The sequence below is a fragment of the Peromyscus leucopus genome, chromosome 8b (assembly GCF_004664715.2).
Source record: "Peromyscus leucopus breed LL Stock chromosome 8b, UCI_PerLeu_2.1, whole genome shotgun sequence".
Taxonomy (NCBI): Eukaryota; Metazoa; Chordata; class Mammalia; order Rodentia; family Cricetidae; genus Peromyscus; species Peromyscus leucopus.
The window spans coordinates 68,705,263-68,776,556 of NC_051086.1; the positions used below are offsets into that span (position 1 = coordinate 68,705,263).

General features: G+C 43.3%; 2 protein-coding genes across 9 annotated transcripts in view; both read left to right on the forward strand.

Annotated features, from left to right (window-relative positions):
- The first annotated feature begins 10,973 nt into the window (after positions 1-10,973).
- On the forward strand, positions 10,974-48,894 carry Ppm1d (protein phosphatase, Mg2+/Mn2+ dependent 1D). The gene is made up of 6 exons (XM_028878300.2): positions 10,974-11,643; positions 22,652-22,880; positions 30,446-30,570; positions 37,497-37,687; positions 40,041-40,283; positions 47,451-48,894. The coding sequence occupies exons 1-6, from the start codon at positions 11,193-11,195 to the stop codon at positions 48,006-48,008; spliced, it is 1,797 nt and encodes a 598-aa protein (XP_028734133.1). The 5' UTR covers positions 10,974-11,192; the 3' UTR covers positions 48,009-48,894.
- Positions 48,895-53,359: 4,465 nt separating this feature from the next.
- The window catches only part of Bcas3 (BCAS3 microtubule associated cell migration factor), a 502,957-nt gene continuing 485,022 nt past the window's right edge, over positions 53,360-71,294 (forward strand). For all 8 annotated transcript variants that reach the window (XM_028878299.2, XM_028878296.2, XM_028878294.2 and 5 more), the window contains exons 1-5: positions 53,360-53,565; positions 55,085-55,172; positions 59,203-59,257; positions 66,970-67,045; positions 70,023-70,129. In XM_028878299.2, coding sequence (XP_028734132.1) covers positions 55,090-55,172; positions 59,203-59,257; positions 66,970-67,045; positions 70,023-70,129 — 321 coding nt within the window. In that variant the 5' untranslated portion in view covers positions 53,360-53,565; positions 55,085-55,089. The remainder of the gene's footprint in view (positions 53,566-55,084; positions 55,173-59,202; positions 59,258-66,969; positions 67,046-70,022; positions 70,130-71,294) is intronic.

Consider the following 71,294-nt stretch of genomic DNA (forward strand, 5'->3'; position numbering starts at 1 on the left):
CCAACAGAATAGCATACAATTCTGATTTTTGCATTGAGTTATAAGGACTTTGTACCACTTTACTTAAATTTTCTGATTTGTAACCTGCCTTTCCTTGTTTGTTGGCATCTGTATAAAATGTACGAACTCCAGATATGGGTTTTTGCCGTACAATTCGAGGCAAGATCCAATCAGCTCTCTTTATAAAATCAATTCTGATGCTTTTGGGATATTTGCTGTTAATTTCTCCCAAAAAATTACTGCAAGCTCTTTGCCAAGGTTCACTTTCTGTCCATAATTTTTCAATGTCCTCCTTAGTTAAAGGTACGACAATTTCTGCTGGGTCTATTCCTGCTAATTGACGAAGTCTCAATTTTCCTTTCCAAATCAAGTCAGAGATTTTTTCCCCATAAGGTTTTAATTTTTTATTTGGTTTATTTGGTAGAAATATCCATTCCAATATAATATCTTCCCTCTGCATTAATATTCCAGTAGGGAATGCCTAGAAGGTAAAATAACCAAAATGCAATCCAGCTTTGGATCAATACGATCCACGTGCCCTTCATGTACTTTCTTTTCTACCAAGGCCAATTCTTTCTCAGCTTCAGGTGATAATTCTCTTGGACTATTTAAGTCCTTGTCACCTTCTAAGGTTTTGAACAAATTAGTCAGTTCATCATTTTTTACCCCAACAATAGTTCGTAGATGAGAAATATCTCCAAATAATCTTTGAAAGTCATTAAGAGTCTGTAGTCTATCTCTCCTAATTTTCACCTTTTGGGGTCTAATTTTTTGTAGCTCTATTTTATATCCTAAATAATTAATAGAATCTCCTCTTTGTATTTTTTCAGGAGCAATTTGTAATCCCCAGCAAGGCAAAATTTTCTTTACTTCTTCAAACATTCTTTCTAAAGTATCTGCATTTGAGTCAGCTAGTAAAATATCATCCATATAATGATAAATTATAGATTTAGGAAATTTTTTACGTATCACTTCCAATGGCTGTTGTACAAAATATTGGCACAGAGTTGGGCTATTTAACATTTCCTGTGGGAGGACCCTCCATTGAAATCCTTTAACCGGTTGAGAATTATTATAAGTAGGCACTGTGAAAGCAAATCTTTCTTTGTCTTTTTCTTGTAAGGGTATTGAAAAGAAACAGTCTTTTAAATCAATAACTATGAGAGGCCATCCTTTTGGTAACAGAGTAGGCAAAGGAATTCCAGATTGTAGAGAGCCCATTGGCTGAATTACTTTGTTAATTGCTCTAAGGTCTGTTACCATTCTCCATTTACCAGATTTCTTTTTAATAACAAATACAGGAGAATTCCAAGGGCTGGTTGACTGTTCAATATGCTGAGCATTTAACTGTTCTTCTACCAGCTCTTCTAAAGCCTGGAGTTTCTCTGTTGTTAAAGGCCATTGCTGAACCCATACAGGCTTGTCTGTTAACCATTTTAAAGGTAGAGCTGTTGGTATTTTTGGAAGATTATCAGTTGTTGTGCCCTGTTCTTGTATAATATGGATGGCTGGTGACCACTCAAAATAATGCCTTCTAATATTTCTCTCAGAAACATGTGCTAGTTTATGATTTGTTTCTGAGATTGGAGGGATTTTAATCTGAGTATTCCATTGTTGCAACAAGTCTTGACCCCACAGGTTCATAGCTATGTTAGCCACATATGGTTTTAATTTTCCTCTCTGTCCTTCTGGACCTATACATTCCAGCCATCTTGTACTCTGTTTCACCTGAGATAATGTCCCAATTCCTAACAGTTGAACGTTTACCTCCTGAAGAGGCCAAGCTGGATACCAAAATTCTGGTGCAATTATGGTAACGTCCACACCTGTGTCTACCAGACCAGACAACAAAACACCATTTATTTTTATCGTTAATTTTGGTCTTTGTTCATTAATAGAAGTTTGCCAAAAAATTTTCTTTATGTTTTCTCCTGAATTTTCTATTCTCTCTGTTTCATCATCCTGATCAGCATGATTTATTCCAATAGTCATTTGGTTATTTAATCGCTCAGAGCAGGGATTTCCTCTACAGCTGCAGAAAAAGTTTGAACTGGTTTTGCTATGGGGGCCTGCATGAGGCCCCTCCGGGAGTTTCCCGAAAACTGAGGCAAAGGATTACCCTGTCTGTCCTTTGTTGATCTACATTCGTTGGTCCAGTGTTTTCCCTTACCGCACCTTCTGCATACTCCAGAAGGAAGGGGCATTCTGTTGCCATTGTTCCTTGAAGAAACATTGCTTCTAGGAATGACCTGTTTACAGTCCCTTTTAAAATGTCCTTGCTTTCCACACCCAAAACATCTAACACTCCTCAAACCTTTTGAAATTACTTCTCCTACCCACGTATCATCATGCTCATCAACCTCAACATTAATTGTTTCTCTAATCCAATCTTCCAAAGGTGCAGATCTTGCCTTTAATGGCCTGATTATTCTTTTGCATGCTCATTCGCATTCTCAAATGCCAAAGCTTCAATTATTGCCTTACTAGCTTCTGATCCTGAGACCATTCTGTTTACTGCTGAAGCCAGTCTTTCTAAAAAATCTGTGAAAGATTCTTTTGGGCCTTGCATAACCTTTGTGAATGACTCAGGTTTTTTTCCTGGTTCCTCAACTCTGTCCCATGCATTCAAGGCTGCCATTCGACATAAAATTAGGGTTTGAACATCATATAAACATTGTGTTTGTATTGAAGCATATTGGCCTTCTCCAATAAGCTGATCCTGACAAACTTGTATTCCTTTATCCCTCCATTGTTGTTCTACGTTTCTAGCTTCCTCCTTAAACCACGTTAGAAATTGAAGTCTCTGGCCGGGTTCCAGAACAGCTTGTGCAAGGTCCCGCCAGTCCTGTGGTATAATCCTATTATATGTTGACCAAGAGTTTAACATTTGCTTTACATATGGGGAATGCATGCCATAAGATACTATTGCCTCCTTAAACCTTTTAAAATCCATCAGTTCAATTGGAGCCCAAATATTTTGTGTAGCCATTTGATCAGGCATCTGCTGTACGGTTACAGGATAAATTAAGGGTGACTGTGTGAAAACAGGCTTTCTTTCTGTAACCTTATGATCCAAACTTGAACCAACTGCACTGTTAATTTCTTCTGTCTGAATTTTTACAGGTTTAACAGGTTTTTCTAAAGCTGTTATCCTGGCACTTAAATCGACTATCTTTTTAAATAGTAAAATGAGAATAAGCATGGTGATAAACTGCATAATTCCCATAATACTAATCTTTTCATATAATTGTTCCATTGTCAGACTGCCTAAAATTTCAAACAAAACCCATTCTTCCAATGTACACAGGAAACCCATTTTTTTTTAAATGTGGAAAAAAATTGTCTTTTAAATAGTTTCCTTTATGACTTACCAAATCTGCGTAGAACAGTAGAAATCCCAGCGAATTTCAAAAGAGCCACCTAGTGTCCTAGGTGTGAATCCAGAGAGAGAGAGAGAGAGAGACAGAAACAGAGAGACAGAGAGAAAGCAAGAGAGAAAGCGAAAGCGAAAGTGAAAGTGAAAGCATAGCTGGCTAAAGCTTAAATCCAGCCACTTGTTCCCTCTTGAGCTGAGTCAAGGCTTGGCTTTACAGGCAGGGGCCCTGTTTAGCAGGGCAGGCCTGAGTTGTTTGTAGCACTGGCTTTAAGCAAGCAGCTCACAGTCCGGCCTGAGGCCAAGCAGACCTTGGGCCGGGGCTAGGGAGCTGGCTGCTCCGGCTAGGGAGCCGGCTGCTCGGGCTAGGGAACCGGCCCCAAGCAGTTTTTAATGGATTCTTGTCACATTGGGCGCCAGATGTAGATGTAACCAATCGTCTTATTAAAATAAGAAACACAGAGCCAATGTAAAAGAGAAAGCCGAGAGGTCAGAGCTCAGAGATAAAATCTTACCTCCTGCAGTGCTCCTAACTTCCCCGAGAGAGAGCTACTTCCTGTTGTCTGTGTTTAAATAGTCTTTCTGTTCTGCCTTCTCATTGGTTCTAAACCCAACCACATGACTGCCTCATCACTGCCTGTAAGTACCGCCCTCCAGGTCTTAAAGGCATATGTCTCCAATACTGGCTGTATCCCTGAACACACAGAAATCTACCTAGCTCTTCTAACCATCACGCTCTTGCTATGGCTCTAATAGCTCTGACCCCATGGCAACTTTATTTATTAACATAAAATTAAAATCACATTTCAGTACAAATAAAATATCACCATAGTGGTGGCGCACACCTTTAATCCCAGCACTCGGGAGGCAGAGCCAGGCGAATCTCTGTGAGTTCGAGGCCAGCCTGGACTACCAGGTGAGTCCCAGGAAAGGCGCAAAGCTACACAGAGAAACCCTGTCTTGAAAAAACCAAAAAGAAAAAAAAAAAAGAAAAAAATTTTTTTGAGATAGGGTTTTTCTGGCTGTCCTGGAACTCATTTTGTAAATCAGGCTGGCCTTGAACTAACAGAGATCTTCCTGCCTCTGCCTCCCAAGTGCTGGGATTAAAGGCATGCACCACCATACCCAACAAAAAATAAATATTTTTAAAAAGTAAAAGCAATCCTTTTTTTATTAAAAGGAATATAGTAATTGCGTCAAAAAAAAAATATGTCTTCCTATTGTGTTTTTTCCCCTTTGAGACATGGTCTCACATGAGCTAAGCAAGCTCAGTATGTAGCCAAGGGATGACCTTGAACTCCATGTGCTCCTCTTCCTCAATGTTTGGACTACAGGAATGTTCACCAAGCTTTGCTGCTAAATTTTTTTTAAAGGATTTATTTATTTATTATGTAATTTTACAGTGTTCTGCCTGCATGCATGCCTGCAGGAAGAGGGCACCAGATCTCATTATAGATGGTTGTGAGCCACCATGTGGTTGCTGGAAATTGAACTCAGGACCTCTGGAAGAACAGCCAGTGTTCTTAACTTCTGAGCCATCTCTCCAGCCTACTTCTAAATTATTTAAACAAAGCTTTATTTCAGGGCTGGGGCAGGAACCTAGACCCCAGCACATGTTACTTAAGTGTGCTGCCACTGAGGGTCACATGTAGACAATGCCAGCTGAGAAATCACAATCCCCCAGTTTTTACCTGCCAAGTGCTGAGATTACAGGCCTGTACCCCTACACCCGGCTCTGAGATGGGGGCTCCTCACTGTGTTGCCTGGGCTGTTTTCAGATCCTGGGCTTCTGTGTTCCCCTTATCTCAGCTGCCAAGTTAGAAATTAAATAGTTTTTGTTTAACTTCTTAGAAAAGGAAAAGAGAGAGAGAGAGAGAGAGAGAGAGAGAGAGAGAGAGAGAGAGAGAGAGAGAGAGAAAACTTTTCACCAAGGAAAAACAATAAACTTAGCCAGGCCTGTAATTCTGTAATTTTAGCCCTTTGAAGGACGATGCAGGAGGATCGCTGTGAGTTGAAGGCCAGCCTGAGCTATATAGTGAGTTCTAGTGTAGCCTATACTACAGTGAAACTCTCTTAAAAATCCAAAATACAGCCGGGCAGTGGTGGCTCACACCTTTAATTCCAGCACTTGTGGGGGGGGGGTAGGTAGAGGTTCTCTGTGAGGCCAGACTGGTCTACAGAGCAAGTTCCAGGATAGCCAGGGCTACATAGAGAAACTCTGTCACAAAAACCAAAAAAAAAAAAAGAAAAAAAAAGAAAAAAAAAAAAAAAAAAAAAAAAAAAAAAAAAAAAAAAAGAAAAGAAAAAAGCTAAAAAACAAGTAAGTAGCCTGGTCTGGTCTACATAGCACCATCTAGGCCAGCCAGAACTACATAGTGAATCCTGTCTTAAAAAAGAAACAAAACCACAGTAAATTCAAGAGTAGGACACACACACACACACACACACACACACACACACACACACACACGAAAGAAAAAAAAAAAAAGGAAAAAGGCCATGTGTGTAAGTCAAGGTATCTGAAGAGAGAAGGCACGGATATTCTTTCCCTATTAACGACTCAACCCATCTATCTGTAGAGAACACAACAGATTGATTTTCCCTGGCTAATTAGGGTGTGGCGGTAGCAGTTCTGACTTGTGTTTCCCATTTGTTTATCTTCACATACAGTGTGTTTATAGTCACATACAGTGAGTGTGTTTATTGTCACATACAGTGAGTGTGCTTATCCTCACATACAGTGAGTGTGTTTACAGTCACATACAGTGAGTGTGTTTATCCTCACATACAGTGAGTGTGCTTATCCTCACATACAATGAGTGTGTTTACAGTCACATACAGTGAGTGTGTTTACAGTCACATACAGTGAGTGTGTTTATCCTCACATAGAGTGAGTGTGTTTATCCTCACATACAGTGAGTGTGTTTACAGTCACATACAGTGTGTTTACAGTCACATACAGTGAGTGTGTTTATCCTCACATACAGTGAGTGTGTTTACAGTCACATACAGTGAGTGTTTACAGTCACATACAGTGAGTGTTTACAGTCACATACAGTGAATGTGTTTACAGTCACATACAGTGTGTTTACAGTCGCATACAGTGAGTGTGTTTACAGTCACATACAGTGTGTTTACAGTTACATACAGTGTGTTTATCCTCACATACAGTGAGTGTGTTTACAGTCACATACAATGAGTGTGTCTACAGTCACATACAGTGAGTGTGTTTATCCTCACATACAGTGTGTTTACAGTCACATACAGTGTGTTTATCTGTAGATGTAACCAATCGTCTTATTAAAATAAGAAACACAGAGACAATGTAAAAGAGAAAGCAGAGAGGTCAGAGCTCAGAGATAAAATCTTACCTCCTGCAGTGCTCCTAACTTCCCCGAGAGAGAGCTACTTCCTGTTTGTCTGTGTTTAAATAGTCTTCCTGTTCTGCCTTCTCATTGGTTGTAAACCCAACCACATGACTGCCTCATCACTGCCTGTAAGTACCGCCCTCCAGGTCTTAAAGGCATATGTCTCCAATACTGGCTGTATCCCTGAACACAAAGAAATCTACCTAGCTCTTCTAACCACCACGCTCTTGCTATGGCTCTAATAGCTCTGACCCCAGGGCAACTTTATTTATTAACATAAAATTAAAATTACATTTCAGTACAAATAAAATATCACCATATTTATCCTCACATACAGTGAGTGTGTTTACAGTCACATACAGTGTGTTTATAGTCACATACAGTGTGTTTACAGTCACATACAGTGAGTGTGTTCATCCTCACGTTCAGTGAGTGTGTTTACAGTCACAGTGAGTGAAGCAGCAGTAGTCCGATTAGGCTGATTATTTGTTAAACACTGAGTTGCAGACACAGCAGGGCTACAGTAGAGGCAGATTTACAGATTAACCTCTTGAGACACATTTATCTCATTTATCTGGCCATCGTTAATACGCAGGTCTCTACTCGATGAACTATAGACTTATGGGAAGAAACAATAGCAAATTGGCTGTCCTGAAACTCAATATGTAGAATAGGCTGGTCTTGAACTCACAGAGACCAACCTCTGCTTCCCAAGTCCTGTGACACCATGCCTAGCTCTGATTAGATTTTTTTCCTCCCTGGAGCTGAGGACCGAACCCAGGGCCTTGCACTTGCATAGGCAAGCGCTCTACCACTGAGCTAAATCCCCAACCCCTAGATTTTTTTTTTTTTTTTAAGATTTATTTATTATGCCAGGCAGTGGTGGAGTACACATTTAATCCCAGCACCCAGGAGGCAGAGGCAGGCAGATCTCTGTGAGTTCAAGGCCAGCCTGGTCTATAGGGTGAGTTCCAACACAGCCAGAGCTATTACACAGAGCAACCCTGACTTGAAAAAAAAAAAAAAAAAAGATGTATTTACTTTTATTTTCTGTGCATTGGTGTTCTGCCTGCATGTATGTCTGTGTGAGGGTGCCAGATCCCTTGGAACTGGAGTTACAGACAGTTGTGAGCTGCCATGTGGGTGCTGGGAATTGAACTTGGGTTCTCTGGAAGAATACCCAGTGCTCTTAACCGAAGAGCCATCTCTCTAGCCCCCAATTAAATTCTTATACTAAAATTGATTCTTAAAGTACATGTTTAAGAAAAGAAGTGTATGTTTGACAATTTTGGACTCTTAATAGTTAAGAACTGTTGTACTAAGAGGCCATTAAAAGTAAGATATGACTTCAAAACCAACAAATCAGGCTGGGCCTGCTTCTGCCTTCCGAGTGAGTCACCTCTACCCAGACTTTTTTTCCTTTTTCACTGTAATGAGGAACAGTTTCTGATCCTCCTGCCTCTATCTTCCAAGTGCTGGGATACAACTGTACACTACCACATCTAGTTTATGAGGTGCTGGGGATCAAGCCTGGGGCTTCATTTGTGTTAGACTTCCGACTAAGACACATCCCTATCCCAAAGATTAGGAAGAGAAGAGAATGGGGCTGGAGTATTAATCAGCAGTTAAGGCTCTTCCAGAGTTCCATGCCAAGCACCCACCTGGAGGCTCATAACTCCAGTCTCAGGGGATCCAATGTCCTCTTTTGGCTTCTTTTGGTACCAGGCACACACATGGTGCACAGAAATACCAAGACACTCATACGCATAAAATAAGTAAATTTTAAAAATTAAAGACTTGAAAAGTTAAAAAAAAAATTAAAAAAAGAAAGGTAGGCCAGGCAGTGGTGATGCATGCCTTTAATCCCAGCACTTGGGAGGCAGAGGCAGGTGGATCTCTGTGAGTTCCAGGACAGCCTAGTCTACAAAGCAAGTTCCAGAAGGACATCCAGGGCTACACAGAGAAACTTTGTCTTGAAAAACCAAAAAGAAAAAAAAAAAAAAAAAAAAGAAAAAAAAAGAAAAAAGCAAGCCATGGGGAACAAGCCAGTAAGCAGTGCTACTCAGTATGGTCTGTTTTAGCTCAGCCCTTCAGGTTCCTGCCTGGCCATTTCCTCCCCAGGTTGGTTGCAGTCAGTGTCTGGATAGGGAAGTTGACTCAAACATTTCCAGATGAGGCCGAGATAAAGTGGGATCGTTGGCAGTAGGAGTTGAAACCTTTGGGTTGACTGGGGAAGAGTGAGATGTGGATGAAAACCCCAGAAGTGGAGTTCAGTACAGAGATAATGGATGGCCTGGAGCCCGTGGCCTGAGACTGGGAGGAAGTGTTGAGAGGCGTGGTGGAATTGTCTTTCCGTATTCTCTTGGGGCAAAGGCAGACCAACAAAGGTGGAAATCTACAAGGAGGAAAATAGGCTGTTGTCTCTTGCAGGTCTTGTGGGATGGAAGTTGCTGGGGCATCCCTGCTAGTATCTTATTTAGCATTTTAAAAATTCAGCTATGAAATGTGGCCTATACACTTCTGCTTATTATTATAATTGTTAGGTTTTGATAATGTTATGATCACCTGTGAAAACAAGATGAGAAATGGCGGTAACAGAGTACTCCAGAAGCAGAGGCAGGAGGAGCTCTGTGAGTTCTGCAAATCAGTTCCAGGACAGCCCAGGCAGACAGGTGGATCTCTTGTGAGTTCGAGGCCAGTCTGGTTTACAGAGCAAGTCCTAGGACAGCCAGGCCTACACCGAGAAACCCTGTCTCGCAAAACCAGTAAAAAGGGGGAGAAAGAAAAGGAAAAAAAGATTAAAAAATGCTAAGGCAAAGTTATTTCAGAATGCTGTTTCAGGGGACTAGAGAGATGGCTCATCAGTGAAGATTCTCCACTGCCTTTTGCGAAGGACTGGAGTTTGGAGTACCCACGTAGGTGGTTCACAGCCACCGCTAACTCCAGTTTTAGGAGGATCAGAGCCTCTGGCCTCCATATTCACGTGCACAGAGCGATACACATATAATGAAAATGAAATAAATCTTGAGTAAAAATGAAAATAAATCTTTAAAAAAAGTGTTTTGATAAGTACAGGGATTGTTGCAACACCATGTCGCACAGAAAGGACGGTGTAAGGATTTTTTTTTTTGTATTTGTACTTCTTGTGCTGCAGTATATAAATTTCCACCACTCCTTTGTTACTGTTCCACGTGAAATCTCAAAGGCTGTACAGAAAAAGATTATATAGGAAGTCAACTTTAAATTGATCCCTTCCCCCCCCCCAAAAAAAAAAGTACGGTACTGAGAAAACACTAAAATGCTCACTTGGGGGCTTATTTTAATTCCGTGGAAATAAAGTACCAGTGTTTTGTTGCTCAGACTGTGCACTACCGGGCGAACAGAGGGAAATAACCGTGTCCTTAGGGCATGGAGATCTTGTTTTTCTGTAGGCTCTTTTTCCAAATAATAACTTAGATACTGCAGTGGTAGCTGTATTCGGGACTAGTCTGAAAAAGTATTAACAAGGCTGGAAAGAGGAAAAATACGCAAAAATGTTTTTTAAAAAGCGCTGGACAGAACTGTTAGGAATTAAATTCGCCGATAGGTCTCTGACACAACCGTACTGTGAACAACCGGACTGCGCAACTGGCGGTGGAAAATTCCAAGTTTTCCTAACTAAACCGGACAGCCTCCCGTAACTCCCAGCCTGACCCGGCCCACCCAAGCCAGTTCAGGCGTGCTTCCCTCGTCCAGCGCACTGACCAACGGCCTTTGAAGGGCATTTTCGCGCCATTTCGCTCGAAGGAGTGGAAGGTTAAGTCCACCCTAGCTCTCGGCAGATTTCCCACAATCGCGGGAGGCCGGAGCCTGCAAAAGCTTGCTCTGGGAGGGCCAAAAGGGTAAAAGCCTGAAGCCTCACCCCAGGGATCTAAGTAGGGGGAAAAAAAGGTGACAGGTTAAGGCGTTTGCGACTTAGAAACTGCGGAAGCCCCCCAGGGCGCAGAAGCCCCAGGCTGGGGAAAACAAACCCGGCTCTGCGCGGGCTGGCGCAGGAGGCGGGCGGAGCGAGAGCAGCGGTTGCAAAGAGACGCGGGGGCGGGAGGGGAGGGCGCGGTGGGGGGGGGGGGAGAGCGAGCTCGCTCCCCTCGACTCCTGATTGGCCCGTCCCGGCGAACCGAGTGACGTCACAGGAGGTTTAGAGAACGCCTGATTTGTGCGGTGGGCGCGGGCGGGCGGGGAGCGAGTGCAGTGCGCAGGCGCAGCTGCTCGGCTCCTCTCGCCGGCGACTCGACCGGCCCAGCTCTCGCGGACAAGTCCCGACATCGCGCGCCCCCCCCCTCCACCTCGGGGACCGCCCCCTCCTCGCTCTCGGCGTCGTCGAAGATAAACAATAGTTGGCCGGCGAGTGTGTCTCCCGCCTCCGAATTCTGCGGGCTGCGTGGGAACGGAGGGATCCCCGGCAGCCGGCCATGGCGGGGCTGTACTCGCTGGGAGTGAGCGTCTTCTCTGACCAGGGCGGGAGGAAGTACATGGAGGACGTAACTCAGATTGTGGTGGAGCCCGAGCCGACTGCCGAGGAAAAGCCGGCGCCGGTACCGCGGCGGGCGCTCGGGCAGCCGGCGAGCCCCGCTCTTGCCGCCGGCGGGCCATCGGGAAAAGGCCCGGCGGCGGCCCGCGACCCTACCCTGGACGCCGCGGCCTCGCCCCCCGCTGGCCGCTGCTGTCGCCGCCGCTCCTCGGTGGCCTTCTTCGCCGTGTGCGACGGGCACGGCGGGCGGGAGGCGGCACAGTTTGCCCGGGAGCACTTGTGGGGTTTTATCAAGAAACAGAAGGGCTTCACCTCGTCCGAGCCCGCCAAGGTGTGCGCTGCCATCCGCAAAGGCTTCCTCGCATGTCACCTCGCCATGTGGAAGAAACTGGGTAAGTTCCCGGGTTTGTGCGGCGCCCGCCTCTTTTTTTTTTTTTTCTTTTTTTTTCTGGGCTTTTTATAGCATCAGCACCGCGTGGGCCTCTCCCCTGGTACTAAGCGCGCTATCTATCAAGTGACGCTGTCCACTAAGGGATGCGTGTGAAGACTGTCAGGGTTGGAGTTCTGGGCACACCGAGTGGCCTCGGGAAGCTAGGATGGCTTGTTTCCCAGCAACCGTTTCTTGCTTTTATCTCCTCCCTCCCACGATCAGGGGCAACAGTCCCCGCTCCCTTCGATAATTCGCTTGGGTGGCAGCAAGCTCAGAAGTGTTTGAAAGCCGGCGCCGGATTCTAACCAAAATATAAATTGAAGGATCGTTTCTATGTGGGCCAGGTGAAGGAAGCCGGAGGTGGTAAGAACTGGAGCGTTCCCTTAGCATCTGTCATAATTTTGTTCTTGATGGGCTTGTCCCTCTTGGTTGCCTCCTACCGGTCATGTCACTTCTTCGTATTGACTCGGATGGCTCCGCGTAAACCAGTTGAGAAGGGCTGGTCTGTACATAGGCAACATACTTTTTGGAAGCGATTTCTGTTGTGATCGTGTTTTAGGGTCGTAACCCTTGAGTTGCTTATGAAAAAGGCATGCAACGAATTAAACATTAAATTGGCCTCGATATGTGTTAACTTCTTGGTGTGTATATGTATATATGTGTGTGTGAGATGATAGTCACCTTAGCTGATTGCATTCAAACAGTTTCCAAAAGTTTATAGTAAAAAGCACTCAGGTAAACTCCCATCTAAGTAGCTTTTGGTAACAGGTGACCCTATTCCCTAAATTTCGGTGTAATTGTAGTTTCAACCAAATTTTGAATGTTTGTAAGGCAGACAATACTTATATGTATAGCGCAAATGACACAGGATTGTGGTTGCTTACTTATTGCTGTGGATATATGGTGCATATCTTTTTTACAGAAAAGAATTAATGCTCCTGCCACTAAAAACCCTTTGTTTATAGTGGTGTAAGAAAATCCGCTCTATTTTCATTAAAGAAACAGAGACATAGGGAAAGCTGTTACAGATTTGTAAAATACACAGTATTTTTAGAAAGGCATTGTCATAGAGTGTAGACTAGCTGGTTTCAAAGTCTGTTTTCCATCTGTTGGGCTTTTTGCCAAGTATTTGATTGACTCAGAAACCAGCCACTAAGTTTTTTTGGAGGCGGTTCCCAGCCAATCCCTAGGGCCCCTGTGATGGATTTATTTTGTTTTCGTGTGGGCAGAGTAGAGCTGAAAGCACTGTAGTTTGTTCTAGAAATACATTATATTATTGGCTGGAGAGAAATTAAAAGTGGATAGTGAGACAAACAAAACGAAGAGTAGACACAAAGAATTATTATAGAGTCCATTGATTTCACAGTACACTTGGGGCGCATGAATTTGTGGTATGCTTTTAACTCTAAGAATCAAAAGCTTTTAATATATGAACTTCAGCCAGGTGTGGTGGTGCACACTTTTAATCCCAGTACTTGAGTGGCAGAGGTAGGCCAGCCTCAGAGTTCGAGGCCAGCTTGGTCTACTCTATGTAGAGAGTTTCAGGACAGCCAGGATTTGTAGACAGACCATCTCTAAAAGAAGATGAAAGATTCATATTGAAGAAAAAGATTCATATTGGAGTGTGGTGGCTGGTGATGGTAATCCCAGCACCTGGGTGGCAGACCAAGGAGGATCAGTGTAAGGTCAGGACCAGGGCAACAAAGTAGACTATCTCAAAGAAAAAGGTTGTCCTTTAGATTTGCTGATGTTGAATTGAATGCAGGGCTTCTCACATAAGCACAATCTCTGTCTTTGTGATCCCCGAGTGTCCCTTTAGTAAAGCAGAGGCCATTTATCATGCACTAGCCTGCTATTCTTGAAAGAAAACTCACTTTGTTTTGAAGACAGTATATATCAAATGACCAAGCCTTCTATTTTCTGATAGGACCTTACCTGTCACACACCCCACGGGCCTTAGTCTTCCTTTCTTAGACTTTGGGGTGCTGGGATCTCAGGCATATACCACCACAATTGAGCCTATTCATCTTTCCTTTTCTTTTTTCTCCTGAGCCATGGTTTCATAGTTCAGGGAAGTCTCTTGAATTTGCTGCATGTGAATTTCTGATCCTCCTGCCTTCCTTTTTCAAGCGTTGGGATTACAGCTGTGTGCCAGCTACCACATACCCAGGCTGCCTTTGAAGTTTATGTCCATGTGTGGCTGAGAGGAAAACCTTTGGTATCAGGCTGCTGTGGTTTCGTTTTGTTTTTTTGAGACAGGGTTTCTCCGTGTAGTTTTGGGTGCCTGTCCTGGATCTCGCTCTGTAGACCAGGCTGGCCTGGAACTCACAGAGATCTGCCTGGCTCTGCCTCCCGAGTGCTGGGATTAAAGGTGTGCACTGCCTGGCTGTTTTTGTTTTTTTGTTTTTAAAGATGATCTCTTACCGAGGCTCTCATTAAGTAGGCTAAGCTGTCTGGCCAGTGACCCTAGGTACCATTTCTATCTCCCTAGGGCTGGGATCAGAAGCCCTTAACATACCCGGCTTTGTATGTGGGTTCTGCAAACACTTTACCAGCTGAGCTGTTTTCCCAGCCCCTTGATTGTGAAATTTTAGTCTTATTGCTTCAGGCTCTTGAGTGCTAAATTTACAGGTATGCCCTACTAAGCCTTCCCCCAACCCCAACTGTAAGTGTGTAGCTGTGAAGAATACAGTGAGAACTAGCTACTTTGAGGCTCTGTCGTGACCACCGCCAAGGCACTCAGAGTTTTACCAAGCATTGCTTTTGCACCACCAGTGCCTGAATAAGCACAGCCCAGAGGACAAAAGAGCTCTTAGAATAATGATGAGGAACTGCTCTGAAGATTCTGTCGACCACTGAGAGACCAGCGTGTCTGAATGTCTGCCTCTTGCTGAATCTTGAGGTTTTATCTGCAAAGCTCATTGCCTTACATGCAGCTAAGACTCCTCGGGTTGCCCATTTAGCACGGGAAGTAAAGCAGCTGCTCAGCAGTCACTTGAAGTTAGTTGAATTTCTGTCCAGTATAAAAATGAAGTAAATTGGCTTCTTTACATTTTTTAATAAACACGTTGATCAACTTGTTACTCTAATTATTATGTGTGGGGCGTGGGTGTAGGTCATAGGACAGACAATTCGTAGGAATGGGTTCTTGTTCCTCTGTGAGTCCTGAAGATAAAGTTCAGGTTGTCAGGGGTTGGAAGAAAGCACCTTTACCTTTGTAACAGGCTTACTCACCCTGCTGGGGAGTAAAGCATGGGAGGTGCTAGCAGCCGCCGCCTAGGCTGTTCAGGACCAGTCCTGGCCTTCACATGCATGTGAACACATATGCCTGTGCATTGCTCATTTGAATGTATATATACACTTGGACATACGGAACTAATTGTGCCTTGGGCATCGAGTTGACTCAGTGGATAGAGGCACTTGTTGGAAAACCTGATTACCTGAGTTTGATCCCTAGAGACACACTTGGTGGAATTAGAGGACTGACTCAGGCTGTCTTCAGACCTCCTGTAAGCCATGACTTACATCCCTCCCTGCCCACAAAACAAACAGACAGACAAACAACAAATAGAAACGTATGCCTTCATGGCTTTGGATGCCATAAGTTGGAAATTAAGGAGTCATGAGAGTGGGTTCCTTATAGAGAATCTGGTGTCTGCTCACCTGGTGGCTGCCAGCGGTCCTTTGCCTTTCTTGGCTTGAAGGTGGATACATCTCTGTATCTCAGCCTCTTGTTTTTGTATTTCCTTCTTTGCTTGTCTTCTCTTCTCTCTTGGGAGGACACTGGTTCTTGAATTAGTGCTCACTCTAATCCAGGATGATCTCTTTTTAAGATTCTTAACCTGCTTACATCTGCAAAGACCCCTTGCCAAATAATGCCATAGTCACAGGTTTCAGGGGGATAACAATCCACTAAAAGCATATTTTTGTCATTTCATATACCTTCCCCCAAAAATACTTAATTCCAAAGGAGAAAGGTAACAGTGGGAAACCTGACAAACACCTCTTTTTTTTTTTTTTTTTGGTTTTCCGAGACAGGGTTTCTCTGTGTAGCTTTGCGCCTTTCCTGGAACTCACTTGGTAGCCCAGGCTGGCCTCGAACTCACAGAGATCCGCCTGGCTCTGCCTCCCGAGTGCTGGGATTAAAGGCGTGCGCCACCACCGCCCGGCAACAAACACCTCTTAAATGATTAAACACAGCAGTAGTTTAAATTTTTCTAAATGAATTTATTTTTTAGATGAGGTCTCACTATAATGGGTGGATGTGGTGGTGGTGGTGGTGGTGGTGCATGCCTGTAATCCCAGCACAAGGGTCACTGCAAGTTGGGAGCCAGCTTGGGGTACACAGTGACAGCCTGTCTCAAAATGAAATGAAATAAACAATTATCCAGTCTTAAGTATTTTGTTATAGTAACAGAAACCAGTTTAAGATTGATAGGCTGTAGTGGCACACGTCTTTAATCTCAGCACTTGGGATTAAAGGCAGGCGGATCTCTGTGAGTTTGAGGCCAGCCTGGGCTACAGAGCAGGTTCCAGGACAGTCAGGGCTATACAGAGAAACCCTGTCTCAAAAAACAAACAAACAAAAAGATTGATGATGAGGAATGAGAATCCTGTTTGTAGGAATTAGGTACTACAGTATTTACTTGCTCTTAGTTCAAGAAAATAGGTTGACTTTTTTTTTTTTTTCCTGCCAGAACAGAAAGGAATATACAAAACTGAAGAAACAGATCTCAGAAAGGTCAGAAGCCTGAGGACTTGCCCAGATTCATGGGCAGTTTTGTTAGGGTCCTTTTGCTGTGATAGGCTATATTTATTTAAATAAAGAACATGAATCAGAAGTTGCAGCCTCATTTCATTTTCTTCCTTCCTTCCTTTTTTTTTTTTAAATATTTATTTATTTATTTAGAAGAGGGCATCAGATCTCATAACAGATGGTTGTGAGCCACCATATGGGTGCTGGGAATTGAACTCAGGACCTCCGAAAGAGCAGCCAGTGTTCTTAACCTCTGAGCCATCTCTCCAGCCCTGGTTTCATTTTCTAATCATCATTTGACTTATAAAAAATTGTGTCATTTTTCAAGCCTTCTCAGACGTTTATTATTTATTTTTTGAGACAAGCAGTTGGGCTGTCCAGGAATTCACTGTATATCCCAGGCTATCATTGAACTCACATGTCAGTTGATCTTCCTGTCTCAGACTCCCAAGTGCTGGGGTTATAGACTTGGGCTGCCATGCTTGGCTATCTCTCAGATTGTTGCAATGAGTACACTTTATATAGGAATATATGTGATCATCAGCTCTGTTCCTTTTGTGTTTTACTATCTGCACCAGTCTCTCTGATTTTCAGAGACTTGTGATAATTGCTTTCAGTACATTCCTGGAGAAGAGTATTGCCATCATGTCCCAAAGTCCTATATATGGTCTGTCCTCCCCTTAATAGGCTTCCTAGTGTGGCAAGAGTGAGGAGGATATTCTTGGCTTGTTTTGAATCCGAGCTTCTCTTACTTGTGCTCTGACCTTGCGTAAGACTATTGTGCCAGGTGCCCTTATCTGTAAGGTGGGGCTGACGACAGGCTGCCCATCCCCTAAGAGTTAAATGAGTATATTGCTAACTGATACATACCCCCGGTTTCAGAATTAGCACGAAGTACAAATACGGTTTTTGCTTATTTGTAACTTTTTTCTTTATTAAAAATTTTCCCTTCTCTCCCTCCCTTTCATCCATCCCATGTAGCACAGACTCTTTGAACTTCTGATTCTCCTGCCTCTACCTGCCAAGAGCTGGGATCATAGGTGTGTGCCACCACTCCAAGCTCAAAAACTTGAATTTTCTTTCTTTTTCTTTTTTTAAAGAAGACTGAGTCTTAGCTGAGTAAGGTGGTTTCGGAATGTAATCCCAGAGCTCCAGACACTGAGACAGGATTGTTATGAGTTCAGGGCTGGTTTGAGCTGCATAGCCAACTAGTGCTATATAATGAAATCCTATCTCAAAAACCCCAAAACATGGGGCTAGAAAGATGGTTCCACAGTTAGGAGCACTCACTTAACTTCAGTGAGTGAGTTTGGTGAGGACCTGGAACCACTTGGTGGCTCACTTGGTAGCCTATAACTTCAGTTCCAGGGGTCCAGTGCTCTCTCCTGGTCTGCTCAGACACCAGACATACATGTGATTCACAGACATACACATGCAATTAAAAGAAGGAACTTTAGAAAACAAAGACCAGAGGTTGTTCATCTGCCTAGGATGCACGAGACCTTGGGTTCACTATCCAGCCCCACCAAAACAAACACAAATATTAAAAAAAAAAAGTAAGAAGAGAGCCATCGAATCTTACCTGGTATAGGGTAAGAGTGAAATCTCAGTGCCTAGGGAGGTTGAGGCAAGAGGATTTGATGGTTGCTCCCAGTCTGGGTAATAAACCAAAACAACAGCAACAACAACCCCAAAACTGGCCTGTTGTTGTGATGTACGAACTGAAGGGTCAGTTCTCTGCAGGTGTACACACGTGATCAACACAGCATAACCCAACCTTGAACTCGGGGACTCCTGGAATTCCCTGCCGTAGCCACCCATATAGGTGTGAAGCTAGAAAATGTTCTCTGTTTATCCTGGGTCTATTGCAGTTGTGCATAACCCATAGTCCTATTGTATTGTAATTAAACTCAGAATTACAACTGAGACAAACATTGTAACACGGTAAAGGTGGCATTTCAAGTGAATTTCATTACTTGTAGTCCACTGCAGAATATCTATTTGCTTTTGACTACATTCATGGGGTTCTTTTACATTCATTTGTGTATTTATTTTGTGTATGTGTGTGGATTCATATGGAGTTCAGAGGGCAGTTTGTGGGAATTGGTTCTCTCTGTTACGTGGGTGCCTTTGCTCACTGAGCCATCTTTGTAAATCCCCCCCCCCTTTTTTTTGGAGACATGGTCTCTTTACTCAGCCTTGCTGTCCTGGTACTTACTATGTAGATCAGAGATCTGCCTTTGCCTTCCAGATTAAAGGCACACAATGCTATGCTATGCTCTCTTTTCTCTCTCTCTCCCTCCCTTCTTTCTTCCTCTCTCCTTTCTTTCTTTCTTTCTTTCTTTCTTTCTTTCTTTCTTTCTTTCTTTCTTTCTTTCTTTCTTTCTTTCTTTCTTTCTTTCTCTCTCTCTCTTTTTCTCCCTCCCTCCCTCCTCTCTCTCTCTCTCTCTCTCTCTCTCTTTCTTTCTTTTTTTGTTTTTTCGAGACAGGGTTTCTCTGTGTAGCTTTGCGCCTTTACTGGGACTCACTCTGTAGCCCAGGCTGGCCTCGAACTCACAGAGATCCGCCTGGCTCTGCCTCCTGAGTGCTGGGATTAAAGGCATGTGCCACCATTGCCTGGCTAAATTTTCTTTTTTTGATCAGAGCTTATTTAGCCCAGGCTGCCTTGATCCTCCTCCGATCTCCTAAGTGCTGATATTACAGATATATACCATCATGTCAGGTTCAGAAATGTGATTTAAGTAATATTGTGGTTTTGAATGTTCTCTTATTTGCCCTCCACTCCAATACCATTTTATTTTAGGTGAGTTAGTACATGATTCAATTACTTGTATGTCTTAATAAATTTTTGTTTTTCTGAATTTGTGTTTTGTTGTTGTTTGCTTGGTACTTTTGAGGGTCTTACTGTGTAGCCCTGGCTAGCTTAAAACTACTTGGTACTACATGTGTGCCACTGAATATCAACTGAATGTTAGATGTTGACTGAATGTCAGTGGTGAATAAATATACTGTCCAATTAGGGAAGAGAACATTGGCTGTGTTGTAGATGTTCCTGTATGTCCATTCTGGTCTTGTGTGTTTGTGTGTGTTGCTGGGTATTGAATATAGAAGTTAGTGCATTTTAGGTAAACTTTCCTCTTTCCTTTCTTGAGATGGTCTCACGAAGTTGCCCAAGCTTGCCTTGAACTGCATCTGTTGCACAAGCAAGCCTTGAACTGTTGACCTTTCTGCTTTGGCTTCCCCAGTAGTTGGGATTACAGTTTTCTGCCACTGTGGCTTCAGATTTCTATCTCCTTCCAAATCACTCCTTTACAACTTGAGTTCTGTGCTGCTGGTTTATTTTTCTTAGTAGTTTCACCAAGTCTGTTGAGTGCAATATATTTGCAGAAACTCACGAGTATACCTTCTTTTACCTCATGCCTTTATTAGATTCTTACGCATTGTGTACAGTCCGGAGGACATTAGGATTGATGTCTATTTTTAGCCTTCATGAACAGTGTTGCTTTGGCCATTTGTTTCTATTCTTTGTATTTCGCAGTAACATGTGGTGTATTCCTAGGGGGTGGTTGAAGAGGATGCCTGACTCCACCTCTCTCACAATACCCAAATGTTTCTGCAGTGTGCCCGCTTACGTTCATACTTTCTCCGTAGTTAGAGCTCATGTTGCTCAGCATTTCTAACCACATTCCCTATGTCATATTTTAAGCAGTTTGGTACTCGTGCAGTGGTATCTTGTGGTTTTTTAATTATTATTTACCAGATGACGGAAAAAAAAATTGAATACCTTTGCATGTTTTTTGTCTTGAGTTTTCTCTTTGGTTCAAGGCCTATTTAGGCATATTGTACATTTTTTCTTTAGGTGGCCTGTCTGACTGATTTGAGTTGTAGGAACATTTTATATAGCTTCTTCTATTCTGTGAAGTACCTTTTCATTCTGTTCCCGGTAATTTAACTTCCTGGTAGTTTACTGTCCTTGTGGGTACACGGGGAGGCCAGAAGAAGTGTTGGATTCCATAGGCCTGGAGTTCCGGTGTAGGTGCTGGGATCCAACTCCAGTCCTCAAGATTGAGCAGCAGGTGCTCTTCACTGCTGAGCCTTGGTACCACCTGTTGTCTCCAGCCTTTGCTGTTGTCTCTTGAACTTTTCTGGGATGCAGTAAAGAGGGAAACCAGTGTATTTCTCCTCTTACTGTTTTTTTCTTATTAGATGAGTGCATTCTGCAGGCATCCTTTGTATAGTTCTGTTGGCTCAGACTTACAGGCATCCTTCATGTTTGCTTGTGACCTTTTCCTGTGCTTCATGTCTGCTATGGGGTTATTTTTATAGTCTGTCCTTTCAATAGAGTTTTGGTGGGCACATCATGTGAGCGAGTGATTCAGTCTGCCATCATGGATTTACAGTTACAGTTTAGTATTACAGAATTGTTGACTGCCACTGAATTTAATTAGACACTATATGGTTTGGAATTGATCTGAGAGTTCTGTTACTTAATATTGAGTTATCTTAAGCAAGCTTCTTAACCATTCAAAGTATTGCTTTTTTTCATTTGTAAGAGGAAATAATTTATGTCTCACAAGTTCACTGTAAGCATTACTTGAAGCAATATGTGCAAGCTTCTTGGTACAGAGCCTTGTACATGGTATTCAGTAAATGCTGTTAGGTGGTGGGGAGATGGTTCAGCAGCCAAGCCTGTGCTGCTCTTGCGGAGGACTTGGCTTCAGTTCCCAGCACCCGCCTCAGGTGACCAACAACTGCCTGTAGCTCCAGCTCCAGGGAATCTGATGGCCTCTTCTGGCCTGTTTCGGCTCTTCACACATGGTACATGTAATAGTCAGTCACATACACACATGCACGCACACACACAAATGAGAATATGGAAGGCAGAGGCAGGCAGGTCTCTGAGTTCAAGATTAGGGTACCCTGGTCTACATATCAAGTTCCAAGCCAGCCAGGGCTATATAGTGAGACCCTGTTTCAAATATCTAACTAACTAAATAAAATTAAACTTGTTAAAATTTGAGTATTTAAAAGTTGTTTAAAAAAAACAAATAGCTATTTCTGGGAAGATATAATGTGCTAAGTTTTGATGAAATGGTATCATAACTATAACATAGAGTTGGGGTTATTGTTAGTGGTAGAGTACCTGAATGGCATGTAGGAGGCCTTGGGTTTGATTCCTAACAAAGAAAGCAATCAAAACTAACATATCCTTAGCCGGGCGTTGGTGGCGCACGCCTTTAATCCCAGCACTCGGGAGGCAGAGCCAGGCGGATCTCTGTGAGTTCGAGGCCAGCCTGGGCTACCAAGGAAAGGCGCAAAGCTACACAGAGAAACCCTGTCTCGGAAAACCAAAAAAAAAACAAAACAAACAAACAAACAAAAAAAACTAACATATCCTTGCTTCTCCATGTAGTTAAGACTGAAAGTTTCATGGAAGTAGAAAATCTGCCCTGTGATTTATTTCTCTCAATATTGGTTTATGGTTTTATTATCGTTATTTATAAATCTTTGGATTAGAGGATTAATTTAAATCCTCAAGTAGTGTGCTGGTTGGTTTTATGTCAACTTGACACAAGCTAGAATCATTTTTGAAGAGGGAACCTTCAGCTGAGAAAATGCTCCCATCAGATTGGTTTGTGGGTAAGCCTGTGGTGCGTTTTCTTGATTGGTGATTGATGTGGAAGGACCTAGTTCACTGGAGGCAGTGCCGCCCCTGGGTTGGTGATCCTGGGTTCTGTAAGAAGGCAGGCTGAGAAAGCTGCGAGGAGCAAGCCAGTAAGTCCTCTTCCGTGCTCTCTGCCATTAGTTCCTGCCCTGACTTCCTGCCCTGACTTTGATAATGGAGTATGATATGGAAGTGTAAGATGAAATAAACCTTTCTTTCCAGTCAAAGTTGGTTTTGGTCATGGCGTTTTACCACAGAACCAGAAACCATACCTTAGACAAGTAGATCCTGAGCTTTTCCTCTCTCTCCCCTCCCTTTCTTTCATTCATTCTGTACTAGGAGTTGAATCTAGGACCTTGAGAATACTAGGCAGGTGATCTGCACTGAGCTACATGTCCAGCTCATGATGTTTTTCTGAAAACCTTTTTGTTGTGCAAATTCAAGTGTTAACATGCTAATTCAGTATATGTTGCTTGTTACATTCTAATAACTGTGCTTATGTATATACCTGGAGAAGTAAAATATAAAATATTTTCTTTCTTATTACAGCAGAATGGCCAAAGACTATGACAGGTCTTCCCAGCACATCCGGGACAACTGCCAGTGTGGTTATCATACGGGGCATGAAGATGTATGTAGCTCATGTAGGTGACTCTGGGGTGGTCCTTGGAATTCAGGATGACCCAAAGGATGATTTTGTCAGAGCTGTGGAGGTGACACAAGACCATAAGCCAGAACTTCCCAAGGAAAGAGAAAGAATCGAAGGACTTGGTGGGAGGTAATCATTTGTTTGTCTGTCTTATTTTGGCTTTGTTTAGCCAGCTGTGTACACTGTCTTTGTCTTTCTGCCTCTCCCTCACCATTCTTACTTACTTGAGACAAGGTTTTGTTATGTAGGCCAGCCTGGCATGTAACCCACTGTGTAGCCCAGCCTGGCTTCCAGTTTGTGATCCTCTGCTTTAGTCTCCTCAATGCTGGGATTATACACATATCCTTCTCCTGGCTCCCTCTCTCTTCTTTTGAGACAGAATCTTATGTAGCTGAGCCTGACCTGGAACTCCTAATCTTCCTGCTTCAATATTGACATATAACATTCAGAATCTGCAGAGCACAACAGCTAGTCTATGCCATGTGCCTTGCAGATAATATTTTTATAGTTTATCATAATCCTGGATTTTTAAAAAAAGGGCTGTCCTTTTAAAGTCACCTGGGGCTTATACCATAAATACAGTGACAGGAATGGCATTGTTTTCCATTTTTGCAGGTCTCCGCAGTGTTTAGTAGGTGACAGTCTCATATCTTCTGTCTTTACTCTGTCATGGAATGTTAGCTTGGTTGCAATAGCTGGACACACATACTCTCTCTAACTTAATTTTTGTTCGAGACACTTATGTATACCAGATTGGCCTCAGACTCACAGAGCTCCTCCTACTTCTGCCTTCCAAGTCCTGGGATTAAAATCATATGCCACCAAGCCCAGGAGAGAGTAACTTTATTAGCTGGAAAGTAGCTTTATTATCCATCACCAGCCACAAGGGTGTGTGCCTGTAAGTGAGGGTGTGTGCCTGTAAGTTTGAGGCCGTCTTGGGCCCTATAGCAAGTTACAGGCTAGTCTGAGCTTTGTAATAAGGATACTTTCCCAAAAAACAAAATAAATACCATCTATGCTCTCTCTGCCTATTCAGTCTTCATTCTCTTACCCTTGGCAACCACTGACCTGTTCACTGTTATAATTTTGCTTTTTCCAAACTGCTATATGGTTAGAACTTATAGAAGCCCCCCCCCCCAAGCTTTTGTAGTACATGAATTCATCATTTAACTACTTATTCCTGGGTTTCTATGGCATAGCCAGTCATTCCTCTGCTGAAAAACTACCTGTAGACACATGGCCTTCTCACCATGATGGAAACAGTTAACCTTTTACACCTGCTCAGAAAGCTTTGGCATTTCCTGAGGAATTGCCAGACCATATTTTGAGAGACACTTTGCTAATGTGTATATGGCTTCATTTTTTAGATTTTAGTCTTAAACTGGAATTTCAAAAATCTAAGCAATGTAGTGGAAGCACTAGCCAGTAACTAGTTGGACAATTACACACCTCTTATTGACCTCTTACATTTTTATTTTGTGGAAAGATGGCCTTGAGTTTATCATCTCCTTATGCTTTTTCTGGATAAGATAAACAAATGTCAGCTCTGTGGTAGGGCGGCCTTGCTTATTGTAAAATGACCCTAGAATGAAGCTTCATCTGGCTAGAGACTGCATAGACTATACCTTCTATTTGCAAACACAGTCTCTGTGCAGTTTAACTTGTGTACAGACCAGATAATTATGGTCTTTATTATATTTATTTTATATGTATGTGTGCATATGTGCAGGTGTCCATGGAGTCCCAAAGAAAGCATTGGATCCCCTAGATCTGGAGTTAGAGGTGATGTGAGCCTCCCGTGAGTGAGACTGCTGGAACTGAACTTGGGTCCTCTGTAAGAGCAGTAAGTGCTCTGCACTGCTGAACCAGCACTCTAGCCCTGTAGTTAAAGTCTTGTTAGAAGCTGCTGATTTCTGGGACACCTGCAACTTTCCAGACTGTTGGGTATTGGGGCTCATGTCTGCTATCCCAGAATTCTAGAGGGTAAAGCAGGATTGCCATGAGTTAATGGCCAGCCTAAGTTACATACTAAATTTTAGGTGGGCCTGAATTAGAGTGAGATCCTGTCTCAAACAAATAAACAAAACCCTCATTCATCTAAAGTTGACTGTGTGGCCTTGTTTATTGAAAACTTAGGGTTGGGGATTTAGCTCAGTGGTAGAGCGCTTGCCAAGCAAGCACAAGGCCCTGGGTTCGATCCTCAGCTCAAAAAAAAAAGAAAAGAAAACTTAGCTGTTTAGCCAGGTGTGGAGGCATGTGCCTGTAAACCCCCCCCCACCCCCATTTGGAGCAGAGGCAGAGGCAGGGAGACTGCCACAGGTTGGAGGCCAACCTTGTCTGCAAAGCAGGTTCCTGAGCAGCCGAAGCCACACAGCAATCCCAAGTCAAAAAAGCTCTTGAGCTGTCATCTTTGTGACTAGATTCCTGGGAATCCTAAGGATTGCTTTCAAGGTTTCCTTTGTCCTTGAAATTGCTGTCTTAGATGCTTACAATCTTGTGGGAGACCAGCTCCCATATTTATTTACTCCAGGGACTCTTGAGGAGTGAGGGATAAGAGATTTAGATGGAAATATAGAGGGGAGGGGAGAGAGACAGTTAGAAACACAGGATAGCCTCAGGAGGGCCTGGGTCAAAACCCACCAGCCCCTTCAGTCTCTACTGAAGGGCTTTTAGAGGAACGCCAAGGGGTAGAGCAAAAGACCTCCCCCAGCACAGCCAAGCTTAGACCATCCTAGGCACCTGGTGACCCTGCACATGGTCCAGCCATCCCCTAATGAAGTGCTGTTGTGTAAGCAAGCTCAGATCTCACTAGGAAGCCTTTGTGGGCTCCCACACAATCTTAAATGAATCTGCCTTCAGGCTATAGTCTTATTTAATCCTACCAGAGATAGTTGTACATATACTTGAGTCTTTTTCCATGGTGTGTGTTTTGTCTTTCATTTACTAGTACTATGATATCTTGTGTGTGTGTGTGTGTGTGTGTGTGTGTGTGTGTGAGAGAGAGAGAGAGAGAGAGAGAGAGAGAGAGAGAGAGACAGAGAGAGAGAGAGAGAGAGAGAGAGAGAGAGAGAGAGAGAGAGAGAGACATGCATGCTAAGCAAGCACTTTACTGCTGGGTTGTATCCCCAGCCCACTCACTCACTCACTCACTCATTCATTATTTATTTATTTATGCACTCATGTATGTATGTACTTATTTATTTTTGAGACAAGATCTTACCATGTAGCTCTGGCTGTCCTGGAACTTATTATGTTAGCCTCAATTTCATAGAAATCTTATTGGTTGGGATTAAAGGCACATGCCACCACACCTGGCCCTAAAATCTTTTAAATTGATGCATTATTATATTTTTTGTCATTTCTGGAGGTCAGACCCAGGTCCTTCCACATGTTAGGCAGACTCTCTGCCACTGATTTGAGTCACTAGTTTCTCTGGTTGGTTGGTTGGTTTTCTGAGACAGGGTTTCTCTGTGTAGCCCTGGCTGTCCTGGGACTCACAGGCATGTCACTAGTCAGTCAGCCAGTCAGTCTCTCTCTCTCTCTCTCTCTCTCTCTCTCTCTCTCTCTCTCTCTCTCTCTCAGATTTATTTATTTATTATGTATACAGTGTTCTGCCTGCATGTACCCCTGCAGGCCAGGAGAGGGTGTCAGATCTTATTACAGATGGCTGTGAGCCACCATGTGGTTGCTGGGAATTGAACTCAGGACCTCTGGAAGAGGAGCCAGTGCTCTTAACCTCTGAGCCATCTCTCCAGCCACACTAGTCTCTTACTATACATTTTTAGTATTGGTGGCCTGATACCTTCTTAGTTTTTTCTTTTTTTTTTTTTTTTGTGAAAATACTTTTCTAGATTGTTTTATATTTATTTATTTTTAATAATTTATGAAGTTTTATTTTATGTGCATTGGTGTGAAGGTGTCAGATCCCTTGGAACTGGAATTACAGATAATTGTGAGCTGCCATGTGGGTGCTGGGAATTGAACCCGGGTCCTCTGGAAGAGCAGCCAGTGCTCTTAACTGATGAACCATCTCTCCAGCTCCTATTTTATTTATTTTTTAACTTGAATTTTTAAAGTTAAAATTTTTTTTCATTTTTTTAATAGCACTTAAAAAGAATTTATAGTTTTTGCCTTTTAACTTAAAAAATACCATCTGGACAGTTGGACACCTGCTTTTTGCCATTTGGGAGCAGGTGTCTTTTTGCAGCAATGGAGCTGTTTTCTGGTAAGTTATTTCCTGTCTTCCCGCTGTCCCGACCTAGGCGACTGGCCAGCACTCTTGTTTTGCAGCCTTCTGTTGCTGCGCAGTCGGCTCTCTGCATGTCAGCCTGGTCCTCTCCTCTCGCCTTTTAATACAGAGCAGCAGCAGCAGCAGCAGCAGGCCGAGCACTGAGAGCAGTGTCTTGTAACGTTGCTTTGGTTTTAGACTTTTTTTCTTAAACAGTACCACTATTTGTTTTTCAAAGACCATACTATCCTTGCTGATGAAATTTCTAGAGAACTCCTAATATATTTGTGTTGGAGACAGCTACTGGAATTACTTCCAATCGGAGGCTCACCTTGTCATTTATAGTCTTTTAGAAAGAACACTTGGGTTTTAAGATGGCTCGAAGACAGAATGCTGGCCTCCATTCTCTTTGTATTTCTCCTGTTTGATGTTCCTGTGAATGTCCAGTTCACAGTGTTCTCCCCGTTTGAGTGTCAGCATTGAAGAAGCATGAGAAACAGCTGCCTTTGGTCTTCTTACTCTCCTTGTCTTTAGAAATGAAAGTTGGACTTCTTCTCCAAAAGGGTGGAGAATGAAGGACTTTGTGGAATTCTGATCTATATTGACATTTACAGCTCTATGTTGATATTTCTGGTTCTTCTGTTCTTCTTTCAGTCTTTAACTGTGCTGTCCTCATATCAATGGTGACCGCTGGTCACATGTGACTGCTTAAGTTTAATCAAAATTAAACTACAAAATGAGTTCCTGTTTCCTACTTAGAGTGTTTTCTAGCATTGTGGTTAGTGTAGGACAGGACAGAATGAACATTTCCCACTGTTGCTCAGATCTCTTGGCTTGACCTTTTTTTTTTTTTTTTTTTTTTTTTGCTTGTCCTCTTTAGGTGAACCTGTCTTCTAATTTCTTTCTCCCTTTTAATCTTGTGTGGGATTGTGTGTGTCATGAAAAGTGTGGAGGGCAGAGGACAATTAGGATGTTGGTTCCTGCCTTTGAGACAGGGTTTCTTTCCTGTTATTTCTGCTGAATACACCATGCCAGGTGACCAGAAAGCTTCCAAGAATTCTCCTATCGCTATCTCCTAGCTCCCTGTAGGAGTGCTGGCATTTTAGACCTCCCTGTGTCTGTGTCTGGCAAATTTCACATGGGTTCTGGAGATCTGGGTTTAGGTTGACAGGCTCGCACAGTGAGTACAGAGCTTCAGTGTACTCCGCTGTCACCACTACTGCATCCTGCTTGCTTGATCAGTTGGGTTTTGTTTGTTTGTTTGTTTATTTTTTTTCTATTAACAGCTTGGTACAGTACAAATTCTTATCCTAATAGTGAAATGTTTCACTGAGGCTTGAGTAAAACCAAAACTTATTATAAGCCACAGTCATCCTAGGGTCCCCCCTGCTATGTCGCCTCCCTGGTTCTGTGGGTTGCAGTCTGATTGTCCTTTGCTTTATATCTAGAATCCACTTATGAGTGAGTACATACCGTGTTTGTTCTAATGGGTTTAGGTTACCTCACTCAGGATATTTTCAAGTTCCATCCATTTGCCTGCAAATTTCATGCTGTCATTGTTTTTCTCTGCTGAGTAGTACTCCATTGTGTATATGTACCACATTTTCTTTTTTTTTTTTTTTTTTTTTTGGTTTTGAAGTACCACATTTTCTTAATCCATTCTTCAGTTGACATGCATCTAGGTTGTTTCCAGAAATGGAAGAAAAAATATTTTTTACACCATTTATTATATATACAGTGCTCTGTCTGCATGTATGTCTGCAGGCCAGAAGAGAGCACCAGATTTCATTATAGATGGTTGTGAGCCATCATGTAGTTGTTGGGAATTGAACTAAGGATCTCTGGAAGAGCAGCCATTTGCTCTTAACCTCTGAGCCATCTCTCCATCCCTGTTTGTTTGATTTTTAGAGACAGAGTTTCTCTAACAGTCCTGGCTGTCCTGGAACTCCCTTAGTAGACCAGGCTGGCCTTGAACTCACAGAGATCTTCTTACCTCTTCCTCCTGAGTGCTGAGATTAAAGGTGTGCACCTTGGGAATGGAAATCAGGTGGCCAGGCTTGGTGGCAAGCACTTTTACCCCCAGAGCCATCTTGCTGGCCCCTCCCCTCAATTTTATTTGGAGGTGGGTTCTCATTATATTGTTTAGGTACCCTCACATTTTATGATCCTCCTGCTCAGTCTCCTTAGTGGGTAGGATTACAGGTGTCCACACCATCATACCTTGGGAACTGGTTTGTCTACCTGGTTTTTGAGAAGGTCTCTCACTTTGGTCTGTCCTTGTGTAGGCTGCATGGCCAGTGAGCTCCAGGGATCCTTACGTCTGCCTCCCCATTCATCCTAAGCGTGCACTGTCAGCACCACCAGGCCTTGATTTTGTTTGGTTCTTGAGGATAGGACTCAAGCTTTCCTGTTTTCACGGCAGGCTCTTTATAGACTCAGCTCTTTCTAGCCCCTCTATTGGCATTTAAAAAAATCAGAAGGAACTGGAGAGGTGGCTTAGCTGTTAAGAGCACTGGCTGCTCTTCAGAGGGCCTGAGTTCAATTCCCAGCAACCACACACTGGATCACAACCATCTGTAATGAGATCTGATGTCCTCTTCTGGCATGCAAGTGTACATGCAGCTAATAAATCTTAAAAAAAAAAATTAGGGAATTTTTGTGTATGTGTGTGTCAGAGAGCATGATTCAGAGAAACTATGATTAATTTGAAATAAGGGTCAATTTTCTTTTAAGTAAATCCCATTCAGTCACACCAAGCACAGAATGAGCAACCATCACTATTATACTTTGATTTTTTTCCCCCCAAATAATTAACCATACAAAAGTTTTAGGTACCCTGTGGTGACTAACTCTTATATATACTAATTAACGATTTTTATTGTTTCTATGGCAAAGTTGTAGGAGGATTTTCCTATTCTGTAACTCCCAGATAAGTATCTATAAAGCTGTTCTCCAGGGCTAGTTTCATGCTTTGAAATATATAGGAATCTTGAGTCCAAACAGGCGTTGAGCCTTCTGCCTCGACCTTCCAAGGAATGAGTCACCATGCGCAGCCCCTATTAGTCTTCAAGTCAGAAATATTGCAGCTGACATTCTTTTGTTTCCTCATCTCCAAGAAACTGGAAAACCCTTTTAAATGTGTCTTCTGTAAATGCTTTCCATTTCTCAGTCGTTTTGACCTTCCCTTCTCTTGGAATCCTGTCGTCCTGTGCTTTTCTTTGTCCTAGCTCTCCATTTTCATATTGTTTGCAGTAGGTTCTCTTTGGACTACTCTAGTCCAATTCCTTTCATGTAAATCCTACCCTGTTTTGTTTGTCTTTTTATAGCAGGAAGCTTGGCTTATTATATCTTTGTACTTGAAACGTCATTTTATGATAATGTAATCTCATTTTATTAATTCCTTACATATCAGTCTTGGTTATATGTTAATCATTTAGACTACTTGTGAACTTTATTTCCTTTTTAGTGTGATGAACAAGTCTGGAGTGAATCGTGTAGTTTGGAAAAGACCTCGACTCTCTCACAGTGGACCTGTTAGAAGGAGCACAGTCATTGATCAGATTCCTTTTCTGGCTGTAGCAAGAGCACTCGGTAAGATGATTTATACTTGGTAAAAGCATGCTGTATTTTCTGCACTATACGGTGGTAAAAGAACAGATGCTATGGAGAGCTGAGGTTTTACATGGTAAGATGAGAGATGCTGAAAGCCCTGGAAATGGGCGCTAAGAGTTCACTTACAATTCCAGCACCTCTTGTTCTTGGCTTAGGATTTGTGTTGGAGGTCTTGCTGGTTTTCAACACTCACTCAGATACATGTATATCATATGTATGATATACATGCGTGCCCGTCCAGACTTGATGCTAGAATTAAAACTTTTTCAGTGTTCTTGGTCATTTCAGCCCTTAGCATTCTTAGGCTTCAGCAGTTTTTGTTTGTTTGTTCACTTTTTAGCTAAATAAATTGTCCATGCCAAAATAAATTTTTTTTTTGTAGATGTGGTTTTAGAACGAAGACTAGAATTTTTTTTTTGTTTTGCTTTGCTTGTTTTTATTTATTTTTGAACAAAAAGTTGAGAGAGAACTCACAAGAGTACGAGGGGCACAGTGGGAAGAATATCCTTGTTTTGTTTGGTTTTTGAGATGGTCTCACTATAGCTAAGGCTGGCCTGATAGCACTGTATGGCCCAATGTGGCCTTTCCTCACGATGGTTCTTCTCCTTCAGCCTCCCAAGTGGCTGAGCTTATAGGTGGGAGTCACCACACATTGCTGAGACTAGAGAATCACAGCTACTGAAATTCCTGCTTTGGCTACCCTACATAAGGATAGTTTTCCTAAAGAAAATTCTTGGGGCTAGAGAGATGGCTCAGCAGTTAAGAGCACTGGCTGCTCTTCCAGAGGACCTGGGTTCAGTTTCCAGCACCCACATGGCAGCTCACAACTGTTTGTAACTCCAGTTCCAGGGGATCTGACACCCTCAGACAGATACACATGCAGGCAAAACACCAATGCATGAAAAATTAAATTTTCTGAGAAAATACCAATTTGTTTCTGCTAAGTAGATGCCCGAGTATGCTGGTGTCAGGTGTTTTGGTAGGCTTTGGAGGTGTAATGCAGATAGACAGACTGTTGTCATAGAATAAAGCCATGTAGGTAGGGAGTTACAGTAGGCAATGAAGAAATAAAAGAAGTCATTTTAGATTAGGAAATACTTTGAAAGGAAGAAGCAGTGCTGCAATCAATAAAGAAGACTTTAGAAAGGAAAAGTACACAGTGTGACTGAAATGCCACCTTTAGGGAATATTACTTTAGCTGCAACTTGAAAGTAGGGAATGGGCTGGTTTTGTGAAAAATATTTCAGGCATGGATCCTGATGTGGGGAAGATTATACAGTCTATCAGGAATTTTCAAATTTCTGGAATTGGGCTGGGGTTGTGACTCAGTTGCTACACCTGCCTAGCACATACAAAGCCCAGAGTTCGATCCCAGTACTGAATAAACTAGGAGTCATAGTGTATACGTGTAATCTCAGTACTTAGGAGGTAGAAACAGAAAGATCAGAAGTTCAAGGTCACCTTCAATTACATAATGAGTTTGAGTCAAGGTCTATTGGCATACAAGACAGCCGGTCTCAAAACTGAACAAAAAGGCCGCAGTTGGTGAGGTAGACATGATGAGTTGCATTCAGAGCCCAGGCACACTAAAAGTATTGTGGTTTTCAGACTAGATAATAAAAATTAAACTGTAAGAGATAGTTGCATGCCTCCCAGTGTGTGATGTACTGAGGAGGACGTAATACCCTTTATGTACTGTTCTGCTCAAAAATGGGAAAGCTCAATCTAGATTAAAGGAGTCTAGAGAAATGTCCCACGCTGGGTGAAGTGGCTATGCCTTTAATTCCAGGAGGTAAATTTGGGTAGGCAGATCTCTGTGAGTTTCATGTTGGCTGGGACCCTGCCTCAATAATAAACAATTATGTTACAGGTAAATACTATCTGGAGCATAATGTGACGGCTCATGCCTGTAATCCCAGTATTCAGAAGGCAGAGGGAGAAGGATTCTTCAGGTTTGAGACTAGCCCAGTCAGTGAGTTCTTGGTTAGCTAGAACTACACAGTGAGATTCTGTCTCCAAAACCCAAAAATACTGGGCCAAGGAAATGGCCCAGTAAAGCTAAAGGTTAAAGGTGCTTTGTCTCTGCGTCCCATGTGGTTGGAGAGAGAGCCCCCTCCCTCAAGTTGTTCTCAGATCTCCATATGCATCTCCTGGCACATGTACACCCCCACTCGTGTGTGCACATGTATCCAAATAAATACAATGGGAGAATGTTTAAAAACAACAGAGAAATAGTTGATATGCATATGGAAAACCGTTCAACTTCACTAGCTATAAGAGAAATGAGAATCAAAACTACATTGAGCCGGGCGGTGGTGGCGCACGCCTTTAATCCCAGCACTCGGGAGGCAGAGCCAGGCGGATCTCTGTGAGTTCGAGGCCAGCCTGGGCTACCAAGTGAGTTCCAGGAAAGGCGCAAAGCTACACAGAGAAACCCTGTCTCGAAAAACCAAAAAAAAACAAAAACAAAAACAAAAAAAAAAAACTGCATTGAGATCTCATCTTACTCTAGTCAGAATGATAGTCCTGTAGAAAATTTAAATACAGGTGAGGATGTGGACTAAACAATAGGGAAAATGTCAAAAAGTAGTTGAAACTACGAGATAAGTATTGGGTCTTCTTTGTCTTTTGTTTTTTTGTTTGAGACAGGGTTTCTCAAACTGACAGAGATCTGCCCGACTCAGCCTCCTGAGTGCAGGGATTAAAGGCATGCACCCCCACCCCCCCACCTCCCCCCACACCCCCACCCCCCACCTTTGTCTTACTTTTTAATTTTGACAATATTTTGCACATCCTCATCCTCATTACTCCTTTTTCGTCCCCCCCCCAGTCCTTCCTTCATGTCTGAGTGTGTGTGCACATGTGCAGGTGTGGTCCACTGAGTTTAACTGGTATTGCTTGCATGAGCATGGGTAATCGCTGCTTATTGGAGTGTGCACAACTTCCCAGCAGCTGTGTCACTGAAGAAAACATTTCCCATTCCCAGCAACCTTTAACTGCCAGTGGTGCCTCAGAGACGGTGTTGTATTCTGGTTTTTTTGGTTTTTTGAGACAGGGTTTCTCTGTGTAGCTTTGGAACCCATCCTGGAACTCACTCTGTAGACCAGGCTGGCCTCAAACTCACAGAGATCCACATGGCTCTGCCTCCCAAGTACTGGGATCAAAGGTGTGCGCCACCACTGCCCAACGTTGTATTCTGTTTTGATATTTGTAATTGTGTTTGTTTTGAGTCAGGGTCTCACTATGTAGCCTAGTTTAGCCTCCACTTCATGATCATTTAGCTTCTGATTTCTGAGAACTGAAATTAGAGGTGTGTGTTTCCACACCTAGACACATCTGCAGCTTTTTGTTTGTTTGTATTTTGAGACAGTGTCTTGCTGTGAAGCCCTAGAAAGCGTAGCAGTCACTTCAGACAAGGGTTCTCAACCTTCCTGATGCTTTGACCCTTTAATGCAGTCCCTCATGTTGTGGGAACCCCAACCATAAAATCATTTTTGTTGCTATTTTATAACTAATTTTGCTACTGTTATGAATCATAATATTGTTGTGACCCACAGGTTGAGAACCACCACTTTAGAGATGACTGACCTTGAATTTATAGTCTAGTCTGAACTTATATTGACTTGACTTTATAGTCTAGTCTTGCCTTGAATCCTCCTGCCTCATTCTTTGGGTGTGTACTGTCACACCCAACTGATTTTTGCCATTTTAGTTGATAAGTCATGAGTTACAATAAAACTGTTATGTGTGCCTTGACCATAACAATTTCAAAATCAGGAGGCAGGTGCAGTGTCTCTAATTTCAGCATTTATGGAGTTGGGGATTTAGCTTAGTGGTAGAGCACTTGCCTAGCAAGTGCAAGGCCCTGGGTTCGATCCTCAGCTCCAAAAAAAAAAAAAAAGTCAGCATTTATGTAGGCTAAGACCAGGAGATGGTGTGTTTGAGGCTAGCCCAGTGAGACTTGCCTCACACAACAACCCTCCCCCACCCAAAAATAAGTAATGCATTTGAGGCTGTGATTATAGCCTAGTTGTAGATTGCTTGCCTAACGCATCCAAGGCCCAAGTTTGATCCCCCACACTTCATCCCACCACATAGGAAGCACATCGGTTGTGAATGAGTAGTTTTTTTTTTTTTTCAGTGCTAGATTGATCTTGGGACCTTACATATAATAACAGACGGGTGTTCTCAACCCCTGGACTCTGCCCGTGGCTCTGAAGGCAGTTAGGGAACTGACTGTAAGATAAATGTGTAGTGTTGTGTGTGTATGAAATAGGAAAAAGATTGACAGTGGTTGACCCCTTCCCTGGCCTGACCTCACAATGAGAAGAGACAGAAGGGTTTGTCACATACATTTACAGAGTTGTGTAGCCGGCACCAGCCCTCAACTGTGTGTGCTCACGCCTGTGGAGGGCTGATGGGTAAAGAGTAGGTGCACACATGCCACAGTGCTCTCCCGGGGGTCAGAGAACATCTCCCCAGATTTTCCTCCATTGTGTGGGTGCTGGGAATTGAGTTCAGGATGTCAGGCTTGGTGGTAAATGCTTTTACCCACCAAATCATCTCATTGACCTCCCTCCCTCCCTCCCTCCCTCCCTCCCTCCCCCCCTCCCTCCCCCCCACCCCCCCTTTTTTTTTTTAAGATGTGGTCTCATATAGTACAGGCTAACTTGAAGAACTGGCTGTGTGGCTGAGCTAGCCTAAGACTTGATTCTCCTGCCTTCACTTCACAAGTGCTGGTATTATAAGCAATGACTATTCCCCATTACTGGCTTCAAGATTTATGTTCTAACAGGTTATTTTAATTGTAGTTTTGAGACTAGATCACTGGAGCTGGGATAGGTGAGCCACAGGGTGGAGGCAGGCAGCCACAGAGTTGATGGCATCTTGGGGGAAGTTGGTTGGTGGTCTGACATTTGCTTTGCTGGTTTTCCTTAGATTTGCTAGCTTAGCTGTGAGATGCCTCACCCAGGATCTAGCAAAGAGCTCTCTGGAACTGGAGGAACTGCTCCTGGTGTCCTTTTAGCGCCCTCTACTGAGGGAAAAGGGGAAATGACCTCACCAAGGAGGCAACTACTTGCCAATGCTGGAGGCTCCTCCTTTGAACATCAGAAATGATATTCTGTGATGTAGTAAGCATGAATTGTGATGAACTTAAAAATTCGGACTGTAGGCCGGGCGGCGTTGGTGCATGCCCTTAATACCAGCACTCGGGAGGCAGAGCCAGGTGGATATATGTGAGTTCGAGGCCAGACTGGTCTATAGAATGACATCCAGGACAGGCACCAAAACTACATGGAGAAACCCTGTCTCAAAAAACAAAAACAAACAAGCAAAATATTTTACTAATGAATTTTTAGGTAACTCTTGAGAAGCCTGTCTTCTGTGTGTTGGGTGCATACTGCCCTTTTTCATTATTTGTTTCCATTTTGTTTTTAAATTTTTCTTATTTTTTCAAGACAGGGTTTCTCTGTGTAGCTCTGACTGTCCTGGATCTCACTCTCTGTAGACCAGGCTGGCCTCAAATTCACAGAGATGCGCCTGGCTCTGCTTCCTGAGTGCTGGGATTAAAGTTGTACACCACCACTGCCTGGTGTGATAATTGGCCTGCTTCTAAGTGCCTCTTATGTAGTCTGGTTTAAAAATCTTTTAAAAATTTTTTATGTGTATGGTTATTTTTCTTGCACGTATGTCTATGTGCCATGTATACGTGCAGTGCCTTCAGGCCAGAAGAGAGTTTCAGATCCCGTGAGACTGATTGTGAGCTGTCATGCGAATATTGGGAATTGAACTGTAATATAACTGTCCTTTGTAAGAACAGCCAATGTGCTCTTTACTACTGGGACATCTCTCCAACCCTCTCTTTCTGTCTTCTTAATGTCCATTCTTTAAAAAGAAATTTATATATGTATTTGTATATGTGCATGTATGCCACAGCACACATGTGGAGGTCAGAGGACAACTTTTGAGAGTCTCTCCTTCCACTGTGTGGGTCCCAGAGATTAAACTCAGGTTGTCAGGTTTGGCAGCAGTCACCCTTGGCCATTGAATCATCTCACTGGCCTAGTGCCTATTAAATCTATGTTACTCATAATAATTTTTTTTAATTAAAAAAGAAAAAGGCATTCCCTAGGAGGAAGTGGGCTGAGAAAAAGAGAGCCATTCAAAAGCAAATAATTTATTTGGTTTTTCTCTGTACAGATGATATTACCCATGAATAATTTCCTCCTGTTCAGTTCACCTGTATTTTTATTATTCTACTGGACTGAGAAGGAACTCCAGTGTAGTATTAGAAGTGTCAGTCAAGAGATAGTTTTCTATTTCATTGTTGTTTAAAAAAGTTAAATAAATATATACTAATTATTTAGCTCTGATTCTGGGGATCAAACCCAGGTCTTTGCACATGCTCAGCAAGCACCCTTGTTTCTGATGTATCTCTCCACCCCATGGCCTAGTTTTGATTGAAATGTTTTAAGTATGTCTATACTTTGAGAAATTGTCTCCCATGCCCTCTTGTCTGCATTCTACATGCCCCCTCTGCCATTAGTCCCCATTGTTTCCCCTAGACAGTTTTATTCGAGTTATTCCATAAATACGTGATATTATGTACCTGCTTAAAATCTAGGAGCCACAAATGAGAGAAAATGTGGGATCTTCTGAGACTGCTTAGTTCATCTTGCATTTTTCTTGAACACTGCTTTACGGTTAAGGAAGCTGTTTGCTGTAAATCCCCTTGCTAGTTCTTCAGCCTGTCTCGGGAGTTCTCTTGTCCCTAGTCTGTTTGCATGGGTTTTGGATATTGTCAGGGCTGTTCTGCACCTATGGGAAATGGACCTGGGGATTCTGCTGATGTGACACTTATCTTGAAAGTAATAATTACTACATCTTCTGTTCCTTTCACCTAGGTGACTTGTGGAGCTATGATTTCTTCAGTGGTAAGTTTGTGGTGTCTCCTGAACCAGACACAAGTGTCCACACTCTTGATCCCCAGAAGCACAAGTATATTATCCTGGGAAGTGATGGGCTTTGGAATATGATTCCGCCTCAAGATGCCATCTCCATGTGCCAAGACCAAGAGGAGAAAAAATGCTTAATGGTGAGAAGCGACTCAGTGGTTTGATATTGTCTGAAATGTTTGGGTCGTTTTGTCTGTGGTCGTGAGTCTAGCTAAAGGATGTTCATCTTGTGTCTTGTCATTCTGAACAAACCTTATAACCATTTCCAGTGACTGTCCTCCTTTTCCCATGTGCCTTTCAACCACTGGGCTTTTTTGTTTCTATGTATTTGCCTACTTAGGATATTTCCTATAAGTATAATCATATACTACAGGGCCTTTTTATCTAGCATTCACTTAGCATAATGTGTAGAGTGGTGTTGGTTCTCTGGCACTAAGAATTGGGGTCAGAATATAACAGATGCTAGGCCAGTGAGGTAGCCCTGAGCTGCACCGCCAGCCATTTTTTTTTTTTAACTTTTCTAAGATAGGGTCTCTCTTGAATTGTTTGGGTTGTTTGGGTTGACTAGAATTTGGTTCTAATTTTGGGATTAATCCTCCTGCTTTACCTTCCTGTAGTTGAGATTGCATGCATGCACCACCAAGCCTCATGTTCAGTCCTCAGCACCTAGTAAGGCAAACAGACTGTATAACTATCAGTCTCATCAAATTGTGAGTTTGTTAAAGCTAAGACCTGTTGAAGTCAATTTTTATTACCCAGAGACTTAGTGTTTTGTAGTTAGTGGTTGTGGGATTACAAAAATGAGATAACTTGTTGGGGGGGGAGGGCAGGCGCAGGCCTTTATCTCAGCACTCTGGGATGCAGAAGAGAGGCAGGTGGCCTGGTAGACATAGTGAGTTAGTTCCAGGACAGCATGAGTTGTATAGGGAGACCCTGTCTCAAAACCAACCAACCAACCACTCCACCACCCCCCAAGACTTGTGTGGAATTATTTTTCTCCATGGAGCTTCTCTGGGAAGTAAAGCAGATCTGCTGAAAAAGTGAAAGGCAGAGGAATCCTTCACAGTGAGTTCTCCTGATGGCTGGTGTTGCCATGCTGAACCCTGTGTCCTGAAGAGTTAGTGGTCAACACTGGCACTGCCGTTGGTCAGTTTAGATGCATACTTTACGCCTTGTATTTGGCTTGGTTTGTTTTTTTTGAGGCAGGCTCTCATATAGCCCAGTCTGGTTTCAGATTCAAGGAGCTGAGGCTGGCCCTGCACTCCAGATCTTCCTGCCTTCCTAAGTGGTAGGACTCCAAGTGTGCACCATCATGCATGTCTCGCCTTTTTACATCACTGAAATTAGAATCCTTTTTCCAAACGGTGTATTGTAATTTCATAGGCAGTGATTTTTCTTTTATGGCACATAAAATGTTTCTGTAACTCAAAGCTCATGATATTCCCCATTAAAACCACTTCTCAGTGTAGTAGTGAGCATCTGTAATCATGGTACCTAGGACACGAGGCGGGAAGACCGCCAGTTCCAGGCCAGCCTGGCTACACAGTGAGCTCTAAGATGTTCTAGGCTATCCCTGTGAGTTATCAGTGTGGGTCCCTGTCTTGGGCACCAGTGATCTTCCTCCCATTTCCTGAGTAGCTGGCACTACTGGTACATGTCACCATGGTTGGCTCAGAAGTTCTCCTATTGGAGGAGATTGGCTTCTGCAGCACTTTTTCTACCATGCCTAATTGTCTTATTAGTTATATTTATAGTAACTTACTTCCTTTTAAAGATTATGTCTCTGTAACTTTCCTAAAGTTAGAGATAAAAACACCAGAATGAACCCTTGTTGCTGTTTGTTTTGAGGTAGGTCTCCCTTATATCCCAGGCTAATGGTTCCTCTTCTTCAGCCTCTCCAGTGCTGAGATTAGAGGTTTGTACCCTCACACCTGTCACAATTGTGCCAAATTTAACCACGAGATTTTATTTATTTTTTTATTTTTGAGGCTGTGTCTCTATAGCTCTGGCTGTCCTGGAACTTACCAGGTTGGCCTGAAACTCACAGAGATCTGCTTATCTCTGTCTTGGAGTGCTGGGATTAAAGGCATGCACCACTTGCCCTGCCAACTTTATTTTATTTTTTAAATTTACAGATACATTATTTTACCATGATTATAGAGATTTTGGATAGTGTTGAGAATTGAATTTTATTTACTTATTTGATCACACAGTATTGTTTTTAATAATTTTTTTTTTACATTTTTGTTGTGTTTATTCGTGTAGTTGTGCATGTGTGTTGGTCAGAGAACAACTTGAAGGGGAGCTAGTCCCTCCTACTGTGTAAGTTTAGGGGACTGAACTGGAGAAATTGAATCATTAGGCTTGATGACAGACACCTTCACCCATTGAGGCATCTCACTAAATCCACCTAGGTTCTTAATTTGATACATATGTGTTGGTAAGTCAATGAGAGTTAATGCTCTTCCTTCCCCCTTGTTCTTTTAAATACAGGGTGAGCAAGGACAGTCCTGTGCCAAAATGCTTGTGAATCGAGCACTTGGCCGCTGGAGGCAGCGCATGCTCCGAGCAGATAACACGAGTGCCATCGTAATCTGCATCTCTCCAGGAGTAGACAGTCAGGGGAACTTCACTAGTGAAGATGAGCTCTTTCTGAACCTGACTGATAGCCCTACTTACAACAGCCAAGAAACCTGTGTGATGACTCCTTCCCCAAGTTCTACACCACCAGTCAAGGTATTCAGTGCTACAGGGGTAGGGGTGTGTGTGTGTGTGTGTGTGTGTGTGTGTGTGTGTGTGTGTGTGTGTGTGTAGGCCAGAGGTCAACCTTGGGTCTTTCCTTAGATGTCATCTAGGTTTCTGAGACATGGGGCTCAACCACATAGTTTAGCTGGCTGGTCAACAAGTCCCAGGCTTTCTGTACCTTCCCAGCCTGGGATTACAACCATGTGCACCATGCCTGCCTTTTACGTGGATGCTGGGGATCAAAACTCAGGTCCTAATACTTACACAGGAAACACTTGCTTGCCTGAGAGTTCCCCAGCCCATTTCTACAGTTTGAAAGTTACGACAGGCCGGGTGGTGGCGGCGGCACACACCTTTCCTCCCGGCACTTGGGAGGCAGAGGAGGCAGATCTCTGTGAGTTCGAGGCCAGCCTGGTTTACAAAGAGTTCCAGGTGGCTGGAGAGATGGCTCAGAGGTTAAGAGCATTGGCTGTTCTTCCAGAGGTCCTGAGTTCAATTCCCAGCACCCACATGGTGGCTCACAACGGTCTGTAATGAGATCTGGTGCCCTCTTCTGGCCTGCAGGGATACACACAAACAACACTGTACACATAATAGATAAATAAATCTTTAAAAAAAAAAAAAAAAAAAAAAAAAAAGAGAGTTCCAGGACAGGCTCCAAAGCTATACAGAGAAACCCTATCTGGGGGGCGGGGCGGGGCGGGGGAGACGACGGACACGACCACGACGACAAACAAACAAAAACAAAAAAAGACCTCCCCCTAAGAAAAGGGAAGTTACGTTAGTGTTACATAAAATTCATGCTTAGAGTATTTATTTTAATGTGTGTGTTTAATTTGGCTTACAGTTACAGAGGATTAGAGTCCATGATGGGCAGAGTAAAAGAAGAGCTGAAAGCTCTTTTATTATTATTATTATTATTATTATTATTATTATTATTATTATTTCATTTTTATGTGTATGAGTGTTTTGCTTGAATGTATGTCTGTTCACTTTGTGCATATCTGGTGCCCTGGGAGGTTAGAAGAGAGCATTGGATCCCCTGGAGCTGGAAATATGGATAGTTGTGAATTGAATCTGAGTCCTCTGGAACACAAGTTCTCTTGACTGCTTAGCCATTTGTCAGCCCTGGGAGTCTCTCAAGGCTTTTGAAACCTCAAAGTCTGCCCTCAGTGACACACATCCTCCAACAAGATCACACCTCCTAATTCTCCCTAAACAGTTCTACCAGGTTTTTGTTTTTTTGTTTTTTTTTTTTTAGATAGAGTTTCTGTGTGTGTAGCCCTAGCTGTCCTGAAACTGGCTCTGTAGACCTGCCTGTCTCTGCCTCCCAAGTGTCATGATTAAACCACAAAGTCTCAAGTATGTAGTCCATGGTGACCTCAGACTAATTGTGTAGTTGAGGATGACCTTGAATTCTTGGTCCTCAAGTGCTGGGGTTACATTTATCTACAATCATACCTTCTTAATTAATTAAAACAGAAATTTAGATTTTAATTAAATTCAAGAAAATGATGGATCTTTGCTATATAATTTATTTCTTGCAATAATCCCTTTCCCTCTGCCCAGATATATAGCCAGGTCGTTGTGAATGCTGGGTACATTGCCCCTAAGCCATATCCTCAGTTCTTTAGAGAGTTGTCCTCACACAGGATTAATTTGAAGCTTGTTATGTGTATATAACTTAATAAAAAAATGATTGTGGTCACTGATAAACGTTAACATGTAGAATTTATTGATCCCTTTTATGAATCTATGAATATTTGTAAAACATTTATATTTTGTGAAACACTTGTATACCTACACAAGCATCCACTGCTAAGTTCTATCCTAGTTCATTACTTTGGGCTGGCCTTGAACTTAATGGATAGCCTAGGCTCACTTTGAATTTGTGGTCCTCCTGTCTTACACTCCTGAATAGCTATGATCACAGGCTTGCTTCATAGTTTGAGCAGACTTGTAACTTAGATCAGAGTGATTTTTTTCCTCTGTGCTGGGCATCAAACCAGGCAAGCATTTTGCCACAGAGTTGCACTCTTAACCTTTACTCTAATTTTCTTTTCTTTTCTTTTTTTTTTTTTTTTTGAGACAGGGTTTCTCTGTGTAGAACTGGCTGTCCTGGAACTCACTCTATAGACCAGGCTAGCCTTGGACTCAGAGATCTGCTTGCCTCTGCTTCCCAAATACTGTGATTAAATTCATGCACCACCATGCCCAGCTTCTTTTTAAATTTATTGCTGTGTGGGTGTGTATCCCACAATGCATGTGGAGGTCAGAGGACAACTTTGTGGAGTGTTTTTCTCCTCTTGATTTTATGTGGGTTCTGGGAATTGAACTAAGTTTGCCGGGCTTTTATGTTGAAAGCATCTTTGCCTTACATACTGAACTATCTCACCAGCCCATAGTACTTAAAAATGACAATTTTTGTTTATTTGATGTTAGTTTTTTGAAATAGGGTCTTCTGTATCACAGGCTAGCTTCACACTCTTTCTATACCTGAGGCTGGCTGTGACTCCTGATTATTTTGCCTTCATCTCTAAGTGCTGGCATTACAGGTGTGCACTTGCACACTTGGCTTGCTTAAAAGAAATTTCATGTTAGAGGTTTCTTTCCAAGGCAGGCATGGTTTTGCGTGCCTCTCAGACAGCTGGGGTAGGAGGATCATGGGTTCAAGGAAAATTACATTCCTTTCTTGTTCCCTAACAACTCATGTAGTGACTCCTGCTGTAATCCCAGAACCTGGGGGGATTAGACAGGAGGATCACTGCAAGTCTGAGATCATTGGGCTACAGACTTGAGTGAGATACTGTCACAACAAAAATTTCTTAGCATGTGATCTTATGGAGTGTCTTGGGTAATATTAGCAAGATCCTCTCTTGGAAAGGAGAAGGAGGGATTTGAGAGATGTCTCAGTGGGTAAAATGCTTGATGTGTAAGCACGATGATTTGTTTACGAATCCCCAGAATCCATGGGAAAGTTGAACATACAGCCGGAACTTTTGTAATCCTAGCACCACTGTGGGGAGATGGAATGCAGAGAAAGGGGAATCCCTGGAATCATGGGCCAGCTAGCCTGGTATTCAGAACAGAAAACAAAAACAAAGTGGCTTTTTTTTTTTTTTTTTTTTTTGAGACAGGGTTTCTCTGTGTAGCTTTGCGCCTTTCCTGGAACTCTCTCTGTAGAAAAGGCTGGCCTCTAACTCACAGAGATCCGCCTGGCTCTGCCTCCCGAGTGCTGGGATTAAAGGTGTGCGCCACCACTGCCCGGCCACAAAGTGGCTTTATCTCAAACAAGGTGGAAGTCTAGACCAACACCCAATGTTACCCTCTGACTTTCACTTGTGCCGTGACACACAAGCACCTGCACTCACACACAGGAATGTCCACACACATATACTGTATATAAGCATATATTACACACAAACCTGGTATGATGTCATGCATGTGTAATCCTAGTGTTTGGGAAGCTGGGATAGGCCATCTCAAGTTCAAGGGCCATATGGAGAGTTTGAGATGACTTTAGGCTACATAGTGAGACTCTTCTCCAAAAAAGAAAAGCCTACTACCATTCTTTTTTGTTGTTGTTAAAGATTTATTTATTATGTATACAGTGAGTGTTCTGCCTGCAGGCCAGAAGAGGGCACCAGATCTCATTGTAGGTGGTTGTGAGCCACCATGTGGGTGCTGGGCATTGAACTCAGGACCTCTGGAAGAGCAGCCAGTCCTCTTAACCTCTGAGCCATCTCTCCAGCCCTGTCTATTGCCATTCTTAACTAAGGTCCCTTCGTAACATGTTTTGTCAGTTGATGTCTGGTGTCTGATGTTTGTCGGATGGGCAAATTACTATCTGAATTTTCAGTATGACATAATTGCTTTAATTTTGTACTTTACATTTTCTACGTGGATAATAGTCACAAATTAGAATTTAGGAAGGGGCGCTGGAGAGATGGTGTATTGGTTAAGAGCACTGACTGCTCTTCCAAAGGACCTGGGTTCAATTCCCAGCACCCATATGGCAGCTCACAACTGTCTGTAACTCCAGTTCCAGGGGACCTACACACAGACAAAACATCAATACACATACAATAAAAAATAAATAAATTATTAAAAAAAAGAATTTAGGAAGGAAAAAATTTTACAAAGAAAACTTTAGAAAAATTTCACTGATAGTGAGATCCCCCCCCCCTTTTTTTCCCCCGAGACAGGGTTTCTCTGTGTAGCTTTGCGCCTTTCCTGGAACTCACTTGGTAGCCCAGGCTGGCCTCGAGCTCACAGAGATCCTCCTGGCTCTGCCTCCCGAGTGCTGGGATTAAAGGCGTGCACCACCACCACCACCACCACCACCACCACCACCACCACCACCACCACCACCGCTCGGCGAGATCCCTCCAATTTTAACAGGTTTTTTTTTTGTCAAGAGGCCGTTCAGAGAACTGGGGCCGGAGCTGCGTTGGCAGAGAGCTTGCCTAGCATGCATGAAGCCCTGGGCTTGGTTCTTTGTACTATATAAATCTGAGTGTTGTTCTGTCCCGTAATCTAGCACTAGTAAGTAGAGGCAGGAGAATCAGAAATTCAGGGTCATCCTTAGTTATATAGCAAGTTCAAGTCCAGCTTGGATTACATGACACACTGTTCCCAGTTTTTTCTGAAAAGGCCACTTAGGGCCATGGACATAGCTTGGTTGTTGACATTGCTTGCTGCCTGAGTTCAGTCCTGGGACCTGCTAAGTAATAGGAGAGAACACATGTAACTTCCCCTGACTTCTGCACATACATATTGTGGTGTGTGTGCTTACACACACGTTTTTGAAAAGTGTAGTTAACATAAAAATTTAATTACATTTATTTTGTGTGTACATATGTGTTTATACATAACATGCCATGGCAGTGTGCATGTATGGAGATTCTTGGACAGTCTGTGGGCATTGGTTCTCTCCTTCCACCATGTGGGTCCAGGAGAATAGAACTCAGGTTGTCAGGCTTGGCAGCAAGTGCTTTACCCTGCTGAGCCATCTCACTGGCCCCAAAATGTAATTTTTTTTTTTGTTTAGTTTTATGAGTTTTTATTTTTATTTATTTATTTTTTTCAATAATTGAGTAAAACTGAAATTTATTATATGTCACAGTCGTCCTAGGGACCTCCATGCTATATATATAGCCTCTATGGTTCTATGGGTTGTGGTCTGATTGTTCTTTATTTTATATCTAGAATCCACCTATGAGTGAGTACGTACCATAACTGTCTTTCTGGGTTTGGGTTACCTCACTCAGGATGATTTTTTCTAGTTCCATCCATTTGCCTGCAAATTTCATGCTTTCATTGTTTTTCTCTGCTGAGTAGTACTCCATTGTGTATATGTACCACATTTTTTTCATCCATTCTTCCGTTGATGGGCATCTAGGTTGTTTCCAGGTTCTGGCTATTACAAATAGTGCTGCTATGAACATAGTTGAGCATGTATCTTTATGGTATGAATCGGCATTCCTTGGGTATATGCCCAAGAGTGGGATGGCTGGGTCTTGAGGTAGTTCAATTCCTAATTTTCTGAGAAACCGCCATACTGATTTCCACAGTGGTTGTACAAGTTTACATTCCCACCAACAGTGGAGGAGTGTTCCCTTTGCTCCACATCCTCTCCAACATTGGTTGTCATTGGTGTTTTTGATCGTAGCCATTCTAACAGGTGTAAGGTGGTATCTCAGAGTCGTTTTGATTTGCATTTTTCTGATGATTAAGGATATTGAGCATTTCTTTAAATGTCTTTCAACCATTTGTAGTTCTTGTTTTGTGAATTCTCTGTTTAGCTCTTTAGCCCATTTTTTAATTGGACTGTTCAGTACTTTGATGTCTAGTTTCTTGAGTTCTTTATATATTGTGGAGATCAATCCTCTGTCAGATGTGGGGTTGGTGAAGATCTTTTCCCAATCTGTTGGCTGTCTTTTTGTCTTATTGACTGTGTTTTTTGCCCTGCAAAAGCTTCTCAGTTTCGAGAGGTCCCATTTATTAATGGTTGTGCTCAGGGTCTGTGCTGTTGGTGTTTTATTTAGGAAATGGTCTCCGGTGCCAATGTGTTCAAGAGTGCTTCCTATTTTCTTTTCTATTAAGTTTAGTGTAACTGGATTTATGTTTAGGTCTTTGATCCACTTGGACTTGAGTTTTGTGCATGGTGACAGATATGGATCTATTTGTAATCTTTTACATATTGACATCCAGTTATGCCAGCACCATTTGTTGAAGATACTTTCTTTGTTCCATTGTATAGTTTTGGCTCCTTTGTCAAAAACCAGGTGTTCATATGTGCAAAATGTAATTTTTAAAAAGAAGTTATTTGTACATTATATAAGTATATATGATGAGAATAATGTAAGCCTGTAGGTCTTTAATGCATTAAATAGGAATTTGCTCTTTTTCACCCTAATTGTTTCATCATATATTAAAATTGAGAATGTGTTTATGTAGGTAGGTTGGCCTTGTTTGATTTATCAGAAAGTTGGGATGTTGTTATTGGCTTGTCAAAATAAGTTTTTCATGGGCTTATGGGGAAAAAAGCATTTTATGTAAAATAATTTGAGTAATGTCTTCAATAGTTTTATTACTTCACACAAATGAAAGTATAGAGTTTGGGCTGGCAATGGTGGCATACACCTTTAATTTTAGCACTCGGGAGATGGAAGCAGAGCAGATCTTTTGAGTTCAAGGCCAGCCCGGTTTATATAGTGAGATCTAGGACAGCTACAAGGAGAAACTCTGCCTCATTAAATTTATGGGTAAAGAAATAAAAACATCAATAAGCAGTAATTTTGCTCTTTTCTGCATCTGGCACAGTGTGAATGGCTTGGCAAAGTGTGTGCTTGTGGCTAGCTATTCTAAGGGGTCTGTTTTGAAGCTTTGCAGTATCTTTTGGTCCAAGCTGTAGTTGAGACATACCCGTGAGCACATGAGTCTTCTCCATCTGTTGTGATAAAGGTGGGGTTCCTCTGTTGATACCTTTGGATTGATTGCTTTCTTTGCAGCAACCCCTCCTCCCACCCCCAACCTGGTGCAATAAATACATGTTGAAGGAACCGAGTGCATTCCATGGTTTTGTCTTCTTAACAACATCATAAGAACTTACTGTGTCACTTTATTGAGTAATTATTTTTCCTTTTCTTTTTCTAGTCACTGGAAGAAGATCCATGGCCAAGATTGAACTCTAAGGACCATATACCTGCCCTTGTTCGTAGTAATGCCTTCTCAGAGAAATTTTTAGAGGTTCCAGCTGAGATAGCTCGAGGGAGTATCCAGACTGTAGTTATGACCTCAAAAGATTCAGAGGCACTTGAAGAAAACTGTCCCAAAGCCCTGACTTTAAGGATTCATGATACTTTGACTAATACCCTGTCTGTTGGCCTCGTGCCCACCAATTCCACAAATACCATCATGGACCAGAAAAATGTAAAGATGTCAACTCCAGGTCAGATGAAAGCTCAGGAGGTTGAAAGGACCCCTCCGGCCAACTTTAAAAGGACATTGGAAGAATCCAACTCTGGCCCGCTGCTGAAGAAGCACCGACGAAATGGCTTAAGTCGAAGTAGTGGGGCCCCGGCGTCGGGCCTCCCTGCAGCATCCCAGCGCAGGCACTCGGTCAAACTGACCATGCGGCGTAGACTCAGGGGTCAGAAGAAGATGGGAAATCCTCTCCTACAGCAGCACCGGAAAACTGTGTGTGTGTGCTGAGATGGACCTGGGAAGTGGGGTTCTCCCTACCTAGGATGTGAGGGCTTTTTAAATTTGGTGCCGAAGTTGAACTTTTTTTAAGAGGACGAAATAAAGAGTATACAGTTAGACTTTTTGGAATTTAACAGTTTTATCCTGGCCTTGTACTTGCCTGTATCATAAATGTGAATTTTGTAGATGTAGGGAATAAGTTGCTGTAAAATGTGTGTAAATTTGTATCCTTTACACCAGGTCAGTCTCTTACTCTAACACACACAGTGATTATGACAACAGGGCTAATGTTGAAGAAAAATCAGAAGAATCTCTAAGATTTTAAATGTGTTTAAACTTTTTAAAATGCTTATTACACACTTGTATACACCACTTGTGAAGAACACATGACTTTTTAAAGAAAATTAGTAAGCAAACTGGAAAAGTGATGTATTTTCCTAGTGATCTGTGCTCCACTTAATGTTTCCTAGGGACCATTAGTGTCTTTTAAAAATATTTTCTCATTTCATAATCCATAACTAAACATTTCATAGGAAAAGCATTGAGCCACGCTAACGTAGCTGATTTTAGTCTCCTTGTCCACTTATACTATGCAGTATCTCTTAACTTCGGTAGCATTTTTCTAGAACAGTACATCTGATGTGCTTACTGAAATCTCTGGCATAGAAGGAGGTGTGTTTGCCTAAAACACTATCATTTGCCTCAGATCAGTGGCATTAGGACATGTAGTTTCCCTCTTCTAGTGTTTGCTTAAAATACGTGAAGTTTTTCTTGCTATTTCAATAACAGATGGTGCTGCTAATTCCCAACATTTCCTAAATTATTTTATATCATACAGTTTTCATTGATTATACGAGTATGTCCATCTAATAAATCAGTGAACTGTTGCTCTTTATGTTGCTGGCGTTTTGTTGGTGACTCTTAATAGTAGGTACTAACAGTCAGTTGTGTGATATATATCTGTGCTTTCTTGACTAGAAATACATATACTAATTTTTTGCACTCTTGAGTTCTTATTTTAATATAGATCACATAGAAACAAACTAGATACCTAACAATATGATTCAGTTATAGTTTGCAAGTGTTCAGTACAACTCTGGCCCCTTTCTCTGGTAATCCAATAAAACCTAAAGGGAAATACTATAGTACAAGAGTATATAAATCCTGTGTGTGGGTAATTGTACTCTTAAAGTGTTAATTTGGAACAAGAAGCCTCATTGAGGGCTGGGGATGTGACTGAGTTGGTAGAGTGCTTGTCTCATACATATAAAGTCCTGGGTTTGACCCCAGCAATGCATAAACCAGGTATGTTGGCATATGCCTGTAACTGTGCACTCAGGAGGTAGAGGCAGGAGGATCAGGGGTTCAAAGTCATCCTCAGCTACAAAGTTAGAGGCCAACCTGAGATACGTGAGACTGTCTCAAAACAATAATGGATAAAACAAAATCAGAGAGATTAATGTGGGTCAGGAATTGTGATCAGGAAGGTAAAAGGATTAGGGGTTTAGAGTAATTGAGCTTAACAGGTGCAAGGCCCTGTATTTTAAAAATATGTATATGATTGTTTTTCCTGTAGGTAAGTATGTACACCATGTATATGTTTAGTGCCTACAGAGGCTAGAAAAGGGTGTCAGATCTCCTGGAACTGGAGTTACAAGTTGTGAGCCACCAAGTGGGTGCTGGGAACCAAATGAAAATCCTCTGAAAGACCAGCCAGTGCTCTTAACTGTTGAGCCATCCCTTCAGACACAAGGCTCTGCATTTGATAGCTAACTCCAGCAAAACAAAAGCTTGACTTTGCTCGACAGATGACTGTTGAAATACTGAAAACTTTTAGGAGGTGGGGTCCAGTGGGATGGCTTTGGGAATGCTTTTGAATGGAGTCACAGGACCCTCTTGATAATTATTAGCATGCTAACTGTGTAAATTAGTTGGCGTCACTGAGCTGTCTTTTCACTCCTGTACCCAGCACTGTTTAGGTCTGCTTTTCACATGTCCTCACAACTGCCACTAACCAGTCCTGAAGAGTCGCTGAGTTAATTTCTTTTGGTTGTCTGAACTTGGCTCTGTAGCTTTGTATCCTTCAGTAATCTTTTTAGCCATTACCAACTTTTCCTAGCACCACATCCTTACGTTTTAATTTCATTTAACTTTGCTTTGCCCTATCATATTCTTTCTAAAATTTTCATTTGTTTTTCATTCATTTACTTATTTTGTTCTTTAAGACAGTTTTGGAATGTAGGCCAGACTCAGACTTGCTACCAAATTGTCTCAGTCTCTGCAATCCTGGATTATAGGCATGCAATACCACAAGTGGGGACTTTAGGTTTTTCTTCGGTAGTCATTTGAAAGGTAGTCTATCACGCTAAAAAATCTGACACATGCCGAGCTAGTAATTTGTTAAAATAATACTTGGTAATAATCAGAACAAAGCTAATTCTCTTTCATTGAAAATGAACTTCGCTGGGCGGTGGTGGCACACGCCTTTAATCCCAGCACTCGGGAGGCAGAGGCAGGCGGATCTCTGTGAGTTCGAGGCCAGCCTGGGCTACCAAGTGAGTTCCAGGAAAGGCGCAAAGCTACACAGAGAAACCCTGTCTTGAAAAACCAAAAAAAAAAAAAAAAAAAAAAAAAAAAAAAAAAGAAAGAAAAAAAGAAAGAAAGAAGAAAGAAAGAAAATGAACTTCATAGTCCAGGTTAAGAAAAATATCTGGATGTGGCATAATGCTTGCCAGTAGTCTTAGCATCTGGGGCGGGGTGAGAGGATTGGGAGTTCAAGTTCATCCTAAGCTATTTAGTGAGGTCCTCATTCTTCCTGGGACCAACCAAAGTCAGGTGCTATATCATAGAACCGTGCTAATGAGAGTATACTACTTATCGACATTGTCTCAAACTGATGCTAAAAGCCGATACCAAAAGTAACTGAAAGCCGGCCGTGGTGGCACACACTAATCCCAGCACCTGGGAGGCAGAGCCAGGGGGATCGAGGTCAGCCTGGTTTACAGAGTGAGATCCAGGACAGACACCGAAAACTACAGAGAAACCCTGTCTTGGAAAACAAAACAAAACAAAAAAACCAAAACAAAAACAAAAAACCAAAACAAAGAAACAAAACTTAAAGTAAGTGAATTGGGAGTGTCTAGTTTGGGTTCTCTCTCTCCCTTTTTTTTTTTTTTGAGGCAGTGTCTCACCAGATAGCACAGTCTGGCTTTAAATTTATTATGTTGCCTAATGTGGCATCAGATTCACTCATGCCTCAGTCTCCCAATCACAGTGATTACAGGTGTAAGCCACCAAGGCTAATCTATGGTGTTTGTTTACTGAGACGAAGTCTCATGTGGCCCAGTCTGGTCTTCATCCTGCACAACACAGAGTTCAGTCCCTAGCCTCTCCACCACTAGTCGCCTACCCTGTAACTGCTCCCAGCTCTGGCTATTCACCTCTCCTCCAAGCCCCCTCCACCTGTAGAACTTTCCAACCACTTTCCCCTACTAGGTTTACACACACTCTCACATTCGCTTAAGAATTATGGGGCTGGAGAGATGGCTCAGAGGTTCTTTTCTTCCAGAGGTCCTGAGTTCAATTCCCAGCACCCACATGGAGGCTTACAACCATCTGTAATGAGATCTGGCGCCCTCTTCTGTATACATAATAAATAAATCATCAACAACAAAGAATTACAGGGGAGACCGGGGAACAACTAAAATGACACAAGGCCCAGGGCTTGGTCCTCAGCTCAAAACACACACACACACACACGCACGCACGCACGCACGCACGCACGCGCATGCACACGCGCGCACACGCAGACACAGGTCTTGTGTAGAAGCTGCCTCGAATGTGTCGAAGGATGGTCCTAAACATCTGATTCTCTTGGCTTTTCCTTCTAAGTATAATGACAAGAGATCTTTAACATTTCTTTTAAATCATTATTTATTGGTTTGTGGGGGTGGGTGGGAATGGGTATGGGTGCTTTCATGCCATGGTACATGTATGGGGGTCAGAGGACAACTTGTTTTCATCTTCCATGTTGAGTCCTGGGCATGGAACTCAGGTGGTCAGGCTTGGCAGCAGGGACCTTTACCGTCCCAGTCATCTTGAAGGCCCTGAGAGGTCTTTTGACCCTGAAGTTAAACTAGAAGATGAACTGAACCAGTTCATTACATGGCTACAGCAGATGCCTATTCCCTGCCTATCTCAGGAAACCCTAGAGTCCCATCCAGAGACCACTTGCTTCGAACCACAACAGGAAAAAAAACAAAAACAAAACCCTTTCCTACTCCCATTGTGGTCAACTGAGACATTTAAGTTAGGAGTCTCATAGCCACTGAACTGTATGCTTCCCCGGGGTCCACGTCAAAACTGCAACATTCTCATTCATAAACGTTCTCTTTTCCCCCTTTTGTTTCTACATTATGAAGAACTCAATAAGGAAAGAAGTCCCTTATCATTTGAGGGTAATGATACAGTCATTTGAGAGGAGGTCTCAAAGTGATGGCACTGGACTGGCTTGGAACTTGCTATGTAGACCAGGCTGGTCTCTGCTTCCCACGTACTGGAATTACAGGCATGTGCTACCCCAATCCCTTAAAAAGAGATTTTAAACATAGATTTAGGCACAGGGTTAATAATATGATCAGGGGAAAGATAAAGCACAGATACGAGCGTGAGTGTGGGTTTCTCAAGTGAGAATTCCCGGTGTGTGACTTGTTGAGACTCCAAGGACCCTTAAGATCTTCCCAGTGCCCACCTTGCAAAGCCCCAGACATCTTTCTTAGAATCGCTATGGATCCCTGTATTGCCCAACAGGTTCCCTCCAAACTCTGGCGCCTCTCCATTTCCAGATGTTCACTAACATCCATATCTATGACAGTAACCGTTAAGGACCCCAACAAAATTTCTTACAGGCCCTTCATTCAGATCTTATTCAGACATGTACCCGGCTGCCGGGCTGACCAGGGACCGGCCAGCCTAGACTCCCGGAAGGTAAACACATCGCCGCAGGCGGGGCGGAGGGCGGGCTAGGGCAGTCTGAGTGGCCAGGAAAAAGTGATTGGCAGCTGCCACGTCCACGTGCTTTTAGCTTCGAATCAGCTGTCGCGAGAATTCGATGTAAACACACCAGTGTCCCTGGCCACGGGCTCCGCGCCGGAGACTCCTGGCTGAGATTGGCAGGTGTCTGGAGCAGGCTGCGTTTTCTTAAAACAGAAAAGCCACCGAGGCGCCTCTTCCAGGCCGGCTGACACGCCTGCCTTTTCTCCCCTGCCGCCTGCATTCGCAACCGAACCTGACCCGGCCGCTTCACCCGAACTTCCATACTGTTGTGTTTTCCCTCCAGCCCCAGCGGATTGGATGGCTTCCGAAGGCGGGTCCGCCTCTTTCCTACTTGCTGGTTGGCGAAGCTGACCTCCAAGGGCGGTGCCGCGCCGGGGCCAGTTTGCTCCTGGGATTGGCTGGTGCGGTGGTTCCGCCGAGGTGTGGTAGGAAGTGGTAGCCGTCAATCACGAGGGAGACTCCAAACAGTGAGCCTGGAGCTGTAGAACAGCGTTTACCGGCGGAGCGGCCGGTGAGAAGGCTGGCGGGTCCCTGGCGTGGGGGAGGCTTGGAGAGGGAAAGGGACAGGCACCAGGAGGGGACAGGGCTCGGCCAGCCCCAGTTGACGTGGGGGAATGGTGTTGAAACTGGAGGAGAGCTGGGCAAGAGGCCAGAGGGCGGCCGGGGGCAGTGGTGCCTGGGCTTTGGAGGTGAAGTGGGGAGGGCTGTTCCCTTGGCTTTGGGGAGAGTGGGGCCTGAGGGGCTCGCGAGGAGCTGTCCTCAGGTGACAAGGCCCTTAAAGGACCGAGGTGGGGAGACTGGTTCGGTAAGAACGGGTGGAATGGAAAAGAGAGTGCTGAGGGGGACTAGTGAAGGGTACTGCCTGAGAAAGGCTTACCTGGACTAGTTGGGACAAGGGTGTTTGGGTTGTCTAGGAGTGTGGAGATCAATAGTGTGGGAGTTTTCATAGGAGGTGGTAGAGTGCACCCTACTTAAAAGTGGTGTTTGTAGGCTCTTTCCAGTTTACCTCCAGGCTGTGTGCTTTCTTTATCGCTGTAAGAAATCTTTAGTCCAATTGTCAGCCCCACTTTAACCTTAACCGGGTAGACTCTATGCTCTTAAAACCACCTCAGTGATTGGGAAGCTCATTAGATAGTCAGAGACCAGGACTTCTTTAGACAGTGGGAAAAGCCAAGGGGCTCCTGACATCATATGGGTTTATATTACATGTTTGTTTACAGGCTGGCGATTCTGTTACAATAGTTGGAGGTTAAAAAGTATTTAAATGTGGCTACACAGTTTTACACATTGGTCCTCAGCAGATTTATTTAAAGGTAGCATGATATCATGTCACTTCCATGTGGTCTTTGTCTCATGTGGGCCATCCTTTATGGAAGTGGCTGTGTAGCTAAGGTTGACTTTGAACTCCTGCTCTTCCTGCCTTCACCTCTCAGGTGCTGGGATGATAGGCATGGATCACCATCCCCCTGGCCAGTTTTTTTTTTTTTTTTAATTTTAATCTTTAAGACATAGTCATACTAAGTACCTCTGGCTTGTGTTGCGCTAGAACTCACGGCAATTCCCTTGCCTCGGCCTCCTAGGTGCTGGGATTACTGGTGTTTTCTGCCACACTGGGTTCTGTGTTTGTTTTTGTAAGTGATCCTGTGTTAAGAGTTCCCATTTGGTTCTTATTCTCTTATCTTTCTCTGTGTATCTTTGGAGCGTGTCCTGGGACTTGCTCTGTAGGCTAGGCTGGCCTCTAACTCACAGAGATCCACCTGCCTCTGCCTTCTGATGCTGGGATTAAAGGCGTGCACCACCACTGCCTATCTTAGAAAAACAAAAGAATCTTCCTGGGTGTGGTAGCACACACCTATAATGCCAGCACTTTGGCTTGCAGGTCTCTGGGAGTTCCAGGCCAGCAAGAGCTAGGGAGTTTCTAGGAAACTTCATAGTTTGTCACAGCTTGGAAAAGGGATCTTTAGTGAATAATCATAAAACCCTGCTTCCCAGCTCGAATGATGTGTTTTTTTCTTTTGTTCTGGAAACAGGTCTTATGAACGAAACGATGGCTACAGATTCTCCTAGGAGACCCAGTCGTTGTACTGGTGGAGTTGTGGTTCGTCCTCAGGCTGTCACGTAAGCACCTTATAGAATAGAAAGCTCTATAGCTGAAGAAAACATTCTTCTTGGTTTTTCGAGATCAGGGTTTCCCTGTGTATCCCTGGCTTGTCCTGGAACTATGTAGACCAGGATGGCCTTGAACTCACAGAGGTCTGCTTGCCTCTGCCTCACAGAGTGCTGGAATCCAAGGTGTTTGCCACCACACCCAGTAAAAAAACATTCTCAATAACAACTTCTGTTCAGAGTATCTGTTTGGATAGTTCTTGCTTTTATAAACATTTTGTACTTTTTGGCCATTCAGATCAAGTGAAAGGAACAGTTGGTGGGTTTAGTTGACATACTCAACACATTATAGAGTACATGAGGATGACTGCTAATCCCAGAAGAGCAGTGTGAGTGCTTGGGATGATCTTAGGGGTAGAACACTTGCCTAATTTGTGGGAGGCTCTGGGTTTGATTCTCAGAATCAACAAAAATGTAAAATCTAAAAATCAGTGTTTTTAAACTCCAGGTTCCACAAGTTAGTGGGTTGTTAAATTAGTTTAGGGGGTCATGATCAGTATTTGAAAAAGAATGAAATAGGAATTGGGGATATAAGTCATTGTTGAGGGTTCTAGCTTACTCAAATTCTGGACTCCATCTCCAACACCACAGACATACACAAACACACGTCAAATGTTTATATTATACATATAAAACAAACGAAAGTTGGTTTTTGGTATGTGCAGAGGTATATATACTAAATTGTGATGTAAAATGTATCTCTTGTAGTTCTCGGTATAAATGCTACAAAGTGCATTTCTATATTTTAGGTATTCTTTGACAGGGCAGCTATACTTTCTGGGAGTTTATAAATCAATGTGGTTTAAAGAACTACATAGACAGAGACAGGTGGATCTCTGTGAGTTCGAGGCCAGCCTGGTCTACAGAGCGAGATCCAGGACAGGCACCAAAACTACACAGAGAAACCCTGTCTTGAAAAACAAAACAAAACAAACAAAAAAAAGCCATAGTTGAAATTATTGTAATCAACCGGGCGGCGGTGGTGGCACACGCCTTTAATCCCAGCACTCAGGAGGTAGAGTCAGGCGGATCTCTGTGAGTTCGAGGTCAGCCTGAGCTACAGAGTGAGTTCCAGGAAAGGCGCAAAGCTACACAGAGAAACCCTGTCTCGAAAAACCAAAAAAAAAAAAAAAAAAAAAAAAAAAAAAAAAAAAAAAGAAAGAAAGAAATTATTGTAATCACTACATGAGAAAAGATGCCAGCAAAATAGCCTGAGTGTTTAGAGGGATATTTAATGGTGACAAGGCTTCATGAGAAGGTAACATTTGGGGGCTTATCAGGATGGCTCAGTGGGTGAGAGAGCCTGCTCCCAATCCTGAGGATCCTGGTTTATCCCTGGGACCCATACAATAGGAGAGAACCAGCTCCTCTAAGTTCTCCTCTGACCTCCATGTGCACACACCCTGCCCCCTAGACACACAGACACAGCTGTGTATACACGCGCGCGCGCGCGCGCACGCACACACACACACACACACACATCATATACATGCATATGTATGAAATAGAATATAGTTAAAACAATTTTGGAAGAAGGTAACATTTTGAGTTTATCTTTAAAGGCTAGAATTTGGACTCAGATTCAAGGGTGCCCTTTTGGCGAAGAGAATAATAGCATAACAGAAGGAATAGGAAAACTGCTTTTGGGGGGGTTTGAGACAGGCTCATGTTTGTCTTACACTTGCTATATAGCAGAACTGTCTTTGAATTCACGAGTCTCTCAGCGGTGAGATTCCAAGCCTGTGCGTCCGTCCACTCCCCGTTTGTTTTTGACAGGTTGTTTCTATGCAGCCTTAGCTGGCCTGAAACATGCTGTAGAGATCTTGCTGGCCTCACAGAGGCCCACCTACCTTTCCCTCTTGACTGCTGGGATTAAAGGCATGCATCACCATGTCCAGCCCTTGTTTTAGATTTTTTTTTTTTTTTTTGGAGCTGAGCATGGAACCCAGGGCCTTGCACTTGCTAGGCAAGCGCTCAACCACTGAGCTAAATCCCCAACCCTTGTTTTAGTTTTTTAAAGAAAGGATTCTTCTATGTTGTCCTGGCTGGCTTGGAACTGACTCTGAGCCCAGGTTGTCCATCCTTAGCCGTCCAAGTGCTAGGATTACAGGCACGTGTGATGACACCTGATTTTTTTTTTATTTGTTTTGTGTATTTCAAGACAGGGTCTCCCTGTGTAGCTCTGACAGTCCTGGACCTTACTATGTAGACCAGGTTGGCAGAGATCTCCTTCTGCCTCCTGAGTGCTGGAATTAAGAGCTAGAACTCGCTTTGTAGACCAGGCTGGCCTCGAACTCACAGATATCCGCCTGCCTCTGCCTCCCGAGTGCTGGGATTAAAAGCGTGCACCACCATCACCCGGCTGGCTTTTCTTTATTAACTGTTTCACTATGTAGTTACACTGTCTTCAAACTCACAGTAGTCATCTTTCTTTCCTCTGCATTCATAGTGCTGGGATTACAAATGCAGTCCATATTTTATGTGTCTTAAAATTCTCTTAGCAAGCATGGGACAGTGGCTCAGACCTGTATTCCTAGGACTGGGGAGGCTGATGCAGGAGTAGAGTGAGTTTGAGGGCAGCTTGGACTAGGTAGAGTGTTCAGGCCAGTCTGGGCTATGTAGCAAGATGATGCCTTAAAAAAAAAAATGCCAGAGGTAATGATATTTTAGATGATTTCCTTTGGATGCTTTAGTGTATTACAAAAGACAGTCTTCTCAGACTAAAAAGGGCCAGCATACTGAGGGCCTGCGTACTCAGTGATATCCTAATACTACTACCTTTCCCTCTTCTGTATTCTCTAGAGTTGAATTTCTTTGTGATATTTGCTGTGGCATCAAGTTAAACATGTTATTAGCTGTGAGTTTAGGTTACTATTTTAATCTCCCTTTATAGGTGAGGAAAACAGCAGAGAGGAAAGCTCATCTTTGGGAATAGCCAGGACAGGGAGATGTCATTGTCTAATGTCCTTCACATCATTATTTTTCTTTTCTTTTTCTGGTGTTGGAAATTGAACCTAAGGCTTCATACATGCTAAGGAAGAGCTCTCTATCGTTGAGCTATTTCCCCAGCCCCGCTTCCGCACTTTTACAACTTACCTTATGCTTGCTTTTTTTGTTGTTGATTTTGTTTTTTTGAGACGAGGTTTCTCTGTGTAACCCTGGCTATCGATTGGGAACTCACTCTGTAGACCAGGCTGGCCTCGAACTCAGATCCACCAGCCTCTGCCTCCCTCCTGCTGAGTGCTGGGACTAAAGGCGTGCACTACTTCTGCTAGCTTGTTTTAGTTTTTGATACAAAGTCCCATTCCATAGGCCAGGCTAGCCTGGGACTCATGATCTTCTTGTTTCATCTTTTCTAAGTGCTAGGGTTACAGTTGCTCCATCACACTCAGGCTTTCATACTGCCCTCCTCTTTTTGTGACAGGGTTGGAACTAGCCAAGTAGGCCAGGGTGACGGATAAGTCTGGGATTGTGTACATGCACCACCTGCCCAGCTTTTTTTTTTTTAATGTGCGTTCTGGGGATTGAACAGGTCCAAGCAGCCCACTGAGTCATCTCCCAGCGCTGAACACTTGTTCTAATGCCTGCATCTGTAGGAGAATGCTACCAGAGGTCAGGGACAAAGTTCATCACCTGTTGAAAGAGACGGTCAGGAAATTCTGAGTCGCTCTCTCTAGCATTAGCATCCAGTCCTCCCTTAGGCCAGCCGCCATCAGTCCTCCAGAGTGACCGTTGTTCAGTCAGGAGCTCGAGACTTTAGGGAGAGATGCTTTACAGTGATAGAAACCTCGACAGGTAGAGTGATGCCTGTAGACTGGAGATGAGAACATGGGGAAGTAGAATGATCAGGTGACGAGAGCTGGCCTGCTTTCCTTCCCTCTTGTTTTCCTGGGATAGTGAATTTATTAGGCCTTGTGGGTCGAGCTTTTCTCTGCTCTGCATTAAGCTGTCTGACAGACTTTATCCCTCTCTCCTTTGCCAGGGAGCAGTCCTACATGGAGAGTGTCGTGACTTTTCTGCAGGATGTGGTTCCACAGGTAAGCGAGTGTGAGTACAGAAATGGTCATTGGCGTTTGGGTCAGGAGACACTGGAATCCTGTTTCCTGAACTTGACTGAGTAGTTTCAGAGTCTTGTTTTGGCCCGCTGAGGGTCAGTAGGGCGGAGAGGTGCCTGTGGCTGTGGGATGTGGCTCACTTTTGTGATGGCAGGGGCTTGTTATTCTCTTAGAACTTGCTTTTCCTGAGCAGAATCCGGGGGGATTTGAGTTGTGAGTCGGGGCTCTCTGTTGGATTCCTCTCAGTGCTAGGAATCAACCCCAGGCCTGGTCACATGCTTCACCAGTGGGTTAAACTGGTAAATTCTTTCCTAAGGGTTCCTCTCCTAAATATTTTTCTTGTCTAAGGTAAGAGGTCTGGGTAACTGTTGCCTTGCTTGCTGACCTTGACCTTGATGTCCTCCCTATACTAATTCCCTGCCGAGTTCCACCCTTAAGGAACTTAAGGGAAGTTCCTTGTCTGTGTATCCTGCATAATGGGCGTTAACAGCTTAGATGCAAGATTGTAAAACATCAGTAGTGTAGCGAACTTCTGCCCAACTTCTGCCCTCCGGGGTTCTCCCATTGTGCTGTAAGCCTGTATTTAAGACCTCCTCCCTCCTTCAATAAACAGCTTTCGGCATTAAAAGAAAAAAAAAGATTCGTGCTACAGAACTCTGATACAAGAACTCCAAAACCACATCATAGCTGCACATATAATGCCTACAGCTGCAGAACCAGATTTTACCCAAGAAGTCTTAGTCCCATGACGCTTATTCTAAAAGTCCCGTTTTGATACATACTGTGCTAAATTCAAATGAATTAAATCTAAATTCTTCCCAACAAACAATTCTTTCATTTTGAAATGTCAGGGACTCGTAAATAGTCAGCATATAACTGATACTGCTGGTGCACCCTTTTAATCCCACAGGTAGAGGCAGGTGGAGTTTGAGGCCAGCCTGGGCTACAGAGCCAGTTCCAGAACAGCTGTCATTCTATCTCGGGGGGTGGGGGTTGGTGGGGAGGTCTGGGGCTTGGGATGTAGCTCAGCAATAGATGGTTTTCCAAGCATTCATGAGGCCCTGAGTGTGCTGCCAGCCCACATACTTATGATGTACCCATATACTGCTCCGCAGAGAGGGCCGAGTGGAATGGGAAAGGCACTGTATACTATGTAGTAAATAGGTGGTAATTTAATATTATTTATTTATGTATATGTTTATATTTAGCACAGGTTGTCATCTCTTTCCTTTTGAGAAGTGGTGTTTTGCTTTTTGCAAATCAGGTATGCCCTTTTGTCCTGATTTGTCAGAGATGAGGGTTCTTACTGTTTCCTTCCTGGAACTCACTTTGTAGCCCAGGCTGGCCTTGAACTCACAGAGATCCACCTGCCTCTGCCTCCTGAGTGCTGGGATTAAAGGCTCCCGCCACCACTGCCCGGCAAAGTTTTTTTTGTTTGTTTGTTTGTTTTTGTTTTTTTTCAAGACGGGGTTTCTCTGTGTAGCTTTGGCGCCTTTCCTGGAACTCACTCTGTAGTCCAGGCTGGCCTCGAACTCACAGAGATCCACCTGCCTCTGCCTCTGCCTCCTGAGTGCTGGGGTTAAAGGCGTGCACCACCTCTGCCCAGTCTAATGTGATTCTCTTTTTAAGAGAGCAAGCAGCCTTGAAGGAATCAGCTAGTGTGTTACTGCCCACATTTATTACTTCAAATATTATTTGGGCTTCTTGTTGAACATAATAGTAATTTCCAGGCCAGTCTCTCAGAGAATGCATCTGTGTTGGAGTCTGTAGCAGGCTGTCATGTTAGAGTCTGAACATGTCTGTAGCAGGCTCTCTGGTGTTAGCTGTGGGTCATGGATGGACAAGCTGTTCTGGTGGGACCACTGAAGGGAAACCTGGCTTGTTTTCTCCGAGTGGATGTCAGTGGTCCTTGACTGCCAAGGTGACTTCACGTGTGTGTTTTGGAGAGGACTTTTCATGGATCCATGTGCCAGGTTTACGAGCCTATACCAGAAAGGTCCAAGGCCTAGATTTTTAGTTGTGTTTTGCAAAATGTATTCTTCAAGTAAGGAATGTTGATACTGCTTTATTATACTTAGTCATTTTTAATGAAAACAGGCCACAGCATTGAGGTCTGTGGTGCACATGAGGAAAAATGCCCCCCTTTCCAGAGGCACTTGCTTAATAAGTCAAATTGCTTGAAACAAGCACAGATTATTAATAGCAACAAATCAGCACTGTTGCCATGTAGCACACTGAATAATTGATTTGTGAGGGATGCAGAGAGAAGGGAGAGAGTTGGGAAGCATTGCTAGTTGGAATGAAGGAAACAGGGTGCCTGGGCAGGATGGCCTCATGGTTTTGGAGGCAGTGGAGGGTCTGATGTCTATGTTGGCCCGGCTGAGGGAGCGGTGGGCACCTGGAAGCCAGCTTGTTCTTCCTTAAGCCCCCAGCCTTGGCACGAGGCTGAAATGCCATGGAAAAGTGGTTTAACAAATTTTTACTTGTGTATTTTGTTTGCAGGGCATCTTTATCAAACATTATGTAGGCATCTTAGGAACCCTATGTAATAAGGAGGTAGGTTTATTATTTTCTTGGGCTGGAGGAGAAAGGCTTGGTCTGAAACTTTGAGGACTTTTCCCTATGTGAAGGGTTGGAGCGGGACAGGGGCAGGGAAAATAGGGAGCTAAAATTGGTGGGGAATAAAATTAATAAAATTAAAATTGGTGTCAGAAATTCTAGTTTTTCTGAACTTACTATGTCAGGGAGGGTTCACAGACAGGGGACCCATGAAACCAGCTGTGAAAATGGTTCAGAGCAGGAACTATGGAGGTAAACTTTTAGGCATTGATCTAAGAATTAGGATATTCAGCCAGAAATTCCTATGTTGTTTGCTGTCTGTCTGAGTTGAAGGTGAAACTTGAACAGATAGCGTTTACCTGGGTTCTGGGTTCCCTGCATGTGCCTGGCGCTGAGCTGAGCTGAGCTGAAGGGATTCTCAGTCTGTGCTCCAGGCCTCTGGTCTGCTGTGCAGCTTGGCAGACCTCTTCTATAGAGCTCAGGTTTTCCAGCCACTCAGCAGCACTCTGTGTAAAGGAACGGGCATGGTTGTAGCTTCAGTAAAACTTGCTTCATTGACACAGGCCTTCTTACAGTTAAGACCCAGCTAAAATACATGGCCAAATATAAACACCACCATAGTAAAAGTATAAATACCCTGCTGTGCCATTGTAACGTAGAAGGAAGAGAGTCAGTTTACCTGAGGCTGGAGCTGGGTGTGATTCACATGCCTTTAGTTCTTGTACCTGGGGAGGCTGAGGCATGATGATTGAGGGTTCCAGGCTTTCCTGGGCTGCAGAGGGAGAGAAACAAGCCAGCCAACAGAGATGTAATGAGTCAGATACCATTTGACTCATTGATCTGAGGAATAAAGGAGAATGGAATGCAGCCTTAGTGAATGTGGTAGGAAACAGGGACAGTGGGGTTGCAGCAGGCTGAGAGTGTCTTAGTGATTTAAGACTACAGCCTTTTGCAGGTGGTGGTGGCGGGGCACACCTTTAATCCAGCACTCGGAAGGAGAGACAGGAGGATCTCTGTGAGTTTGAAGACAGCCTAGTCTACAAATTGAGTTCCAGGACAGCCAGAACAGAGAAACCCTGTCTTGAAAAGCAAAAAAAAAAAAAAAAAAAAGTACAACTTTGAAGATCTGTCTTTGCACATCATTGGGACATGTTATTAGCTCTGGGCAAATTACTGTATCAATCATTCCCTGAACATCAGTGTCCTTATTTCTAAGACAGCTCAGTACTCACTGTGGGTTTTGTGTCAGGGCTTAAAGGAAGCTGTGTATAGAGCATCAAATAAAGAGAAGCAAATATTAAGTCACTTCTCAGGAGACTGAAGATCCAAACGATAGATTGATGGCTTTTATCGAAGTGGCTGCGGCAATTGGATGAGCTAAAAGTATTAGTGTCCCACCCTCACCCCCTTTTGTGGCATTTCCCCCTCCCCTTTTCTTTCCCTTTTCTGTTTCTGACATAGCATTTGTATTCCTGGCTGGCTTCAGATTTTCCGCACCCCCACCTGGTGCACCTCACCAAAGGCTTGATCGCAGGGTCTGAACACTGAGCATCACACGTTTGGGTATGCAGGGAGGTCAGAGGACAACGTGAGGAGGTGCTTTTCTGCTTCCCCCTGTGTGTCCCGAGGATCCTGGATATTTATTTGTGTGTATGTGTGGGGTGGTCCCTGCAGAGGCCTAAGGATCCGCTGCAGTTGGAGTTACTGGAAATTATGAGCTGATCTATGTGGATGCTTGGATTCGAACTTGGGTCCTCTGGAAGTGTTCTTAACTGATAAACCATGTCTCCAGTGTCAGAAATAATTAAAAAAAAATGACATTTTCTTTACTGTTTGACTGATACAGAGGACAGTCTCCTTCCCTCTGCCACCTTTGATCTGTAGTGCTGCAGTCAGCGATAGGAAAGTGGTATTAAAATTTGTATTTTAACCAAGTGTGGTGGCATATGCCTTTCATCTCAGCACTTGAGTGGCACAGGAAGGAGGATCTCTTGAGTTCCAGGCTATCTTGGTATACAGAGTGAGTTTCAGGACAGCCAGGACTAAATAGAGAGACCCTCCCTGTCTGTCTTGAAAAAATTATTTACTTTTATGTATGTGAGTGATTTGCCTGTGTATGCACCAGGTCCTCAGTGGGATCCCCTGGGACTGGAGTTGACTCTGTGAGCCATTATGTGGGTGCTGGACATTGAACACAGCACTCTTAACCACTGAGCCATCTCTCCAGCCCTGAGAGTTGCATTTTTTGTTATTATATTCCAAACTCCCTCCTATTTTGGGAATCAAATTCATAGAGTCTAGAAAGTATTCCGTGGGTCTGCAAATGTCCTGTGTAGAGGGAGGGTGTTTGTTGCCCTAGATAGTAGCTCTGTCGGTATTACGGAGTTGTTGGAGTGGTGTTGAACTGATAACACTGCTTACTAGGAACCCTTAGCTGTGCCCTTTGAGCTGCTAATTTCAGTTAGGAAAACTCATTTTAAATGTAATACAGAGAAGTGCTAAACCTATTTCTGTGTGTATAAAAGTGTTCATATTTTCAGTCAGTAAAAATCGTAGTCAGTAAAATGTCAGTCAGTGAGCAACAGCTTTGTACATAGTTCCTTGGGATTAAACTTAGGCTGTCAAGCTTTTGTTTAGGTTCGTTTATCTGCTGACCCAGGTCCCTGGCCCTCTTTTTTCTTTTCTCGAAGATAGTTGTCCATGCTGGAAGTAAGTTCACTTTGTAGCCCAGGGAGGCCTTAAACTTGGGATCTGTTTGCCTCAGCCTTGTAAGTAGCTGGGCTTACAGCCTACACCCCAGGCCTGGCTTTCCCCGTGTGTCCCAGAGTGGTCCTGAACTCTGAACCGTCCTTTCTGCCTCCAGAGTCCTTGAATTACACACCTTAGCTCTAAGTTGTTTTAATGTTTCGGTGCCAAGGATTGAACTAGACCTTGCACACAGGACTCCTCCTCCTCTGAGCCAGACCCCTCCACTGCAGGTGAAAGCTGGGGTTGTAGTTTGCTTTTTGTTACTGCGTGGTAAAACACTGACCAAAAGCAACTTGGGGGCTGAGTGGCTGGTGGTGGTGTATGCCTTAGATCCCACCGCTCAGGAGGCAGACACAGACACAGAGGCAGAGGCAGGTGGGTCTCTGTGAGTTTTAGGCTACCCTGGTCTACAGAGCTAGTTCCAGGATGGCCAGGGCTGTTACAAAGAGAAACTCTGTATCAAAAAACAAACAAAACAAAACACAAAACAACAACAACAACAACAAAAGGCCACCTTAGGGACTTACAGGTTGAAGTCTTTCACTGAGGGAAGCCACAGCAGGAAACTGGAGGCAGAAACGGAAGCAGGAGCCATGGAGCGTGGAAGAAGGCTGCTTATTGAGTTGTTCCAGGCTTACATTCAGCTACCTTTCTTACAGTCCAGGCCTTCCTGCTTACAGTAGGCCACACCCTCTTCCATCAATTAGCAATCAAGAAAATAGCTCACAGGGCAGTCTAGCGGGGCAATTGCTCAATTGAAGTTCCCTCTTCCCTGGTGTGTTGACAACTGCAGCTGGGTAGCTTGTGCCTGGAATCCCATCATTGGAAGATTGAGGCAGGAGGGACTCAAGTCTGAACCGGCCTGGGCTACATAGGAAGCTCTTGTCTGCAAATCTAATAAACTAGCCAATTGAAATTAAGGTTATATAAAGTAATAGATATTATTATTATTTTAAAGATTTATTTATTATGTATACAGAAGAGGGTGCCAGATCTCATTACAGATGGTTGGGAGCTACCATGTGGGTTCTGGGAATTGAACTCAGGACCTCTGGAAGAGCAGTCGGTGCTCTTAACCTCTGAGCCATCTCTCCAGCCCTAGATACTATTTTTAAATTAAAAACCCAGGCCTGGGGAGATAGGAGGTAGGTCATTTGGTAAAGTGCTTGACCTGCCAGCATGAGGACCTGAGTCTGACCCCCAGGACCCATGGTGGACAGGTATGATGGCAGACACTTAGAATCCCAGCACTGTGGGTAAGTGGAGACCTGAGGGTCTATCTCAAAGGTTTGCTGGCCCAGCCTTCGCTCCATTGGTGAGCTGAAGGTTAATGAGAGACCCTGTCTCTTAAAAAACAAAACAAAACAAAACAAACCACAAAAAAGCAAGGTGGCACCTGAAGAAGTCAAGGTTTTCCACCACAAATGTTTACCTACACAAACACACACCTACATGCACATGCACACAATTTTTTTCTTGTACTAGGGATTGAACCTAGGGTCTTGTTCATCTCTGGCACGTGATCTACTAAGTTACATGCCTAGCCATCCCCCACCCCCTTTTTTGAGATGGAGTTCCAAGTTGCCTGGGTTGGCATTGAACTCCTGGCCTCAAGTTACCTTCCCAGTCAGCCTCATTTATGCTTTGGATTTAGTATCCACCACCGCTCTATATGATCTTAAAAATGTGTGTGTGTGTGTGTGTGTGTGTGTGTGTGTGTGAAAGAGAGAGAGAGAGAGAGAGACAGAGAGAGAGAGACAGAGAGAGAGAGAGAGAGAGAGACAGAGAGTTTCTATGTAGCCCAGCATGATCTTGAAGATCTTCCTGTCTCCAACTTCAACCTTTCATTTATGTAGCACTGGGAATCAAGCACTCCATCAACTGAGCCACATCTCCAGCCCTCCTAAAAATTTTAAATGAAAATGTGTTTTACGTGGAGAGATGACTTCTTTTGTACACTGATGGGTGCTGCCAACATTTTTTTAGCCAAGCATGGGTATCTTCCTGATTCTTGCAGGCTTCCAAGTTTTAAATGATACTTTGTGTCTGGAAGCTAGATAACTGATTGAAAAAGTAATATCCTTGTAGATGTGTGGAGCTTTATTCTGTCACCTGTATAGATGAGTGAAGGTGTTTGGTTGATGCAGGGTTTATTATGATCACTGTATTTGGGTTTCTGCAATTCTGTGTTGAGTTAAAATCTCATCTTTGACTGATATTATCAAACATTCTTTGGGAGTAATGACATTCCAGAATGTGCTGTTCGCCACAGGGAGGGACAGAGAGGTTGGAGGAGGTGGGATAGTTAGAATCACCTTTTGGTTTGAACTTGTGTGGTATTGGAGCCTTACAGTGTCTTAATGAAGATACTTTTGTTTGCTGCACAGGCTTACAGCGGGACTCCCCTAACAGAAGAGAAGGAGAAGATAGTCTGGGTCAGATTTGAGAACGCAGATCTGAATGGTATGACGGACTTCTCTGGGACGTGTGTATTTAAGTGCTTTTTGGGGTTGACCTGATTTTAGAAAGAGAACCTTAAGTTCAGTCAGGCCATTTTTGCTTCTACTAACTTTGTTCAGTTTTGAAAATAAATTCGTCTTTAGCTGGGAGTGATAGCATATGCTTATAATCCCAGTGCCCATGATGCTGAGGCAGGAGGATCCTGAGTTGGAGGTGAGACTGGAGTATGTTGCAAGGCCTGTCCAGAAACTAAACACCCTACAGTGTGTAACCATTACTTGGATCATCAATTTGCATAACATTTTCGCCTTGGAAAATAAACTATATTCATTAAGGGTTGTTCTGTGTCTTCATCCCCAGTCCTTCTAACCACCATCCTATCCTATTCTCTTTTAAGACAGGGTTTCTCTGCATAGCCCTGGCTGTCCTAGAACTCAGAGATTCTCTTTTCTGTGCCTCCTGAGTGCTGGGATTAAAGGTGTGCACCACCACCACCACCACCACCACCACCACCACCACCACCACCAGCAACCTTCTTATTTAAAAAAAATTATTTATTTTTATGTGTATGGGTATTTTGCCTACATGTGTGTCTATGCACCATGGAAGCCAGAAGAGGGAGTCTTCTTACCTGGGAGTAGAATGGCAGATGTTGTCAGCCACCAGTGGATGCTGGGAATAAAATCGCCCTTCTCTGGAAGAGTAGTCAGTACTATTAAGCTCTGAGCCATCTCTCCAGCCCCTCTACTTTCTTTATGACTCTGACGATATAGACATCCTATAGAAATAGATTTGTGTTCAGGATTCATCTGTGTTGGAGCATATGTCAGAATTTCCTTTTTTCATTTGAAGGTTGACTAGTATTTCATTATATGTATGCCATCACCCATTTACTTTATTTTATTTTAAACCAGGGTTGTTGAGGATAGCCTTGAACTCCTTGACATCATTAAAAGTTGTAAGGGACCTTGTGGAGCAGGCCTGCACTACTACCTCCTCAGGAGGCTGAGGAAGGATGCCTGTACAAGTCAAACGCCAGCCTGGACTACAATGTGTGTTCAGGGCCAAAAGGCAATTTAGTGAGACCTTCCCTCAAAGTCAGTCCAGGGCTGAGGATGTAGCTCAATAAACAATAAGCAATTTTCTTTTCCCAGTCTTTTCAGCAACCTGAGTTACATGAGTAATACCATTTTTTAAAAAATGTTGGGCATTAAACCAAGAGCAGTATATATGCTATGTGGTATACTACCAATGAACTATACCCCCGGCGCTCGCTCTCGCGCTCTCTCTCTCTCTCTCTCTCTCTCTCTCTCTCTCTATTTATTTGTAATTTTTTTTTCAGGTGGATCTCATTGGTTCAGGGTTGCCTTGAATTCCTGATCCTCATGCCTCTACTTCTTAAATACTGGATTTGCTGGATGGCCTGGAACTCAGTATGTAGACCAGGCTGGCCAGTAAATCACAGAGATTCACCTTCTTGTGCCTCCTTAGTACCTGGATTAAATGTGTGTTCCAACTGAACAAGCTGTTTGCTTTTGAGGCAGGTGTGGCCCAGGCTAGCCTTAAACTGTATCACAGTAGTTGAAGGTCCCTAACCCTTTGAATATCCTGCCACCATGGCCACTTTCTGGGGTGCTAGGGATGGGACCTTAGGCCTCTTGCGTGCCAGCCAAGTATTCTACCAACAGAGCTACATCCTCAGCCCTGGACTGACTTTGAGGGAAGGTCTCACTAAATTGTCTTTTGGCCCTGAACACACATTGTAGTCCAGGCTGGCGTTTGACTTGTACAGGCATCCTTCCTCAGCCTCCTGAGAAGGTAGTAGTGCAGGCCTTCTCCACAAGGTCCCTTACAGCTTTTAATGATGTCAATAGCCGTCACTGTGACCATTGGTGTCTAACTGTCTCAAGACTGTGCCTCTGTTCTGTCTGCCTTATACTCAGACGGGAAACTGCTGGATTCCATGTGGTAATTCCAGTCTTAATTTTCGGAGGAACTAAGTCTTGGCTGTAGTGCTTGCACTGTTACAGGTTTCCAGTGGCAGTGCACAAAGGCATTGTCTTGGCTCTGGGGCTTGACCTCCCCGGGATTAGTCAAGTGAGGCACAGTCTGACCCTTAACTACCCTGTATCCCCAGCTCCTCAGATTTCCATACATTCCACATCCAGAGAGTCCTCTGCACACTGTAGTCTGGAGTAATTCATTCTTTTTCTTTGATGAGGATATTCCATCCTATCTTTGTACCATAGTAGGACTGTGTTTTTTTTTGGTGAACATTTGTATTGTTTTTATCTTTTGGCTGTTTACAAATGTTACTGTGAATCAATCTGCCCACCCCGGCAAAGTTAGCCTTGGCAGTTTAGACCTCAGCATTAACACGCTAACCTAGCATAGGTGAGGGATCAATCCCCAGAAATACAAACAAAACAAAACTTTTTTTTCTTTTGAGATAAGGTGTCACTGTGTAGCCCAGGTTGTCTGTGGTGATCTTCCTGCTTCAGCCTCCTACCTGTTGGGGTTACAGGCTAGAGATACCACATTGGTCTCTGAGGTTTGCTTTAAAAAATTTAAAAAAGATTTTTTAAATTATGTGTGTGTCAAGATTGTAAAACATCGGCAGTGAACTTCTGCCCTCTGGGGTTCTCCCATTGTGCTGTAAGCCTGTATTTAAGACCTCCTTCCTCCTTCAATAAACGACATTCAAAAAAAAAAGGAAAAAAAAATTGGCTGGTGTTTGTGTATGTGTATGCAAATGCCCCTGAGGTCTGAGGCCTTGTATTACAGAAGGCTGTCAGCCACCTGATGTAGGTGCTGGGAACCGAGCTCTGGACCAACGGCAGGTGCTCCTGATTACTGCGTTATCCTTTTGGTTCTCTGCTTTTATTGTTGTCACTGAGTCTTTGCATCAAATGGGGGTAAATAAGTAGTTTGCTTTGTTCATACTGTCTTTTTATTGACTGTTTTGTTAATCCTAATGCAGATACATCACGGAATCTAGAATTTCATGAACTGCATAGCACTGGAAATGAGCCCCCTCTGCTGGTTATGATTGGCTACAGTGACGGAATGCAAGTCTGGGGCATCCCTGTGAGTATACATCAGGGGTTCCTTGCTGCCCATGTATTTACATGTATTGCTCTGCAGATGTATCTACACGTTACTAAGCCTCGTGGAGGGTCAGTGGGAATGAGAGGCAAGTGGCAGGCAGGTCTTCTAAAGGATGAGTGGGGTTGAGCAGGTGTTGTGGGACTCGTGGTTTATAGAAGGTGTCAGGTTTTTTTTTTTTGGTTTATTGAGACAGGGTTTCTCTGTGTAGCTTTGCGCCTTTCCTGGATCTCACTCTGTAGACCAGGCTGGCCTCGAACTCAGAGATCCTTGAACTCACGGAGATCCGCCTGCCTATGCCTCCGAGTGCTGTGATTAAAGGCGTGCTCCACCACCGCCTGGCAGGTGTCAGTTTTATTTAGGGTAATATTATTAAATGGGGTTGTTTCTGTGTTTTCTGACTTACACAAGAGAAAACTGAGACTTGGGGAAAAGATTTATAATTAGAAAATATTAACAATATTGTAGGTGGACTTTTCTTTCCCTCCCGCCAGTTCCCAAATAACCAACACGGAGACTTAATACTAATTATAAATGCTCGGTTGATAGCTTAGCTTGTTATTAGCTAACTCTTACATTTTAAATTAACCCATATTTCTTATCTACCCTCTGCCATGTGGCGGTACCTTCTTTCAACGTGGCATGTTCATCTTGCTTCTCTCTGCATCTCTGTAGACTCCGCTCTGCTTCTTCCCAGTGTCCTTAGTCTGGTTTTCCCACCTAACTTTATCCTGGCCGGTCAGCTTCTTTATTAAACCAATCACAGCATAATTCACACAGCGTACAGAAAGATTATTCCACAGCACAATCTATCACTTGTTTTGTGTATGTTAAAACATGCACATGGATCAACAAGACGCCTCATTGGGTAAAGCTGTTTGTTGCCAAGCCTCTTGACTTGAGTTCAGTCCCCCCTTCACCCCAATCCCTGTAGAAGCAGAGAACTAACTCCTGCAATTGTCCTCTTTTGACAGTTGTGTAATGTCACACGCACAGGCTAGCACACATGCAATCTTGCCTACAGATATGCACAAATAAAAAATAATAAATACAGTTTAAAAAAGAGCCTAACATAGTGGTCTACACCCTTAGGCATAGACAAAGGCAGGAGGATCCCTGGGTTAGGGCCAGCAATGGCTATGTAGAG

Bases quoted from the DNA above. Each gene is read 5' to 3' on its own strand.
- Ppm1d (XM_028878300.2), top strand. From the start codon at position 11,193: ATGGCGGGGCTGTACTCGCTGGGAGTGAGCGTCTTCTCTGACCAGGGC. The intron at 22,881-30,445 runs GTAATCATTTGT...TTTCCTTTTTAG, and splicing joins ATCGAAGGACTTGGTGGGAG to TGTGATGAACAAGTCTGGAG. The intron at 30,571-37,496 runs GTAAGATGATTT...CCTTTCACCTAG, and splicing joins GGCTGTAGCAAGAGCACTCG to GTGACTTGTGGAGCTATGAT.